Raw genomic sequence first — 72,089 nt, 5'->3', positions numbered from 1 at the left:
AAAGATAAATGATTGCAACCCACTTCGAACTTCTTCGAAATCAACCACAAACTAGAAAAGAAGCCTTAAGCCGACTATAAGCCCAGACGTCATGACAAAACTAGCAAGTTATCTATTTCTGTCTATGTGAACCTATTTCTTTTTTAATCCGTGTGAGAAATAATGACATCTTTCTTTATTTGGAAATAATTTACCTTCATGCAATGATTTATAGCCACACAAAATACATGTGCGTTATTTTACATCACAAGCTCAAAAGTCTTTCTCTTTTCTTAAATTCCATATCTAGTCAAATAGGTTCACATAAATTAAAACAGACGGAGTATTAGTTATTCTAAATCTCAAAGAAAACATCCCTAAACCTTTCTAAGTTATGCGAAGAGCGAGTGAAGTGGGGGCGGGGGCAGTTGTTTAGTGAAATTAATAGTTAAAATGAGAGTAGGGGTTCAGAAAAATAATTTTTGATTTAAAGTTTTTACTTTTAATATTTTTTTCAACTGAATAAAAAAGATTTATATTGCCAATGTGTATAGCCACATCACATAAAAATGCCACACTGACCGCGTGTGAGAGCACAATAGTAAGGTTCAACTAGTTAGGTCGGTCATGGCTTATAGAAAACCAAAATGAGGTATTTAAGACCTCAAATAGTTAGTGTATCCGTAACAAAACATGTCAAGTTTCGGGCACTCTCCAACTATTCTGCCAAAATTTATATATCTGATCATCCAAAAGATACATGCATATAACCCTTCATGAAAAGAGGGATTAATTTGTATATTTAAAAATTAGACAGTTTTCATGCTAAAATAGGTAAAAGTGATATTTTGCAGTCGGTGTATATAAGTCAAACTCATGCATAATTAAGAAAGATTTTAAGTTATATACACATCATAAGTGTCAAAAAAAGATTTACAAACTAAAGGAGATCCACAGGCAGAGGCAGACCTAAGAAATGAAACTGACAGGGCCATCACTGCTGAATAAAAATTTGAGCAAATACTGGAGTGGGAATCGAACCTATGCAGTGTACTAAAAGTCAAGTTTGTACCCCCTAAATCGACCAATATATATTCTTAAGTTTTGAGTGTAAGGGCGCCAAGTAGAATAGATACATATAATTATTTATGTATATACACGTTTGTACATATATTTTTTCAAAATTACCGGGGGCGGTGACCCCCTACCTTAAGGGTAGATCCACCTCTGCCCACGGGTAAACTTTCTTAAAATGTGGAAGTTGAATTATCTTGAAAATAGGACAAATTAGTATTACGACCCTAATTTTCCACCTTAGAATGTTGTGATGACACCTAGTCTTAGAGATTAGGTAAGCGTAACATTCATTAATAGCTTAACGAAAACAACAAAACTGAGATAATAAAATAAAACTGATAAGCTCATATTAACTCCAAAATGGAACATCAACAACATAATCCCCAAAACCGATGGAACTGAGTCAGCTCTACAGAATATTTTATGATCTCTAATACAACATTGTTTGATAAAAGAATAAACAGAAATGAGAAGATAACAGAATGTGACTCTAAGGCCTACGCACGTCGAGCAGATTTACCTTGAAGTCTCCGAAAATAGCTAAATAATCACAAGCGTTCTGCACGAGCAGATGTACCTGGATCTATATAAAAATATGCAAAAGCGTAGTATGGGTACACCACAATGGTACCCAATAAGTAAAAAGTCTAACTTCGGTAGAGTAGTGACGAGGCGAGGTCAACACACCTACTAGGACAAGATAAGTGGAACAGAGTATAATAAAGATAAATAATGAAAAAGAGAAAATGAATAGTAACAAAGCAGTTTAATAATGTAGGCTAATGATAGAACTTAAAGCAAGAAAGGCAACAAGAAGGGAACACATGATGAGAATCACAAGTGATCAAATAAGGACAAAAACAGGTAAAACAAGGAAGAAAACAACAAGAACTATTCAACTAGTAAGCCTTTTCAACATGGAATGTACAACAAAAATCACAACCAAGGTATCACGCCTCATAACCACATTTAACAATTTCAATCACAATATTTTCTTATATCACCGTGTGAGCCTTTCATTTAGTTTTAAAAATCACTTTTTCCGAAATAGCTACAAGCGTTTTAGCCTCCTTATCACACCACATGGCTTCATGTAATTCCCTTACTAGCAACACGCATATAAATCTCACCTTATCTCACTACATGCGTATCAACCCATATCTTTATACCACCGTATGCGTATCAATATCATAATACAATAATCAACTCGTACTACATGTGTCCATATGCCACAACACTTTCCAAATCAACAATACTAATGTTACCATGTATAGACTATGGCTCAATCACAATGTGTACAAGAATCTCAATAACAACAAAATGAATGAGGGATACTCAACAAGGAAGATATCTCAATAATTAACAACTCCAACCTCAATGTGATAGTGGCTTTCATAACTTCAACATCAATAACCCATCATGAAGATATTCCATGAAACAATAACTTCAAGTAAGAGTAATTCAACAAAAAAAGGGGTAACAAGGCAATAAGAGAGGTAGCAATTTTAATTAAAGCATATAGTAGCAATTACAACAACAAAGGATAGAACAAATACTAACAATGTCAATTAGGGTATGTGAGAGAAAATTTAACAATTAAAGATGTACCATTTTATGAGAATTTCAATTAAATGTATGGAAGGAGTCAAAGTCTTAAACGGTCAAATACCACATCTAGCATGTGTACTCACTCGTCGCCTTGTATACACGTCTTTTACATAGTACAATTAACACAAACAACCCAAATCCTAAAGAGTAGTTCCCCCATACGAAGTTAGGCAAGATACTTACCTCAACTAGGCCAAATCAACCTTCGAAAATAGTTTTTCCCCTAAAATTCACCTTCACGCGGCTCAAATCTAATAACAATGATTCAATAACATCAAACAATGCAAGAGAAACTAATTACAATAGATAAAGATATGATCTTTACACATTACACAAAAAGTCAACAAAAGCCAACCCTAGGCCCGCCCGGTCAAAACCTCGGGTCCAAGGGTAGATTCCTACTACACATAACCCCACGATTCCATATGTGTGGTTTGTTTTCAAATCCAAGTCCAAACCGACTTTCAAAACCCAAATTTTCATTTTTTAAAACATTGACAAAAATTCCCAAATTTTCCTCTATGATTGTGATGAATATGATGTTAAATCTAGGATATAATCATGAAATATAGTTAGAAATTGATTAGAATCACTTACCCAAAGCTTGTAGATGAAAATCTCTTCTCCAAATCCCCTCCCACCGAGTCTAGGGTTCTAAAATGAGAGAAAATGATATGAAATCCCGACTTTCTAATCTTTTTGTTCAGTTGCAGATGTCGTAATTGCGACGTTGGGTTCGCAATTGCGGCTACTGACCCACTGAGGTGATGTCGCATTTGCGACACAGACATCACAATTTCGAAGTCTTTTCTCCTCGCAAATGCGAAAAAATATCGCACATGCGAACTGTCCTACCCATGCCCATATTTCGCAATTGCGAACAAAGTATCACAATTGCGATATCTAAGACTCCCCTGCCATGTTCACAATTACGAGCACTAGCCTCACAATTGCGACATCAGTGCACCAACACACCAGCAAGTCTTGTTTCAGTTCAAAACCATTCTGAAATACATCTGAAACTCATTCGAGCCCTCGGGGCTCAAAACCAAACATCCACACAAGTATAAAAATATTATACAAACTCACTCGCGTGATCAAAACATAAAAATAACATCTAAAACTACGAATAAGATATCAAAACGCATGAATTTAAAAGAAAAGTTCAAGAACCTATAGAATTGCAACCAAGCGTCTGAATCCTACCAACTCAACTCCAAGTGACACCAAATTTTGCAGATAAGTTCTAAATAGTGTAACGGGCCTATTCCAAGTCCCAAAACTAAATTCTGAACCTAATAGCCAAAAATCAATTATCACTCCCAATTATTCCTTATAAAAAGGACTAAGCGGTCATTGCAAATATATTCCTGTTAACAAGTCCAGAGTCGAATCCCATAAGGAATTAACCTATTAAGCACAGCTACTAGACTCGCACAAATTCACGCAATCAATATTTAGAAATATTAAAATAATAAGTTGGATGTTTACTAACTAAATAACACATAATGAAAATGCAGTACTTAATAACTAACTACGAACAGGTTGTAGAAGAATTAGAATGATTTAAGGTTCTGATTTCCCCTATTGTCGGAATCCTTTCCGCTACATTTTTTATGAATTTGCCTAAGTTTTCTCTACCGATCATGAGCTCTCTGGGTGTCGTAATTCCCTCCTGAGTAACTACCATAATTTACTAGACATATTCTTCTGAATTACACTAGCTAGTACTAAGTTACGGCTCACTCGGATCGTACCAAGGTTTCGTTATTCCTAATCCCACCTTTAAACCCTCCGTATTGATCCCTCATAAACTTTAGGAGTGATGTTGTTCAAAAACTACCTAAATATTCACTCTCTTCCAAGTAATACACAATAAATAGGCACAGTCGATTGAGAGCTCTTCAACCAACCACAATAATAACGTAGTTGAACAAATAGAGAAAATACAACGGCAAATCTATATTAACGTAACAGAAAAATCATCATCCAATAGGTTCCATCAAAACCCTAGATTATGATTTTAGCTACTCATACTCATAGTAACAATATCCCAAGTATTTTGCATAAATAAATTACAAAGTAAAGATGAAGAAATGTAGAAATCGATGATTTTATCTCCCAACTGGTGTTCCACGAGCTATTCTTGCCTCCGGTCGCAAAACTCCTTCAAAAGTGGTGTTTTATGTCTATTTATATGTGTAGGAAAAGATCTAAACGACATAGGTCAAGTCCTAGTCAAACCAGGAGACGAAATAAGCCTTCAAAATTCGGAGTAAGTGCACCTCAGACCATGCCTCGCGAGGCTCCATGTGAGATGAACCTCGCCTAACACTGTGTGGCGCCAGCTCCCACGCGAGCTCGAGCTCTCCTCACCCTTCGCGACACCTACTCCTACGCGAGCTCAGAGGCTCGCGTCGTCAGCTTCCATGCGAGATCAAAGGGTCGCCTCGCGAGCTTCTTCATCTTTTCACTGCTTAATGCATTCTTTCTTCTTTCCATAGTTTTCGAGCACACTTTATTCTTTAAATCTTCCTTTTGCTCTAATTTTATCTCAATTCACCTACACATAAAATAGACTCCAGTACGTGTAAATAAAGTGTAGTTTAACATTAAAGCACATAAAATGCAAGGTAATTGATGTACTAAAATATAGAATTATAGCCACACACCAATACTCTACACTTAAACATTGCTCGTCCTCGAGCAATCAAACTACACTTATAGTCACGGCCTTTTTAAGCAATTCCCTTAACTCATCACACCATGAATCTTTCAAATAAACTAAGCACAAAGGTGTAACATCCTCACCTCAAGATTTGACTCACAAATATCATGCCTTATTCACAATTCACTTACTTACTCTAACATAGAGGTCAATGACATACCTTTCCTTTATGAATCACGTGTCCTCACCCAACAAAGAGCTTAGTTCCAAACATAATGAATTTTAAGAACGTAGGAACTCAATATAGGAAAACTTTCACTGGCTCTCAGAAATAACATTCATATACCACAAATGATGCACCATAGGTTTGCCCGTAGTCTAATACTCTACTAATCGAGCTCATTTAGTCTAGGATCAAGTAAGACTTTAATTGGTTGTAATGTAGGCTACGGGTCGGGTAGGATACATTTGGATATGAGTGACAACACCTCCCTTAAGCACTTTAATACATATACTTTAATACTACATCCCATACTTATGTCAAACCAAAACTCCACCTTTACTTCAATGTATATTACCTCATACTCCTTTAAGTACAATTACATCACTATCCACCACCATCAAGAATTATTTTTCATACAATACAACTATATGTATATTTTTTCTTTTTCTTTCAATCCAAGTGGCTTTTATTGATATATTTTTTTTTTCTTTTCAAAACGGTGCACCTTTCTCCTTATTCCATTTGTTCCACTCAAAAGACAAACCACCACCCCACACTTTAGCTTTTACATAATTCATCACAATTCAAGTGCTCATGAGAGGTGACAAGCTTCAAATATATGGTCAATTCAAACAACGGATAAGGCTTGTAATGTGGTTACCAAAGAAACAGGATTACAGGCTCAAAGAGGTTAACTACGTTATATGACATTTAGGCGGGTAAACTATATATATTTGGCTCAACAAAGAAGCACTTATATCACTTTCCAGACTGAACAATACTACTATTTTGCTTTGCACACACAGAGGGAAAGTTCTAGATATCAACTACAATGCACAGAATACATGCAAACCTCACACAGACGTGGCACATAAATCACTCAGGATTGGTTTTACCACGACACTCCAGTCAAAGCAGTTAAGAAAATTTAAGAATCTATGATTTAAGGTACTTATACTAGAGTAAAAAATTGTGCCTAAGCATCACAACTAAAGTACTCACTATTCTCAAGGCATAACACAGCCAAGAGATATCGCTGCAATTCAATTCATAACCCAGTGGTTTCTACTCCTAAAAATTAAAACTAACTACACCCGGTTCAACTAAAAACCCTTGGAAAAGAACCGTGGCCCAAAGAAAAACCCAAGGGGAATTACTACACTACCTACAAAAAAAAAATTGGTTTTTTTCTTTAGGCTTAATTCCCTCAAGAAAACTATCTAGGAGATCCATAGAGAAAGCTACGATGACACTAAAAAAAATGTAACTAAAACAAAACTAATATTTATAAGTTACCACCCCTCACTTATGTCATGCAATGTCCTCAGTGCATACACAAATTAAAAAGACACGAAAAATATGAGTAGGGTGTAGGAAAACTCCCTGATCAAGCTGCGTCATCGCCTTCCTCCTCTGAGGCTGCCCACTCCTCATCTGCTTCCTCCTCCTCATCATCATCATCATCTGACTGCTTCGGATCGGCCTCGGACTACTCATGTGTGTTGACATCCTCATCATCTGGGAGTCTGTATCCATCACCAAGCCCAACCAGCTATTGAGCATGAGCATTGAGCGGGAACCGCTCACCCAATATGGCCCTCTCCTCTGTAGTGTCCGGTCGTCCCCAAATCCGAAGCTGCAAATCCATCATCCCATATAAATGGGCCATAAAGCTGTCATCGCGAGCATTGTGCTCGGCACCTGTCATTGATGGCATAGCAGTCACCTCCTTAACCCGGATACTTGTAATGTCCATTAGTCTTAGGGGCTGATCAATGATTTGATCGAATGTTGGCTCCTCCTCAACCTTTTCGTGTCTCAAGAACTGAGTTAACATATTTACAAATGGTATTCGATTGATCCTCTTACTAGTTCTTACTAGAGGCATCTGGTAGCAGATCAAATGACCCACATTCACCCTCTGACCCATCATGAGGAAATATAGCATACACGTCCTCTCACGACTAATAAGCGTGTCATGATTCAAGGTAGGAGTCGTGTATTAATCAGTTTCAGCCATACTTGAGCCTCTACCCTCATCTTCTTCTTGGGGAATTTCCTGTACCGATTTGTTTTCTTATCCCGAACCCAAACCGCCACAGAATTGACACCACAAAGAGTGTGTCTCAGCTCTCGATATGTAGGACGGGCGATGAAGTATTCCAATGGCTCCCGAGGAACATCCGAAGCACCTAAGAAATTACATATTGTCGTGGCTGAAAATTCTATCAACCGTCCACGAATCGGCACTAGCTTTTCAGGATCCTTTGGATCAAACTCGGCATAGAATTCCCGAACCAGATTGAGATTTATATCCCCTGTATTTTTGAACACATAACTCAACCCCAACTCCTTGATGCCTCTCCAAATTGATTGGTACTTGGCTTGCAGGTGATGCTCATGAATAGCAGCTTCTGGATGTACATGTTTTGGCCTACACCGCCTGTACCAATCCTTAGTGTGTGTGGGTATGCTTTTGAGTCCAAAGTCCTGTTGTCCTTGAGGTTGTGGACGAGCGGTTGCTATAGCTACCACGGCTTGCAGTCCTTCACCTTGGTTGGAAGTAGCTTCCCCCGTTTTCTCTCCTTCGGGGGAGGTATGGAGGTAGCCTTAGCTTTAGACGGAGTAGTGGATGTGGCTTTGCCTTTACCGGTATCTTTTCTTGGAGGCATATTCGTACCTACACAAGTGAGCATGAATCAGTTTAAGCTGTATTGCAACATGTCAAAACATGGTCTTGCCACCCCACACTTAAGAGTGTAACACATGATTATCAATAATTTCCGAGGTTACTTAGACTTCACCTCATCGTTTCTTAGTATGAGAATCAAGCAATGACACATGGGCGCTTCCTCCAATTTCGAAGCAGCGGGCTGCCAGGGATCCACCCCACACTCAAAATTTTAAAGTGGTGCATGACTACATAGCACTAGTCTTATAGTCTCGGAGACTCGAGCTCCAATGGGTACAAAGAATGCCTTTGAGGCATTATGACAAACACTTAGCCTGCACTAGTGCCATGGGAGTGCTTGTAGGGGTGAGGGATTGCCTCACCCTCCCAACTCGGCTTGGGAGTTCCGTACTACCACTTGTTCACACAATAGCAACATCATTCCTATGGGGTTCATGGGGTTGGGACACACAAACACATTATTACAATGAAAAACAACCCCCAAAATTTGTGTCCAATGTCATGCATTCACCCAACTCGAAATTTCCAAAGAATAGAGGTAAAACTCATACCTTGGATGTTTAAGAGGAGGGATTTGACTTTGAATTGTTGTTGCAAGTTAAGGAAACAGCAGAATATTGCTTGTCTTCAATGGGTTTGTGAGGAAGAGGGTTTGGCAGTGTTCTTGCATGAGTGTGTTTTGTGAGCAGTGGGGTTTGGGCGTTTAGGGTTAAAAGAAATAAGCCGAAAATAATAATTACCTGGCGACGCGTGCTTGTTGCCTTGCCTTACCCCTCGCGAGGCGAGCTCCAACGCAAGCTCTTGGGCTTGCGGCGCGTCGCCTAATGCCAGATTCCCCTCGCTTTATCACTCATGAGGCGAGCTCCCACGCCAGATGTACCTCACCTTACCCCTCGTGAGGTGAGATCCCATGCGAGCTTTCCATCAGGCGACGCGAGACCTAATGCCAGGCCTAGCTCGCTGGGGACCAAGTGACGCGCAGTGCACTGTGCGACTTGCTTAAATTATCTGCAAACATGTTAGCACCTAAAAACGAAAAGAAAAATTCTAACTACACTAAAAACCAACTACGAATCGGGTTGCCCCCAAACGAGCGCCTTAGTTGATGTCACGGCATGACGAATACAACATTACAATGGGTTGCCTCCCATGAAGTGCCTGATTTAACATCGCGGCACAACGTAGGCAATCGATTTAAGGCTTGATCAACATTGGTGGCTCTAGCAAATGAGTCACTGACACTACTTTTGTGTCATCCATGCCCAAATAATGTTTTAACCTGTACCCATTGACTCTGAACTTGCGAGAGCCATCTTATGAAGCAATCTCTATGGCTCTGGTGGGATGAATCTCTAGCACACGAAATGGTCCTGACCATCTTGACTTCAATTTGCTCGGAAACAACCTCAATCTCGAATTGAATAATAATTTCCTATCTCCCGACTTAAAATTTTGCTCAAGAATGTTTTTGTCGTGCAACAGTTTCATTCTTTCCTTGTATAACCTCGTACTCTCAAAAGCATGGTAGAGAAACTCATCAAGTTCATGCAGTGCTGTGACTCTACTAGTTCCAGCTGCCTCCACGTCCAGATTTAATTGTCGTAACGCCCAAAAGGCTTTATGTTTTAACTCCAATAGCAAGTGACATGCCTTTCCAAACACCAATTTGTACGGCGACATACCAATCAGAGTTTTGAATGCAGTGCGGTAAGCCCATAGTGCATCATCTAATTTTTTTGCCCAATCAGTCAGAGTAGCATTTACAGTTTTGGTCAAAACACTCTTAATTTCTCTGTTTGACACCTTAACTTGCCCACTTGTTTGTGGGTGATATGGATTAGCAACTTTATAGCGAATGCCATATTTCTCCAATAACATTGCAAATGATCGGTTGTAGAAGTGGGTGCCCCCATCACTGATGATAGCTCTTGGAGTGCCAAATCGGGTGAAGATGTTCTTTCTGAGAAAACCAATAACTGCCTTCGCGTAATTTGTTGGAAGTGCCACGGCTTCTACCCATTTTGAGACATAATCCACCGCTACAAGTATGTACTTGTTATTATATGAGCTGACAAATGGTCCCATAAAGTCAATTCCCCAAACATCGAATACTTTCACCTCTTAAATTGGGTTCATGGGCATCTCATGTCGACAGGAAATATTCCCCGTCCGTTGGCACTCATCATAATGTTTCACCCAGAAGTGTGCATCTTTAAATAGCATCAGCCAATAAAAACCTAACTCCAACACTTTAGCCGCTATCCTTACACCTCCAAATGTCCTCCATACGGTGAAGCATGACATGCCTGCAAAAGAGAAGATTGATCTATCTCGAGAATGCATATCTAGATCATGTTATCAAAACAAATCCTGAACAAATATGGTTCATCCCAGAAATACATGCGATAATCACGAAAAAAAAAATTCTTTTGCACGGAAGACAAGTCATAGGGAACAATACCGCTTGCCAGGTAATTTGCAATATTTGCATACCATGGTATAACCTCGAGGCTCGTTGCTAAGAGTTGTTCATCTGGGAAATTCTCCATGATCTCCTCCACCTCAACCTTCTTTTTTGCTCCATTATACCCGAACAAATGATCAGCAACTTGGTTTTTTGTTCCCTTTCGGTCTCGGATCTCCAAGTTGAACTCTTGTAGCAATAGCACCCATCAAATTAGGCGCGGTTTTGACTCCTTTTTCTTAATTAGGTACCTGAGGGCAGCATGGTCAGTGTAAACAATTACCTTTGAGCCTATCATGTATGACCTGAATTTATCAAATGTGAACACCAGAGCTAGCATCTCTTTCTCTGTCACTGTGTAGTTCAGTTGGGAGCCGATCAAGGTTCTACTTGCATAGTAGATCAGATGCATGACTTTATCATTTTGCTGCCCAAGAAATTCTCCCATAGCATAGTCGCTTGCATCGCACATCAGCTCGAACGGTTGCCCCCAGTCGGGGGTCGCTATGATTGGTGCATTCACCAGTTTCTTCTTCAACTCCTCAAATGCTACCCTGCAGTCATCAGAAAACACAAAAGGGTGATATTTTTCAAGCAGTTTACATAAGGGGTTAGTAATTTTGGAGAAATCTTTTATAAACCATCTGTAGAAACTGGCGTGGTCAAGGAAACTTCTTATTTCTTTGACGGAAATGGGGGTGATAGCTTTTCTATCACATCAACCTTTGCATGATCCACCTCATTTCCCTTAATTGACACTAGGTGCTCCAAGACTATATCTTCATGTACCATGAAGTGGCACTTTTCCCAATTAAGCAGTAGATTAGTCTCCACACATCTTTTCAGCACTCTTTTCAGATTCCTTAGGCAATAATTGAATGAGTCTTCCACCACTGAGAAATCATCCATGAAGACCTCCATTATGTCTTCTACCATATCTGTGAAGATGGCCATCATGCACCTTTGAAATATGGTGGGTCCATTGTATAGGCCGAACGATCGTAAAGCATAGACGCCATATGGACAGGTGAATGACGTTTTCTCTCTATCTTCTGGGGCAATAGAGATCTTATTATACCCCAAGTATCCATCCAGAAAGCAGAAGTGGGATCTCCCATCCAATCTATCTAGCATCTGATCAATGAACGGTAAAGGAACGTGGTCTTTTCGGGTGGCCTTGTTCAATCTTCTGTAGTCCATACAAATTCGCCATCCCGTGACTGTTCTTGTTGAGATTAGCTCATTGTTCTCATTTTTCACAACAGTCATGCCACCTTTCTTTGGCACACATTGAACTGGGCTAATCCAATTGCTGTCGGAGATGGGGAAAATGATTCATGCATCTAACCATTTTATCACCTCCTTTTTCACGACTTCTTTCATGTTGGTTTTTAGCCTTCTTTGATGTTCTCTGGAAGGTTTGTGGATATCTTCCAGTAAAATTTTATGCATACAGAAGGCCGGGCTGATACCCTTAATATTTGCAATGGTCCAACCAATTGCAGTTTTGCACTCTATCAAAACCTGCAAAAGTTGTTCTTCTTGCACATCTAACAAACCAGATGAGATAATAACAGGTAAAGTAGAGTTGGGTCCCAAGAAAGCATACCTGATATGAGGTGGTAGCAGTTTCAGTTCCAACTGTGGTGGCTCTTCGATCGATGGCTTAGCTGGAGGAGTCTTTCTTTCTTCTAAGTGCAAAGACTCAATTTCGAGTTCTCTTTTCCAGAACCCTTGGCCTTCAAGAGCCAGCACCCACTCCGCCAAGTCCTCTCCATTTACTTCTTCTAAGTTCGTGAGACAGGCTGCTAGAGGGTCTTTAGCGTTCAAAATCTCATCTTCCTCCTCCAAAATTACATCCACAACTTCAATTAGAGAGTAGTTAGCAAATTTACTTGGTCGCCGTATAGACTTCTGCACATTGAATGTTATGTCTTCATCATTCAGTATCATTTTTAGCTCTCCAGTTTCACAATCAATCAGTGCTCTCCCAGTGGCAAAGAATGGTCTTCCCAAAATTATGGGAATATCCTCATCAACCCGGCAGTCCAGAATGACAAAATCTGCTGGAAACACAAACTTTCCAACTTGCACTAGTACATCATCAAGGATACCTGATGGCCTCTTCACTGTACGGTCGGCTAGCTATAGTAACATGGATGTGGGTCTTTCTCTTCTGATGCCTAACCTTTTGTAGATAGCCAAGGGCATCATGTTTATGCTTGCCCCCAAATCACACAATGTTTTAGCAAAAGCATAGCTGCCTATTATGCATGGGATTGTGAAACTCCCCGGGTCTGACAACTTTTCAGCTATGGGTCTCGTCACGATAGCACTACAGGTCTGGGTTAGGGTAATAGTGGCCAAGTCTTGGAAGTCAAACTTGCGAGACATCAAATCCTTCATCATTTTGGCATATTCAGGCATCTCCCTCAAGGTGTCAATCAGTGGAATATTTACTTGGATTTATTTCAACATCTCCATGAATTTCTTATACTGCTCATCCTTATGATATTTGGCCAATCTCTGTGGGAATGGTGCTGGAGGTCGCTTCCTTCCTATGATTTGAGTGTTATCCTACTCAGGCACTGCTTCTACTATCATTTCTTGTGCTACCTCAGTCTCCTTCGCAAGTTCTTTTTCTTTGCTTGTGCTCTCTTGTGCATGTTGTATCGTCACCTCAGTTAACCCTGTTGAATCATCTACCTCAATGGGTACCGGCACAAGTGTTTCAGTTGGAGAGCTTTCGCAAGCAATTTCTTGCTCTAGATCTAGGTCTCTACCATTTTTTAGACTCACTGCCATAAGTTGTTTCGGGCCCTGCTCTTTTGGATTGACTTGCGTATCTGCCGGTAACGTTCCTTGGGGGTGATTATTCAGAGCCATTGATATCTATCCTAATTGAATCTCAATGCCTTTTATCGCTGATTCATGTGCGTCCATTCTCTCTTGCATTTTCCCATTGGACCCAATCAGTTGTTGCAGCATTCCTTTAATTTCAGACAACCCATCATCTTGTCTCACTATTTGCTATTGTTGAGGCTGTTGATAAGCTAGCTGCTGATTTTGCTGGTTGTATCCCTGTTGCCTTTGGTACGGCAAACTTGACCCTATGGTCACATAGCTCCAGGATTGTTGCTATTATTGTATTGCTGTTGTGCTGGTCTATATTGTTGATTCTATTACCCATTCTGTTGCCCCCAATTCTGACCACCTTGCCTCTGTCCTCCATAGTTGGCCACATAGTTCATATCTTCCTGATAGTGCTGATTGTCACTTTCCGCACTCCAAGAGCATGCATATGGTTGGTTAATACATGGTGTACATAAGCCCCCATTAGTCGCATCAACTATGTGTACCTGCTGCTTCTGGCCTGATTCATCAATTATTTTGGTGAGGATACTCATTTGTGTCATCAGAGTGGCCATATTTTCGGCTATGGAGTTGTTTGGGTCCAAAGCCACTGAGTGAATTACAGGAGTGATCGTAGAGTCTCTTATCATCCATCCTGAGTTTTGAGCTATTTTATCAAGTAGGATCTTGCATTCTCTGAATGATTTACTCAAAAATGCTCCATATGCTGAAGCATAAACATTGGCCTTTAAGTTGTCTGCCAATCCCATGTAGAACCTCTGCCCCAACATATGATCTGGAATGCCATGATGTGGACACTTAACCAGCATACCCTTGAACCTCTCCCACATTTCTTGTAGTGTTTTTGTTGGTCTCTGTCTGAAGCTTAATATCTCATCAATTTGTTTGGCAGTTTTATTGGGTGAACTTGTTCAAAAATTACTTGACTAATTCCTCCCAAGTAGTGATGGAGTTTATGGGGAGTGAATTAAGCCAATTCTGAACCTCTCCTATCACCAAGAATGGAAACAATATCAGCTTTATTTCTTCCGTTGTCACATTAGTTTGCTTTTGCGTGACACATATCGATAGGAAATTTTTCACATGCTGTTGAGGATCTTCAATGTAAGACCCTGAGAACAGTCCCTTGTTCTGCAACAAATGTAGCATGTTATTTGTGATTTAAAATGATTCCCCTTGTATCTGAGGGACTGCAATTATGGTTGCCAGATTTTCGGCGGTGGGTTGTGCCCAATCATACAATGCTGCTTCTGGCACAAAAGGCACCACACCCTGATTGTTCAGGTCATTCGTATTGTTTCTGTTGTTTAGATTTTCTATTCCGTCATCCATGTATGGTTCGATTTGTTATGTTGAGTTCTGTTGTTGTTTTCCCTTCTTGTTATCATGATTCAGTGCCTTGAAAACTTTATCAGGATCTGATAATGCTTTGAACAATTCACCAGTTCTTGAGGAGTTTCTAGGCATGTACTTGTAACACCCAAGACTACAAACGTTAGAATTTCAATGTATTTAGTTTAAAATGAAGAAAATTGACTACACCAAGAATTCTAGCACTTCTTTTAGTTGCAATTAATAACACCGTTAAGTCCCCGTCAACGGCGCTGAAATTTGATCACGCCCAACTATGCCTTATAAAAAGGACTAAGCAGTCGTTACAAATATATTCCGGTTAACAAGTCCAGAGTCGAATCCCACAAGGAATTAACCTATTAAGCACAGCTACTAGACTCGCACAAATTCACGCAATCAATATTCAGAAATATTAAAATAACAAGTTGGATGTTTACTAACTAAATAACACGTAATGAAAATGCAGTACTTAATAACTAACTACGAACATGTTGTAGACAAGAATTAGAATGATCTAAGGTTCTGATCTCCCCTATTGTTGGAATCTTTTCCGCTATGTTTCCTATAAATTTGCCTAAGTTTTCTCTACCGATCATGAGCTCTCTGAGTGTCATTATTCTCTCCCGAGTAACTACCACAATTTACTAGATAAATTCTTCCGAATTATGCTAGCTAGGACTAAGTTACGGCTCACTCGGATATCAACCAAGGTTTCGTTATTCCTAATCTCACCTTTAAACCCTCTGTATTGATCCTTCATATACTTTAGGAGTGATGTTGTTCAACAACTACCTAAATATGCACTCTCTTCCGAGTAATACACACTAAATAGGCACAGTCGATTGAGAGCTCTTCAACCAACCATAATAATAACGTAGTTGAACAAATAGAGAAAATACTACGGCAAATCTATAATAACGTAATAGGAAAATCATCCTCCAATAGGTTCCATCAAAACCCTAGATTATGAGTTTAGCTACTCATACTCATAGTAACAATATCCCAAGTATTTTGCATAAATAAATTACAAAGTAAAGATGAAGGAATATAGAAATCGATGATTCTATCTCCCAACTGGTGTTCCGCGAGCTATTCTTGCCTCCGGTCGCAAAACTCCACGAGCTGTTCCGTGAGGCTCCATGCGAGATGAACCTCGCCTAACACTGAGCGGCGCCAGCTCCCACGCGAGCTCGAGCTCGCCTCACCCTTCGCGACGCCTGCTCCTACGCGAGCTCAGAGGCTCGCGTCGCCAGCTTTCACGCGAGATCAAAGGGTCGCCTCGCGAGCTTCTTCGTCTTTTTACTACTTAATGCATTCTTTCTTCTTTCCAAAGTTTTCGAGCACACTTTATTCTTTAAATCTTCCTTTTGCTCTAATTTCATCTCCAATTCACCTACACATAAAATAGACTCCATTACGCGCAAAGAAAGTGTAATTTAACATTAAAGCACATAAAATGCAAGGTAATTGATGTACTAAATATGGAATTATAGCCAGCCACACATCAGTGAACTTACGATTAAACTTGGGAAAATCTTTTAAACCTCAAATTGCCAACTTTCGGCAAAATAGTACAAATCAACCTATGGGCCTCCGAATTCGGCTTTGGATATACGTCCAAGTCCAAAATCACGATACGAAACTATCGGAGCCATTAAAACACCGTTTCGGGGTCGTTTTTACAAAAGTCAAATTTTAGTCAACATTTCTAACTAATTAGGCTTTTAAGCCAAGAATTAACCAAAGCGTCTAAATCAACCCGAAACCTTCCCGGAACGAAACCAATCAATCCCGTAAGTTATAAAGCCAAAATTACACATGTGTGAAGCATCAAAGAGGAAACGGGCGCAAATACACACAACGACCGGTCGGGTCGTTACAATTAGTTGCTATAATAGGCAAATATAACTTATGGTAATAAAAACTTCTTATAGTGACATGTATATAAGTTAAAGTAATCCATAATTAATTAAGCAATAATATTTGAGGACTGAAACTAAGACAGGTGCATTTCTTCACCATATAACTCAAGTAGAGGAAACCTAGCAAGAGAGTCACCAGCATTCGTACTCCATTCCTTTCTTTGAACATCCTTTCTCTCTCTTCCTTTCTCGGCTATATTTCTATTAAGGATTCCTAATTGCCCCAAGTTCTGATCCCTTACTTTTAACTACGTACAATCCCTTTCAACTTCAAACATATATAAAGCCCTCCACCAATAGTCTTAATTGTATTAGCAATTTTCTATCATGGAACATTTTCACTTTCATCGTAGCATCTTCTTCTTGTGGATTTTGTTCGTAATAGTCGTCGAAAAAGTGTCAATAGCAGAGGGCATGGGCGTGAACTGGGGAACGCGGGCATCTCATCCGCTACCACCAGACATCGTAGTGAAGCTGTTAAAAGAGAACGGATTCAACAAAGTGAAATTGTTCGAAGCGGATCCAGGAGCGTTGAAGGCGCTAGGGAGATCAGGTATTCAGGTTATGGTTGGAATACCTAATGACATGTTAGCATCATTGGCCAGCACTGTTCGTGCTGCTGAGGAATGGGTGCAACAGAATGTTTCCTCCTTTATTTCCAAGAATGGCGTCGATATCAGGTTTCCTACTCATTTTTCTTCCCCAAACTCTACATCAATTAATATATTATTGCTATGCAGTTAAGTTTGTCTTCCTTAAAAATATTTTGAAATTGTAAGCTTCAATATGTTGTCCTATGTTCCTATCTTCATTCTTCAATATTAATGTCATGCGTAAACAAGCAATTTTCAGTAAAAACATGAGCTTGCTTGTAAACTAAGGTATGGAATATCTGTTCAAGGTGATTTCTCGTTAGGTGATGATGCATGGCTTTCTTTGTGCCATGTGGATATATAAGATGTCATCAAACTCTACATGCAAAACAGTGTGGATATATATAAACTCTAGATGTCATCATTTTGCTTTTCTTTCTATTTTCCCGCTTATTATACCCAGCAGAATGTTTGTAATTTATAAATTTATGTGTGTAATTACTAACATAAGCTTTAAGTTATACTAATACTGACAGCTATTGAACTTTTTATTCATTAATATAATTTAACATGTTACAACGTATTGCTTGCAATATTATTTATCAAGTGTATTAGATAGATTTATCTGATAAGTATTTACATTTTTTAATTAATCTGATTGTATATATATTCTCAAAACACAAATACTCTACTGTCGTATGTTACTCTGTTTCATTTGCTCATAATAGTCCATCAACTCTTTTCCATAAGGTGTAAATATCTTTATTTGCTTATACTTTATTTATTTCTTTCGGAATAGGAAGAAAAGAATAGTACGCAATTAGTCGAATTGCACCGTCTTGCATTCTTTATTATTCTATTGTTTCCCTGTTTTTTCTTGGTGGTGTTCTAGCCCGCTGACCATTATAACTTATATTAGTAGTCAATTGAATTGTACGATGTGATATCTTAACTTTGTGTCTTCCTTATTTTAATTGAGAAATAAATTTTAGGTACTTGTATATTAATACTACTATTTTACTCTCTTAGCGAACAAAAGTAGTCTAATACGGAGTAAGTTTTTTTCACATCACCATAATTATGTCGTATTTCTTCTCCATGTATTAAAATCAAATTAAGAAAAATATCGTCGATCCAAACCAAAACTTATTAATCAATTACGAAAATTGTTTACTTTCTTCTTATTTTATACAAAATTACATTTTGATTGTCTCACAGGTATGTGGCAGTCGGAAATGAGCCTTTTCTGAAAGCCTACAAAGACACATTCATTAAAACAACATTACCGGCCTTAGAAAATGTGCAAGCAGCTCTTATTAAAGCAGGCCTAGGACGACAAGTCAAGATTACTGTTCCAATTAATGCAGATGTGTACCAAACAGACAGTGGAGTCCCCTCAGGTGGAAATTTCAGATCAGACATTCATAATCTCATGATGAAAATTGTTAAGTTCCTAAGTGACAATGGGGGTCCTCTCACTATTAACATCTATCCTTTCCTTAGCCTGTACGCTGACCCTCATTTCCCAATTGACTTCGCCTTCTTCTCTGGCTCTTCCTCTCCCGTCGTGGACGGTTCCATCACGTATAACAATGTTTTTGAAGCTAATTATGATACCCTTGTTTGGGCTCTCGAGAAAAATGGTTTTGGTTCGATGCCTATAATCGTAGGAGAAATCGGTTGGCCTACTGATGGTGATGCCAACGCGAACATTGAATATGCTAGAAAGTTCAATCAAGGTCTACTAGACCGAATTAGTCGTGGTATAGGCACACCTAAACGGCCTACACCACCAGACATTTACATTTTCGGGCTCGTGGATGAAGATGCCAAGAGCATTGAACCGGGGAATTTCGAGCGCCATTGGGGTGTTTTTGCCTTTGATGGAGCCATTAAGTACCAACTTGATTTAGGTAACAATCGAAGTCTGACGTCGGCTAAAGGCGTACGATATTTGGCTAGAAAATGGTGTGTAATGGCACCTGAGGCAAATGTTATGGACCCGAGCTTGCCAGAAAGTATAAATTATGCTTGTAGCTATGCAGATTGCACTAGTCTTGGATATGGTTCGTCATGTGGTGGACTTGACGTTAAGAGCAATGCTTCATATGCATTTAATATGTATTATCAAACTATGAATCAACAGAAAGGGTCGTGTGAAAGGTTTCACAATTTGTCCGTCATTACAACAATTGATCCATCTCCTAGTTCTTCAGGCAGGGGCAACTCTTCTTCTTGTCGTTTTGAGATAATGATTGATGTGGGAAGGCACCAGTCAAGGGCAAATCCAGGAACTTCTTCAGCTACAAAGATCAAACATTTTTCTCTTGTTTTCTTTGTGCTAGCATTCGTAGTGGACTACTACATGTCTCTGCCTTAGCTCATTTGAGAGTTCATGTACATATGTACCGCTCCTTACTATAACTTTCTTTTAAATTTTATTCTTTCGTCCAAACTAATTGTAATATCCCTTGTTCCCTTTATTTTGTGTGTTTACGCTGTCATCCTGCTTTATATATTTAATTACTTAGTTATTTGCAGAGGCGGATCCAGAATTTGAGGTTTAGGGGTACATATATAAATATATAAGTATTATTTAATAATGATATTTAAATAAGTAAAAAGAAAAGAAGAAAACTCATTTTAAGAATTGTGTTTCTTCGTACTGGTCTCAACCGTTGCCTTTTTAAATTAAAGAGAACAACCGTTGGCTTTTGAAAAGGTTTTGTCTATTTAAATGTTCACTCTAGCATACAATACGTCGATGATCACATCTAACTATGTCCGACAAAAAAAACTAGCAAGTCATACAAATATAATTCAATTTAAAGTTCGGATGCTGAATCCCACAAAATATTAACCTATCACAACTTTATCCATCTCTAGAATACAAGCAAATCAACTTCTCAAAATATTCAAATAATGTTTTTTTGATTGTTTTTTAACTACTAAATGCAAATAAAGAAAATGCAATAAAATTAGCAACTAAGTGTGCAAAGGGCCGCAGATAAGGTTAAAGAGGCCTAGAATTAATATCTTACCAATTATGAGAATCCTTTTCGCTATGTTACCTATAATTCTGTCAATTTATACTCTACTAATCATGAGAAATTCACTTACCATAATTCATTCTCGAGCAATCACAATAATTTACTATATTTATTCTCTCGAACTACCCTAGCTAATAATTTTTCACTACTCACTTTGACCACGTCAAAGCTTTGTTATCTCTTATCCCACTTTTAAACCTACAATATTGATCTCTCATATACCTAGGGACTGATATTGCCCAACAACCGCCTAAATATGTATTCTCTCTCGAGCAACACATAATAAATATGCATAGTAAATTAGTAACGATCTGATAGGTCGCTTTGAGTACTAGTTCTTTTTAATGTGTTTTGAGACTTTTCTTAGCCTAATTTGATGATTTATGACTTGCGTGTGTAATCCGTGTCTATTTTCGAAAAGTTTATATGTGAAAATTTGAAGAAAATATAATTTTTAACTTTAAATGTGGCTAAAGTTGACCACGGTCAACGTTTTTGGTAAATGACCTCGAATCGGTATTTTGACGATTCCGGTAAGTTCGTATAATATTTTGGACTTGTACGCATGTTCGGTTGGGGTCCTGGGTGACCCAAGTCCGTTTCGGTGCATTATGAGAAAACTTGAAAAATGAATTTTGAACTTGAAAATCTTAAGTTTTAAGATCAATTCGATGTTATTTTGATGATTTGAGTTAGTGAGCGAGTTTGTATCATGTTATTACACTTGTGTGAATGTCTGGATTGGATCCCGGGGGGTTCAGGGGAATTTCAGATGTATTTTGGTTGGTTTTGGCATCTAAAGGCAGCAACTTGTGTGGAATGTCTGCAGGTCTCGCATTTGCGAGGACCTGTTCGCAAATGCGAGCACTACAATTGCAACGTCAAGCTCGCATTTGCAACACTAAAGAGGGTTGGGTCAGCTTCGCTTTTGCGAAGCTATGATCGCATTTGCGTAGGTGGAGGTCTTCACTTTTGCGAGGATTCTGTTGCATTTGCGACTATGAAGGAATTAGGGAAAGCTTCACATTTGTGGACTCCCCAGGGTTTGCAATTGTAATTAATTTATCGTTTTTGCAATGTTGGGGGCTCAGAGACTGGTTTACAATTGCGACCAGTTGTTCGCCTTTGCATTGCGAATACAAGAGTTTGCAATTGCGACATCTGCTGCTAGGTAAAATGTGCGAATTTCGGGACTTACCTCATTTTACGCTATTTTTTAACCCTAAACTCTATAGAGGCGATTTTTGGAGAGTTATTTCTTCTCAAATCATAGGTTAGTAATCTTAACTTATTTTTATTCAATTTGCATTACCTTTTCATGAATTTCACAGTCAAATCTAATAATTTCAAAGTAGAAATTGGGGGTTTTGGATAGAACTTAGGGATTTTGTAAAATTGAGATTTAAACCTCGAATTGAGATCGAATTTCGAAACTAATCACATATCCGGGCTCGTGGGTGAATGGGTAATCGGGATTTGATCTTAATTTCTGATTTCAACCACATGGGGCCAGGTTAACTTTTTGTTGACCTTTTCAATTATTTTAAAAATTCAACTTTTTTCATTCGAGGGTAGTTTATAAAGCTTGTTTTGACTTGTTTGAACAATATTTGACTAGATTTGATTTGTAGGCTTGTTCTAAAGGAAAAGTCATGTTGGATTGTTGATTTGTGTTTTGGAAAGAGGCAAATGTCTTGGTTAACCTTGATCTGAGAGAAATAGGGTAGAATCGAGTCTATTTGATATGTGATCTATGTGTTGGGGGCGGCGTATATGCAAGGTGACGGGTGCATTGCATTGGCTATGGGATAAGCATGCGGGTAGAATTAGCCTTATTTGTGCCATGTTAGTTGTGCATTATGTCTTCCATGCTTTAGATAGATTGTTTGATTCTTTAATTTCTCGCATTTATGTTATTTTCTACGTTGAGATTATTGAGATATTGGTGTTGAGATCGTTGATTTGTTGATTTGTTGATTTGTTGTTGGTGCTAATTGTTGGAAGATTCTCATATGACGAGTTATGTTCAAATACTATTGTTGATGTTGATTTTTCTTCCCACCTTGCTTGGTATGGTGTTATTTGTGGTGCATGGTGAGGAAGAGTGAAATGCACGAAGGGTATTGATGTGCTTGTAGGAAAGAGTGATTGTGCACGAAAGGTGTTTCCATGCCTTATTTATATATTGATATTCTTGCTTGAGTGGACGTGAGGATATGCACGAAGGGTATTTTCGTGCTTGTTTTTACATTATCATGTGAGAATGAGAGTAAAATCACAAAGGGTGATGCCATGCAATTGTATTCACATTATGTATGAGGATAAGAGCAAAAGCACGAAGGGTGATGCCCTGTAATTATTTTTACATTATATGTGAGGATAAGAGTAAAAGCATGAGGGTGATACTATGCAATTTTATTAATTTAATTGCTCTTTACTTAGGTATTTGGAATGTGGACTTGAAAGAGTTTTACTCAGTGATACTTTACTTTATGTTTCCGTTTTATTATCCCTTTACTTGTGGTAATGTTATCCCTTTCACATATTCCTATCCCGTTGTTATATTTGATTCTTTACTTGTTATTTCATTACTTTTGATATATAATTGCACATGTTTATTATACGTATTTTGTCTTAGCCTCGTCACTACCCCATCAGGGTTAGGCTCGACACTTACTGAGTATATTTGGTCGGTTGTACTCATACCATATTTCTGCCCTTCTTATGTAGATTCGGATAGGGCTGTTCATTTGGATCGGATATCCGAAATCCGAACTGATCCGTTCAATTTCGGATTTCGGATTATGTTTATTAAAATTTTAGATTTTGGATCGGATTCGGATTGGTAGAATTTTAATACGATCCGATCCAATCCGAAATTCGAAATTATTAGGGCATGTATAAATTCTAAACTTTAATTCGGAAAATTAGTACTTCTTTTAGATTTTCCTCCAAGTTATTACCTTTACAATTGATGGATTTAGATCTATTGGCACCATAGTACTCTCATAATTATATAAACATGAATTTTTCTCACTGTACTGCCTCTTTTACAAAGAAAATATACATATAAGTTTGCAACTTTGAGGCATAATAATCCGATCCGAAATTCAAAAATCCGATCCGATCCAAACTTTAAAATCCGATCCAATCTGATATTAATTCGGATTGGATTCGGATTGCATTTTCTAAAATTCAAAATCCAAAAATCCGATCCGAAATGTGCTAAATCCGATCCGATCCATGTACAGCCCTAGATTCGGATATTGGTACCAGCGGAGTCCTGGAAGGTACTTAGCAGATACTAGACGGTGATTCAAGGTAAAGTTGCATTATGTTCGCAGGCCTTAGAGTCATCTTCCTATTGCTAGTATATTGTTTTCATTTTCTGGATAGTGTTGTTTCTTTCTAAACATTATATTTAGTATACTCTAGAATCTCATGTACTTGTGACTCCACATCTTGGGAGGACTGAATGTTAGTATGGATATTAAACTTATCTTCTTTACTTTTGAATTGGTTTTACTTATTCTTATTATCTTGCGGATTAGTCATTTGTTTCTATCCGTGCGTATTTATCTATTGTGTGTTGGCTTGCCTATCAAGCATTGTTAGGCGCCATCATGACCCCGATTTATTAAAATTTTGTGTCGTGACAAAATTGAAGGAACTTTAACCTGAATTAAGAACACAGAAAAATAAGTAGAGAAATAAACATTCTCTAGTATATTAAACGTGACGGGAATTCATTCAACAAAAGATTCAATCAAAACTTTAGATAATGAAATTAGCTACTCATAGTCATTATAACAATTATATAAATAATTGAAAGAATTAAAAAATACAAACTATGGAAGAAAGGGGAAAAACACTTTGTAATCATGTGCTCCAAATAGTTCCAGCAGCCTTTCGCCTCCCAAAATTCATCTCTATCAAAAAAAGAGTTTAGCCCACAGTTGCTCTCTCTATTGTGGTTGGTTTGGCAGCGTTACCTGGCGCCTCGCGCTTGTTATTGCGCTAGATCAGTTGTCTTCCACAATGCCCCACGCTTGGCTTCCTCCTGCGCTCTACTTCTTTATTTTAGTACAAAAATTATGCAATTTTCTCAATTCTACTTTCAGGAACTCCTAGACACATAAACAACACATTTAAGCTCAAAATATTACCATAACCATCGATTATACTAAAATATAATGCAACTATAACTTACAAGCACCTCACAAAGTTACACGTTCAAAGCCACTACACCTATGACCTTAATTGATAGCAACAATTAAGTTTTAATCTGTACACTTTTCTAACTTCATTATGCCAACACATTTAAAAATTCAAACCACAGAAGCAACAAGCTCATAAAAAGCAACCTCAAGATCTAACTCAATGCTACAAATATTCATAAGCTTGAACACTCACTCTAACCGAGAAGTTTAATCAAGTCACCTATCCCTCGTAGAACCATATGCCTTCATAACAAAACAAAGAGTAAGTTGTCTACACATTAAAAATTAAACATTCAAATATAATTTAAGAACTCACACATATGAACGAATATGCTCACTCGTGCAAAGAATTTAAAGGCATGTAGACGGTATCATAGGCTTGCTCATTATGTAAATCTCTACTAATATATGCCTACTCAGTCTAAAATTAATTAGGACTTTATTATGGTTGTAATGCGTGCTAAGGGATATGTAGGATATATTCAGGAAATAGTGACTGACCCTCTTAAGTACTTTAACACGTCACATATTTAACTTCAAGCGCAAAATTGTCCACAATCCAACTTCAAATACCATCAAGCAAAATTACTCCCCAAATTTCTACCTTTCTTTAAGCACTACTTTGTTCACAACTCGCAAACAAAGGATAAGAATTTGTTATTTCCTTCTTCTTTTTTTCTTTTTTTCGTTACCCACACAATTTTTCTTGTTCTTGTTCTTTATCTTCTTTTTTTTTCATTTTTTTTATACTTTGCACTATTTGTTAATGGTTCTTTTCTTTCAAATACAAGTGCACCTTTATTTCTTTCTGTGGTTCCACTCAAGCCACCTAAGTTCCCGCATTTTTAGTACTTAATATTGTGATTCAAGTACTTTCATAAGCAAAACTGTAACAACCCACCCAGAGGACACCAGGCGGTTTCCGGTGCTAAGGACAGTCTGCCACCAGAATGGGCACAACTCTGTCGTCCGACGGTGAAATTCCACCGGACCTGGCTCAAAAGAATTGCCTTGGCATTGAGCACAAACTCGAGTTGGTTTCATTCCAAAATTCCAAGCGAGCTGCTGCAAATCTACAAAAAGGTGCAACGATCACTATAGCTTCGAAATCTTCAAAACATTCCCAATTCATATATGGGCCAAATCGAGCATTTCCAAGCAGTGGAGATTCTTTCCCAGGTCAAATACTACCTCCCCACCAAATTTCAAACCATTCTACCGTGGAAAATAAGAGCTCTGATGTTCTGCAAATCGCTGGCGAGGTGACAATTGCCGGAGAAGACGTTCCAGGTATCCAATTGGTACGAAACCAATGCAAAAATGTTTCTACTAACCTAGAGAACAGTATTCAACCCTCAAAACCCCACTACAATCAATCAATCTCCATAACAATTCAAAAACCCAATTCTGCAGTCGTGAATATAACATGTGCTCGACGAAATGCCCCAACCAATTCCACTGACCCAATTGAAGTGAAATTTATTGAAAATGAACCTTTGGATGTTCCTGAAGCTCATCGTGGTGCCGGAGTCACTTTACAAGACCAATTCCTGGTGATCGATCCTCATCTTCTTCCCCAGTTGCTTAGTTGGTCGGAGATGGTGAACCAGATATCCAAATCGACCAAGGTCAATGCCAAAATGTTTCTGCAAATATAGGGAATTTTCCCAATCCATCACAGCCTCAGGTCAACCAATCACAAGTCATAATTTCTCCAAAATCGATTTCTGCAGCTACCACTGTTACAGGTGTTCGACCAAATGCACCAGTCATTCCCAAGAAGCACCACACCCGTGAAAACTAATCTCCTATTGATTGTGAGCATCCCCAAGCAATTGAAATGCAACCACATAGCCAAAAAATTAATGCACGACCCCTATCTCATTCATCAGAAAACCAGGTGATCGACCTCATTCAAGCAGCATTCAAAATGCACCAGGACACTTGGAGAAGACACCAGCCAATGAGCTACTTATTCATGTTGCCAAGGCTCCTCAACTAGCTCAAACAAAAACCCAAACCACCTCTTACCAACCTACTTCCACACACCCAAAGATCTCAGCCAACTTTGATAAACCTCAACACCCACAAAACAATAAGTCACCTACAGAGCCTATCCAAAATGCCCAGCTTCACAACAATAAACCAGATACTCCACCAAAAGAAACCAATACCCAACCAAAAAAACCACCCAACTATCCTTCCCTACCTCCTCCTACCATCATACAATCCCTAGTAACCAAACTAAGAGCAAAACAGACTGCAGAATTAGCCCCAATAGAATTCACACACCCAAAATAACCACCAAACAAGGTTAACCAGCGGTTATCTTCACCAGGAAAGACTATATGGTCACTCTGCCAATACACTATTGTGGGCAAATTTCTTAACACTATGCCCAGAATAGAAGTGATCAAAAGAAGCTTTATAACTCAAACTGAGCTCAGATGAGGAGTTAAAATAGCCCATTTCAATGCCCGAACAATGCACATTGATCTAGACAATGAGTATGACCACACCACTGTTTGGACCAAATAATTCATGTACATCCAAGGTCAAAGAATAAATCTTCAAGCCTGGACTCCCAACTTCAAGCCTAATGAGGATACCCCAATTGTCCAAGTATGGGTAGTCACTCCTGAATTGCCTTGGCATTTTTATTATATGGAGGTCTTATTAGTCTTGTTGTGACCCATTAGTAAGATATTACATCTGGACCTTGCCTCAATACAAAAAACCAGGGGAAGTATAGCAAAAATGAAGATGCAGGTAGACTTAACTAAGGATAGGCCTCACCATGTGTGGCTTGGTTTTGATGATGACCAAGATGTCAATGGGGATGGGCAGTGGCTAGAGGTGATGTATGAAGACCTCCCAACTTACGGTCTACACTGTAGGCATTTGGGACATAAGGAATACCATTGTTCTATCAGGAAAAGAGAAGAGGAGGACAAAAAGAAAGCAACAGCTGAGACATCTGGAAACAATGAGAATCGGAACAATAACAGGAAAGTGCATGCAGGGGGATCCCAACATAACCAGGAACAAGCTGTGCAGGGGCAAAACAAGAATCAGAGTTCCAAGAAGAATATGGTAATGCAAGACCAAAGAAAAGATCAGCAAAGAAATGAAAATCAAGAAGCAACAGCTCAACAAATTACAAGGGATAACCATTCCAAATATCAATGGCACTTTCAAAAGAAGAAGCACTTTAGGGGAGTCAACCAAAGAAGCATGCAACATAAATTGAAACAGGCTACTAAACGAGTAGCTGATGCACAAGAGGCTAATCCTAAACAAGAACTCAAGTATTGTTCTTAATTCACAAGCTAATCCTCCAGTTGCTTTGGAAAGTGTGAAAGATCACATTCCCAATCCCATTATGATTGATATTGAAGCTAATAGAGGAAAGGAGAATGGTCAGGAGATACCTATAACTTATCAGGTTGAGGATCCAAAGGGGGTGGGTGTTCCTCATGTTTTGCATGAGTATGCTGATGCACAAGATAACCCTAGGATAGACCATTTAACCCACGCTACCACTCAACAGTCTACTCAGAAGACTCATATTGATGGCATTGAAACAAGTGGGGTAATTGGTACTGATGATGATCATAGAAGCACAGTTGACAGAGGCAAATCTCACATGGCAAATAAGTTATCCTCGACAAAATTAAAGAATAATCCAAGTCAAAAAAAAGAAGGCAAATGAAAAGATAACAGGAAACTGCTTTGATTAAAACAAAGATCAACTATGCAGACAACTTTATGGAATCTGATGTTCAACCCCATGTTGCACCCTCACCTTTGACTACAGGAGTAGAATCATATGTAGCACCCTCACCTCATTTGGAGGAAGCAGGTACTATGATTTCTACTGGTTTTTCACCTATGTCTAAGGCAGTAGGAACTGGGGCTGACTATGTTACTTAAATCCAGGCAGAGGAAGTAGAAACTATGTCTCATGTAGCACCCTCACCTCTTGTTAAGGAAGTAGGAATTGTGCCATATGTAGCACACTCACCTCTAATAGAGGAAGTGGGTACTATGGCATTAGTTGCACCATCACCTTTGCATGAGGCAACAGATGAGTATATGCACATACAGTCTGAGGATGAAGTTGATATTGGTAATGAAGCAGATGATTAACATAGTGAAGACTTGAAGGATGATGACACTTGCACTCATCTTCTTACTGCTTTTAATGGTCATTCTAATACTGCTACAGTCATTGATGCACAAGGACTCTCTCCCAAAAATAAGCCACCACATTACCTCACCAGAAGCAAAGCAACCATATCTACCCTTCCACCAAAGCACACCCTCCCCAAACACTTTTAATGATTAGTATAATCACATGGAATATAAGAGGTATAAGAACCTCTGGAGCCATTGAAAGACTCAAAACTCTCAAACACCTTCACAAATTATCCTTCATTTCAGTCCTATAACCTTTCCTTGACAACACTCATATCAACTACTACATAATCCAATTGTCCATGCATCAAGCAACATCAAATATCAACAATAAAATCTGGATCTTTTGGGATCAAGATTTTACAGGCTCAGTCATTGACCAAGATGAGCAGCAAATGACTGTTGAACTAAAGCATGTAGAAATAATTGAAGTGTTCCAGTTAACTGTTGTTTATGTCAAGTGTAAAGCAAATCTCAGAAGACCACTATAGGAGGTATTGAGGCAGAAATCTTTGACCTGTACCATCCTATGGTGTGTGCTTGGAGATTTCAATGTTATTGCATCCATTGAAGAAAATATAGGGGTCTACCATACCAAATGAGCAAGAGCTTGGAATTCCTCAATATGATAGGAGATTGTTGACTTGTAGACTTGTAGACCTGGGGTTCTATGATCCTAGGTATACATGATCCAATGGCAGAGTCCTAAGATCAATAATTTGGAAGAGATTGGACAGAAGGATGGTAAATGACAGCTGACTGATCTCCTTCCTAGCTACTACCATTTCACACCTATCCTCTACTGGGTCTGATCACAATCCTCTACTGATGGAGATGAATGTCAGGCAGGATACCAGCAAAACATATTTTAAGTTTCTCAACTGTTAGGTGGAAAATAAAGGCTTCATACCCCTGGTTCATGAAGTCTGGAATCAGGAAGTCAAAGGAAATGCTATGTGGATCTTCTATCAAAAGCTTAAAACAGTCTCTAATGCCTTAAGTAAATGGTTGAGGCAGGAATATGTGGATATTTTTCACAAGGCCAAGGAATATGAAGAAAAAATGAAGCAAGCAGAAATGATTTGGGCTCAAACAAATGATGCAGAGGACATAATGAATTTTCAAGAGGTAACGGCTTAATACAAAAAGTACATGAAGTTGGAAGAGTATATTCTGAAGCAAAAAACACAGCTTCAGTGGTTCAAATATGGTGATGCAAACTCAAGATACTTCCACAGTTTAATGAGAGAAAGAAGAAGAAAGTTGTTTATCCATAAAATCAAAGACATTGAAGGTGAATGGGTACAAGGTGATGAAGCTATATGGGAAGCTACTTGTGACTACTATCAGGATCTATTTACAGAAACTGGTGGCACCATTAGAGAAGACTTGCTATCCTGTATTCCATTATTTATCACAAATGAATAAAATGACCTCCTCACCAGAGATCCAAATATTGAAGAACTCAAGGAAGTGATTTTCTTAATGAATCCTACAAGTACAGCAGGTCCTGATGGCCTAAATGGAAAGTTTTTTCAATCCTGCTGGGACATCATCAAGGTGGATCTGCTACAGGTTGTTCTAGCCTTCTTTGGCGGTTCAGAAATGCCTAAGTACATAACTAGTGCCTGCCTAGTTTTTCTACCAAAGGTTGAATTTTCCAACTCCTTCACTGAATACAGACCTATTAGGGTCAACAATTTTGTCAACAAAATCATCTCAAAAGTTATCTGCTCCAGACTTGGCCCTATCCTTCCCAGAATCATCTCACCCAACCAGTCTGGTTTTGTTAAGGGAAGAAGTATTTCTGAAAACATAATGCTTGCACAGGAAATTGTGCAAGGCATTAAAAATCCAAATAAAGGGTCAAATGTTGTTATCAAGCTGAACATGGAAAAAGCATATGATAGAGTATCCTGGAGTTTTACATGCATTATGCTGAGAAGAATGGGATTTAATGAAAGAATAATTGACATGATATGGAGAACTATGTCAAATAACTAGTACTCAGTGATCATCAATGGCACTAGATATGGTTTTTTCCACTATACTAGAGGCTTGAAACAAGGAGATCCACTGGCCCCATCTTTGTTCATCATAGGAGTTGAACTACTTTCTAGGATACTCAACAACCTCACCCATGATCAATTTTTTAATGGCTTCTACATGGAGATGAGGGGTCCACAGGTCAACCACCTAAGCTTTGCAGATGACATCATAATTTTTACACCAGGAGGTAGAGCATCACTGTAGAAGATTATAGAGGTTCTCAGCAATTATGAACACACATCTGGGCAGCAAATCGACAGGCACAAAAGCCACTTCATGGTTTCTCCTTCTGTATTCCCAGCTGCCATAAAAAGAGTTCAGCAGGTCACATGTTTCACCAAGAAAGAATCTCCCATTACCTACCTGGGGTGTCCATTATACACAGGAAGAATGAGAATAGTATATTTCAGCTCCCTAGTAGCCAAGGTGGTAAGCAGAATTAAAGGGTGGCAAAGCAGAATCCTCTCTTATGGAGGCAGAGCCACTTTGATTATGTATGTGATCCAATTTATACCTACACACATGTTGTCAGCCTTAACCCCCCACCCACCCCAAAAAAAAAACTATACTGAGGCAGGTTGAGAAGTTAGCAACTAACTTCTTTTGGGGAATGGAGAAAGATAAAAACAAATACTACTAGACCTCTTGGCAAAAAATGGCATTTCCAACTGAAGAAGGAGGTGTTGGCTTCAAATCAATGGAGGATATCTGCCAAACCATGTAATACAAAAAATGGTGGCTTTTCAGAACTAAAGAGTCACTATGGAGCAAGTTTCTCAGAGCTAAATACTGCCAGAGATCAAATCCCATTTCCAAAAAATGGAATTCTGGGCAATCACAGACATAGAAGAAAATGATGACTAACAAGAAAGAAGCTGAAAAATACATTATTTAGAGACTACATTCTGGTAACTGCAGTTTTTGGTGGGACAACTGGTTGGGAGATGGTGCACATGCTCCTCTGCAGGGGACTTGATCATAAAGAAGAGGCAGATATGTTTCTCCAATAAAATGACATGGCATAAGAGGATCCCTTTCAAATGGTCCTTCTGTATGTGGAGAGCTCTCAGAAACAAATTGCCTATAGATGATAAGGTGCTCTTATTTAGCAGCCCTACTGTATCCAGATATGTATGTTGTTATACACATGGGGCAGAGTCTGTGGATCATATTTTTAGTAGGGGTCACTTTGCATTGGCAGTATGAAAAAGGTTTGCAGGACCAGCTGGTATCCACACTATTGAAATGCCTCTAAGACTCCTGCTGATGAAATAGTGGCTTCACAAAAGAAAGAATGAAGTGCATAAGCTTTTACTTGACACTGTACCAACCATTATCTGCTGGAACATTTAGAAAAACAGGTGCAATGCAAAATATGGCACCAAAACTTCCTCCCTCACTAGAGTCATCTACTCCATCAACTCAGATATTCACATGCTCATGCAAATAACCTACCCATCAATCTGCTGGCCACTAAAATGGGAGGATTTATACCCCATTGTTGAGAGCATCAAACACTACATCAATGTCAGACAGGTTGTTTGGAGCAGATCTGAACAGGGATTTGTAAAAGTCAACAGTGATGGGAGTGCACTGAATCCAGGAATTACAGGGGCATGGGAAATAATAAGGAACTACAATGGTACATTCATTCATGCCTTAGCTGCTCTATTGGGAGAAGGTACTAATAATCAAGCTGAAGTTGAAGCAACAACCTTAGGAGTTAAGTGGTGCATTGACAATGGCCACAACAAGGTACACTTAGAAGTAGACTCAGCACTGCTCATTCGTTGGCTTACCACTGATACTGATCCACTATGGAGTTTAAAGATGCAATTGATGAATCTAAGACAACTATGTGACCAATGTGAAGAAATCAAATTCTCACATGTGTACAGGGAATCCAATTGCCCAGTAAATTCCCTCTCAAAACTCATCCACAACCTATCAACCATAAACCATTATTACTCCACTCAATCTCTCCCCAACCACATTAGAGGTCAGATTCAACAGGACCTTCTAGGCACCCCTGCCTTCAGGCACAAAAAAATTAGTAGGATCATCTGCCCATCACAGCTTGCCTCCACCTCTAATTCCTCTCATGAATATAGTTGATATTGTTGAAATAATGGGAGCTAACCTATTTTTTCAAAGCAACATGTCCAATAGTAACAACCTTTTCTCCACTCCAACCAGAAATGGAAACCATACAGTTTTCTACCTAACTTTGATTTTCTTTTTTGCGGGAACCGGAATAAACTGACAACACTAGTATACATTCAAGGTGTGGTATCAGCACTGTGTGCTCATTCTTTTGAATGTATACCAATGTGGTGGGGAAATTCCAATTACTTGGAATCACCAGGATAACTCATGCTTCTTCTCTTCTGTCAACATTTTTTTTGGTCGCTGCATTATCCACCATTGGGCAGTGTCACAGATGATATAAGAAAACAACCAAGAAGCATCGATTTTTTTGAATTTTTGGAGCTGGTTGCAATTGAGCAATCAAAAATATGCAACACAAGTTTCGATAGTTTTCTGCAAATTTTTGGCATATACTTGGGTTACCTTCACAATGGATTCCTTCATTGCTCAAACCAACATGAAGATAACTTTGATGTATCCTTTAATACCTACCCTATGTTGTTATATTATATTTTTGTCACCTCACATAGGGAGAACATGCCTTCTGTTGTATTATAACAGCAAATGTATATTGGAGGCGTCCTCCAATTTCTAGTCTTATAGTTGACCTAACTATTTTTGTAAATCATTAGGCTACCTTTTTTGGTTAGCAAAATGGTACACTCATTTAGGTATGACTACACATACTTGTAAGGTACCAAATGGCTATAGATTTAGTAGTCATCTGATACCAACCACTTATTTGGAGGTAAGATTTATGCCCCCTCCTTGTTGTACTTTAGTTTTATACATATGAAAATCATCCCCACGCACAATCCCTAGTGGATTCTTCCAAAAAAAAAAGTACTTTCAAAGGTAAAAGGTTTAACACAATCAATTAGAAATAAAAGGATATAGGCTTATAATGCAGGTGCCAAAGAAAAGGTTTATAAGCTCAAAATGGATGACTAGGGATAATTTTTATCAGTAGTAAGCAATAAAGCTCAAATGCATCAAAAAAGGACTAAATCAATACCTAGGATTTTACTTTAACTCACACGCCGGATAAGTTCTAGATTCAAATGCAAAGCATGGACAATACAAAAGGCTTACTTCGCACATGACTCACTAAAGATAATACTATTCTAACTCTCAAATCAAGAAAATTTCTATAGAGCCACGAATATTAAGCATAAAACACAAAGTAAACATGAGTCAAGAAAATGAGCATAGGCATCTATAAGGACCACAAATCCCACAAAGCCATGACAGCGCCTAACACTGCTTGCTAGGCAAGCCAACATCTAATAAGTAGGAATAAACTTAAATAATAGAAATAAATAGCCTCAATAGCAGAATAATCATAAATAATTGAAGTCAACGACAATAACACAACTGAAACCATCCGATGATTTGGTGTCAATGAGTACATGAGAGCTATAGAGTTCAAATATAGAGTCTGATCCCAAAATACAAAATTGTCTGAAAGATATAACGGTAATAACATAAACTAAGAGAAAAGGAATTTCAAGGTCTGCGATCAGAACAACAGCTACCTCGAAATCTCTAAAAATAATGATATTGGTGCCACACCTCTCATAGAAGCACCTGAATCTGGACATAAAGTGCAGAGTGTGTAGTATGAGTAAAACCGACCACATGTACTCAATAAGTAACAAGCTTAACCTGGGGCTGAAAGCAGTGACGAGCTCGGCAAGGTCGAATATTCAACTTCAATCACTAATAACAACAATAACGGTATAATAACGTCAAAAAGGAAAGATATCTCAAATAATATCAAGTTCGGCCTCTTCACAATAAGAGAAGAAATAAGTACGCTTTTCAAGAATAATAGTTAAGGCATATATTATTCTACAGAAATCACTTAAATATGGTTTTATTAATTTAACGGTGATTTCAAGTTCAACACATCAAATAAAGACATTAAGTACCAATAAGCATGAAGGAAGAGACACATCTCGATACCTGCATGAAAAGTATGCATCCCAGAATCAACAATATCGTAATTAAATCAACAAGTATATCAAATCTCAGCATATATATGGTGCCTGTCACAATTTCCCTTCATTTCACACACATAACAACACTCAACACTTTATGGTGCCTAACACAAGTCCCTCACCAATCACATATATAACCCATGTGCATGCACCCACAAGTTATTACCTGACTCCGGAGAAGCGGGTCCTTGCCTAAGCGCTGATCAAATCTAAGTCAACGATTAATATCACTTAGCCCAATATGGGGCCTAGCGCATGCGTCACCTCACTATCAATGCCACTTAGCACAATGCAAGGCCTGACGTACGCATCACCTGACTATTAGTATCATATCGGCTCTATAGCCCAAGATTAGTCATCAACCTCTCAAGTCTCAAGTATTCACATCTCATAGTACTCAGCCCAAACTGTGTCACACATATAAGGGCATCAACAACATGTGGATAACATATAATGTGTGCCTAGAGACAGAGATATAATATGCAGATATAATATGACGACTGAGAATATGACTACAATTAAGGCGAACAACTTAATATAGCAAGATAGCCCTATCAAAAAGAGAAATTTGGGTTTTTGTGTTGGATTTTGAAAAGTGAATAATTGAGAATTGAACCCTAATTTTGTGAAACTAATATATTTGGATTTGTATTCAAATGGGTAGTCGGGTTTGTGAGTTTTATTTGATTTTGAAAAGCGGGTCCGGGTTGACTTTGTGTAGCTGAATAAAAATTAAAATTTTATTGTTTAGAATCGATTTCTATAGCCTTGTTTGACGTTATTGACTTATTTTTTGCTAGATTTAATCTGTTTGGAGGCCGATTTGAGAGGCAAGGGATTCTTGGAGTATTGATTCTCGCTTGTTCGAGGTAAGTATCTTAGCTAGGCTCGACTTGGAGGTATTTTCCCGTAGGCTATGATGTGTGCTATATGTTGGGATGACGCATATGCGTGCACCGTGGTTATTCATGATTCGAGTAGACTTTAGGAAATTATATGCCTCGCTTTTCTATCTTGCATCTTTGATACCGTATCTTCTCTACTTGTATGACTATGCGAGCTATTATTCATGTTAGAAATCATGTCTAGGTTATTGCTTATCTGTTCGTGACATGATACGACTATTTTTGCTATGTTGAGCTATTTGCTTTAGCCATAGTAATATTTTCATAACGTGTTATATCTCTATCTCTATGCACTCTTTATATGTTATCTCACATGTTGTTAGTGTCCTTTTGTGTGTGACATGGGTTTGAGCTGAGTTGTGGCCTGTTGGTATATTCCATGCGGTATTTTGATTGTGGTACTGTGAAATGTTGGCATATTGAGAATTGAGGAGATAGATGATTGATTTTGGACCATATAGCCATATTGAGCGGATTGATGACTGATCCTAGGCCATAGACCCGTGTTGGTATTGATTATTAGGTGACACTTGCATCAAAGTCCCATATTGGGCCGAGTGATATTGATCGTTGACTTTTGATCCGATCAGTGCTTGGGCTAGGATCTGCCCCTCCGGAGTCAAGTGATAACCCATGTTACTTTGGGCCTTGTGAGTGCATGCACACGATATGTGCTTAGTAAGAGACTTATGTCAGGCACCCGTACAATGCTGAGTGTGTGTACGTGATGATTCACGGGCGTTGCGCCATGTACTATGAGAGTGTTGAAAGTATAATTTCAGAGTACTTATGCCAGGCACTATGAATATGGTGAGATTATGTATACGTGATGTTTACACTGTGATGTTGTTGATTTGGCATATCTATTTGGCATGCAGACATATAGTATTTTCCTCTTGTTAATTGATATTTGATGTTTAGAGCTTGAAATCATAGTTATCTTGATGAATCCCTGTCTGTCTAGGCGATTTGTGTGGAAAAGTTGATGCCTTGACTGATATACCTGAAAAGCATACTTATTTCCCCTCTTATTGTGCTAGAGTTGAACCGTTATTACTTGAAGCTGCTTTCCCTTATATACCATTATTATGTTGCTATTGTTATTGTTGGTTGTTGAAAGTCAATATCGAACTTTGCCAAATCCAGTAACTATTTTTATCGAGGTTAGGCTTGCTACGTATTGAGTATATGAGATTAGCTGTACTCATACTATACTCTGCACTTTATGTGCAGATTCAAAAGTTGGATCTAGTTGAGCATTGTGAGCTGAGCTGTGCTATTGAGATCGAGGTGGAGCTACTTCCCGATCGCAGTCCCTGACGTCTCTTCCTATCTTTCATTACTGTTGTTGTTTCAGATAGTATTTTATATTAGCAGACTTGTATTCGTACTGAAGAGCTCATAATTCAATGTTACCAGTTTCTAGGAGCTGTGTAATGATTTGTTATTATCTATGCTTATATTCGACATTTAGTTTCATTTATCATTTATTTGCTACTATTTTCTGCAAGTGTTATGCTGCGCTTGCCTAGTAAGTGGAGTTAGGCGCCATCACAGTCGGTGGTGATTTTGGATCGTGACACACTCTTTTTCACTATATTAATCTCACTTTTTTTTTCATGCATTCTACAATACTTTTTCATAACACAATACAAGGAAGAAACACACTATTTATAGGTATAAAATTTCTTCCATAGAATAAATAACAACGAAGCGAGATAATGAAATTGTAGAACAGTGATTATAAAATTTAACTTTTAGTGGATAGAGTCGTCTGCTATGCATGATCAGGTGGAATAAGGGTGTTAAATTAAATTTATACGGTATTTGGTTGACAGAATAATTTAGGTCGCGTACCAAACGATCACTTCGAAATTTCTAAAGTGAATCGTAGCTAAAAAGCTACGGGGGACTTAGGTGCATTTGAATTCTTTTGGGGCCATTAGGTACACCATAGTATTAAAGAGCCGGTGCATTACACTGGATATTAGGGCTGAATGGTGAAGCGCCACCTTCTCTACCTGTAATTTTTGCAACTCCCTTGCCTTGTTCTTAGACCCCTGATTGAACATTACAAAATGGTTTCCTTCGGAGATCTATAGAATTTCATTTCCTCGTTTTTTCTTGGAGTTTAAAATATTCGTTTCTCACACTGGCATATTTTGATCCGGCTTTCACTTTTCCCTTTGCTCTTTCTTTGTCCAATCATATTATTAAAATAACAGATGTTCACAATCCATTAAAAGGACAGGGCCCTTTTGCATTTTAAGCTATGGGGCATTAAAAAAAAAAACACAATCAACCATTCTCTGCTTTTGTTTTTAACCTTCGTGGGTTCTTGCTAGATGTGTGGGAGGGCATTTTTTCCAGTATCGTTATGATAAGAAGGAGAAGTAATAATTGGATTCGTCCTTTAATGGCAATAGCATCAACCTTTTCTGTTGGCCCTAAAGATTTTCAGCTTTTGTCATGTGTAAAGTTTTTATCTAATGTTACTTCGTCCTCCATTGATCTAAATGGTGGTGGTGTAGGAAAATACCCTTTTAATAATGCGACGGCTCTTAGGCTTTGGGGCTGCTGTTCTTCTTCTTCTAATGATTCAAATACAAGTTGTAACAATAAGTATGTGAATGGGTTTCAGAGGGCACAGGCTTTTGCTCCATCTCTCCCTCTCTTGCTACATGATGATGCAGAGGGAGCTAGTACTAGTAATGCTACTAAGCCTTCTGATACTAACAGCAATACATCTAACAGAGGAAGCTGTGCTGGATTCTTTAACCAAGATTTACATGACAAAATTGTTGTGGCTGTTGATGTTGATGAAGGTATTTGAAAAAAAAAACTTCTCTCTTGTAATGCTAGATTGTAAGGATTGTGATGTGTGGGTTAGGCATCAGCTTGTGATGCCTCCAGCGCAGTGGTAAGAGCACATTATGTGATGTGTCGGTTAAGCGGATTTGAACCCTATAACAGAATTAGCTTGGTTTCTAAGTGGAGAAGGTAGAGGGGCTGACCCATTACCATTGGTCCTTGAGGATTTCTCGGTTATAAAATTCATTCCCTTGGTTTATGTGTGATGACAGACATTATGTAGGAAAGAGCCTTAGATGTCCAGGATCATTGCAGTCACTGCAACAAATCTCCCAAGCGTACCTTTTTTAAGACCGAGAAATCCGTTTGGGACCAACCCTTAGGACCAACGGCAACCTTTGAAACTCGCAAATAATATGTCGCCACTCATCAAAAGTACTGGGGGCAAGTCTTCTAAAAGTACTCTCATAATTTTTGTTGTATAGTTCTGTAATCATGCTTGTTATTTTGGGAATCACTGTCATTTGCAAAGTTGTTTGCCCTATTCACAGAATGTTAACTGTTTTGATCCCTCTATCATTATCTCTTACTTGTAATTCTCTCATCTTTTTTTAGTTGTGTTACTGTCTCTAATGTAAACTGATCGTGTCTGCACTTTCAGTATCCTTATTTTTTTTATTTGCTGGTTTGCAGTCCTTGGGAACTTTGTTTCTGCTCTCAACGAATTCATTGCAGATCGTTACTCATCATACCATTCGGTGTCTGAGTATCATGTATATGAATTTTTCAAGGTACCATGCTTGTCAACTTTGTTGCATATTGTTTGATGTCACATAATGGTTTTGGCTTTTGGTGCTTTTCTATGTTTTTTGCCTTTGACAACACTGGATATAAGACCAGTTTGGCCAAGTTATTAATGATCCAATTTATGAGATTTCTGTAACGGGCACCGCAAAGCAATTAATAGCATGAGAGACGGAAAATGAGGGTTTACCTCAGTTGGCAAAAATCAGACTGACTAACTGAAGATTTATACTACTAAATATTCTGTGCTTCATTTGGAATGAATTTACAAATATCTTCCACTAGTTTGATATCCAATTTAGTTCGACCTGGCACAATTTTTAGAAGAGTTGTAACGTGATATTTTTACTTTTGGTTATGGAAAATAGTCAATTTGTTTGTTTTTGTATTTTTCAAGAATAAAAATAAAGAAAGGTGGGAGTGCAAAATCTGCTTTTCCCTGATTAAAGAATAATGAAAACCCGGTACTAAAAATAATAAATCTTTTTATTCTTTGGTCACAGTTTGCAGTAAATTCGAAAAAGGAAAGTAGAACAATTCTTTTTCTAGGACTGATGGATGAGAAGATACTATAGCAAACTGAGGAGTGTTAAATTGAGAGTTCAATCCCATTTTCGATTCTGCTTTAATGATGGACTTGCTTCTCTCTCTTTCTCCCCCAATGCAAAATTGATAGATACAGGAATAAAGGAAGGCTAAAAAGGGTAATGAGATTTAAGGGGCTTATGTCAGTAGAAGAAGGGAATGACAGTTGAATAGCAATTCAACATGAGCACCGGAAGGGCGTTCAAGATGCTGGGCAGATACACTTAAGATGACAAAAACAGTGTTGGTAGTTGCTGGATTCTACTTGTTGTGATGGAGCAGCAAGGACAATTTCGATAGTGCGTCATATGTGAATGAGAATACACTACCTGTAACTGGACGTGAACGTGGTTGATAGTACTAAAATGGGTGATTTTGAACAGCAGAATTTGACCTATATAGGGAAACTTTTAGGAGTCTCTTGGGGTGGAAGTGAAGAGAGGGTAATGAGTCATGACAAATTGATGGGTGATGGATAGAAAACTGATGAAGAGAGCAACAAAAGGAGATCAAGTACAAGACAACAACGTGGGTTAAAACTACTAAAATGGGTTTAAATTATGCTAGTTGGAAAGTAAGCAAGAAAAGTAGATTGTGCTGCTAAGATGGTATATTTTGGTAGTTGGCTGATCTTGGGTTCCGTGCTCTTGTCGTTTTTGTAAATAAGCTTGTGTGCAAGTCTATTGTCTTTACTTGTAAATGGTCCTCCGCTTGAGTGCTAATTAGTATTAACAATTAATTCACTTTTACCTATCAAAAAATATTCAGTAAACATAGAAATGGTAGTGCAATGTACAAAAAGATGCCCTAACTGTGGAGGTATCACTTGTTTGGTTACCTTAGCATATCCCTTCTCCTGTAACTTTTGTGCTTTTCTAAGCTACCATTTCTCTAATCATTGCAGATATGGAAATGCTCAAGAGATGAAGGTATTATTGGGTCTTTCCTTTCAGTTGAGTTATTTAGGTATAGGCAAATATTCCAAGGTGTTTTTCCAGCTTTTGTTCTCTTTTTATTCATTCATTTTTAGAGTGGAGACATCAGGCATACTCTTCTTTTCTGATCTTCCTGATGAAGTAGATCTGACATAATTTCTCAAAGAAAAAAAGAAGATAAAGTACAGCTGATATCGGGGGTCAAGTTTAGCTTAAGTAAGATTAATTTTATATTGGTCATATATTTGTGACTAAGTTCCTTTCAGTTGAGTTATTTAGGTATAGGCAAATATTCCAAGGTGTTTTTCCAGCTTTTGTTCTCTTTTTATTCATTCATTTTTAGAGTGGAGACATCAGGCATACTCTTCTTTTCTGATCTTCCTGATGAAGTAGATCTGACATAATTTCTCAAAGAAAAAAAGAAGATAAAGTACAGCTGATATCGGGGGTCAAGTTTAGCTTAAGTAAGATTAATTTTATATTGGTCATATATTTGTGACTAAGTTCCTTTCAGCCCCCCCCCGCACAATTATGCTATTAGGACTGCTGTGACTGCAGTTCAATTTTCGAGTACAGTTACTCTTCTTTCTTTCTTCATCTTTTGGGCTAGTTGGCCCATCTCTTTTTCTGCAGTTTTTGCCTTCTCGTCTCTCTTCTCTTTTTCTTTGTCTTCTGCTTCTTTACTACTGCATCTTTTTGTCTTCTCGCATGCTTCTACTTCTGCTCTTCTTGCCTTTGTTCCTCTGGACAAGTATATCTTTTCTGTTGCTTTGCTAATGTATTGTTTTGCTGTTCCATTGTTTCCTGCTCCGTTACTGCTGCTGCTCTTCATTTTAATTTGGCATTTATCGTACTATGACTATGGAAACGACTTTAATTGGCAATTGAAATTGATAAAATTGGAATAAACCAACTGTTTGCTGTTTGTTTTTTAGTGAAGTAAAAATTAATAGGTGTTGATTGCTGCAATTGATTTAGACATATGGCATCACATTAATTTGATCTAGATGCTTGATGCATTCTTTTAGTTTACGGATGAGATATTTGTGCATCTTATACAAGGTTGTGCATTTCTTCTATTGGTGCTTTCTTTTCAGTAAATTGGTCCGCTCTTTCCATAAAAGCCCTTGAGACCTCGTTGCCTTTCCGCGTGTTACTTTTGTATGCAGTGGTTTGACCTGCACGACATCTGTGACTAAATGTTTCTGTTTTTAACCTTACATAATTATTTTGGCAGCTGATATCCGTGTCCATGAATTCTTCAAGACCTCTTATTTCAAGACCGGAATTCATCCAATTCCTGGTGCTCGACAGGCTCTTCAAAAGATGTCTAGATTCTGTAACCTGTCAATTGTAACGTACGTAGTTTGGTTGCTTCAATTAATTGTTAACTTCCACACTGAGTATTTGCTTGAGAACTAATTTGACCAATATTTTGATAGGTCCCGGCAAAACGCCATTAAAGATCACACAATTGAGTGGATTGAGAGGCATTATCCTGGATTGTTTCAGGATATGCACTTTGGCAATCACTTTGCATTGAATGGGCAGTCTATAGCTAAATCAGATATTTGCAGGTAATATCATCAGTCTCCTTTCGCGTTCTCTTTGTTCTATTTTTCTGCAAGGCCTTGCCATTTTCAGATAATGTCATAAAGCAGTAGATTGTCACCCCTCATTTTGGTATCTAGCTAGCTAGCTGACCATTGTCTATTGGCATAGAATATGGAATCTTTTGTATGTTAGCTGGTTGTACAAAGTTTGTTTATATTCCGGAATTTTTGTCTGACTCATTATAGTGTATTCTTGACCTGTGAAACTTTATAATTGTGTCACTGTTAGACTAACTTTTTAGATAACTGCGTCTGCTAGGTCATTGGGAGCAAATGTTTTGATTGATGACAATCCGAGGTATGCTATCGAGTGTGCGGAAGCTGGAATTAAGGTTCTTCTCTTTGATTATGAAAATTCATACCCATGGTCCAAGAGTGAGTCACTTAATGGGCATCCCATGGTTAAGAAAGTGCACAACTGGAGAGAAGTGGAGCATCAGTTAGTTTCATGGATAGTTCCCAGAAATTCCTGAAAAAATGTATGATTTGTATTCTATTTGACTTCATATATTAAACCAATCGTAAACCTGCTTGAAGGCGATCAAAAAGTGAAGCCTCAGCTATTAGAAGTTGGTAATCAGTAGAATAATTGTATTATCTTTTATTTTTTGTTCCATTTTGCCTTTCTACTCTGCACAGATATATAACTTTCCGAGTGTTAGTAATGACACTCCTTTATATACTTGCAACCCATAAAGGTATTCAATATTGCAAATTTATTTTCTAGTTGAATTATGTGCTACCGTTTTTGGTGATGGAAATGTTAGAACCTCGAGAAAATATATTGGTCGTAAACAAGCCATAGATTTCTGTGGCTAGAAAATCATGTTATTGGAATAGATAAATCATGTTATAACTAATTAATAAGGAAATAATACCATATAAAAAGAAACAAAGCTAGTACTATGAAATCTATGATCCAAATATTGTTCTTGGATATGCTCGGCCTTTAGTTTGTAAATAATAGAAATTCTTATATAATACATAGGACAGAGTCGGGATTATGTACATCAATGACATGCTTGTTCAATGATTTACTAGGAGACAATTTGACACCCTTCAGGAAAAAAGAATCTGTTTTGATATCAAACAGACCAATGGTCAGTAAACATTATTCAATCTTCTCCAGCAACTTGAAACCATATGCCTCCAAAATATCCAGTGCTGCAAATTTACAGAAAATGAGCTGAGTATTATGTCACTAACTGTTCTTTTACAACACAACCAGAGCTGATGATAAAACACAGACAGACAATTTATCAGCTGTATGCTGGGGTAACTGCTGATATAATATAAGGAGACTGATTCCAACTAAAGCATACCTAGAGTTCATAGTTGTACTTTAAAATACACGAACTTAAAAAATTAATATTACTGTATTTGTATCAAGCCAGAGGTTTTTAAAATTTCTTTTATATTTTGGCGAAAACAAAAGGTATACTATTTGTTTGAAATAAAAACCAGGAACGAAATGAGTTCTTACGATATAGCTAGAAATATTTTCCTATCAGCAAATCATGTTCTTCACATTCTACACAGGAGAACAACCTTGGATTCATATCTTAGTTGAGAATTTCCTTATGGTTCATCCACCTTATCTTGGAAAAAGTTCCGAAATCATTTATAGTGCTTACTTGTCCTAAATTATTAAAAAATGAAGATATATTTAAGAACAAATGACGGAATATGACTGACATTCTCCTTCATTCTCCTCTTCAACTATTTTAACTTATTCCCCGTCACTCGCTTCAACTAACTTATTAACATTGTTGATTGCTGTCAATCTCTCTTACTCAAATTTATTACACCAAGCTTCATCCTCCACCTTTTACTATTTCCACCAATCAATTTTTAAGCGTAATCAAATTATGGAAAAATGATTTTAGAAAATTTTTTCAAGAGAACTTGTTTTAATTAAATCATTTTAATATCATACCAAATACACCTAATGTTACTAAATCAAACTGGATTATTCATTTCTACGCAAGCAAGCATTCCTTTCCCCTAGACAAATTGGAAATCAATGGAGCTGAACTACCTGGCTCATAAACTTCTGGATCAATAGGCCTTAGTACACCATTTGCTTTGATCTTGTTCGCAAGTAATAGCTGCAATGGGCAGAAAAGAGTAAACTACGATTTCGTCCATAATACAAAGCTACTATGATCATCAGGCACAAGTTCAATAGAAGAATACCAGAGCTCCAGTGGCTGCGGGAATCCCTACTGTAAGAGACATGGCCATGTTGGTTTTCCCATTCGCTGTCCTCCCCATTTCCAAAAGTGTGGATCTATGGGTTTCAGCATGGCCATCTGGGTAATCTACTACCACTTCATGGTGTAAAAGCACCATGTCCTAACACAAGTAACATCAACGGTAAATCCAGGTCACTAGTTGCATGTTAGTTGGCTTAAAAAGTAATTCTGACAACTACCTGCTCTGTATTGGAGTATGCTAATCTCTCTTCCATGCGCAAGCACGTAACTTCAAATGGAGATTTGCAGGATGATGGTATTTCTGTAGGCTCTTGAAATCCCAAAAATCTATTTGGATATTAAGTAAACCCCTTATCATTCAACCACAACCTTTTCTTTTAAATGAATAAAAACAGCACTTCACATTGTATACCAATATATTCGTAAAGAACATACACTTAATTTCAATACTTCAAGTAGATAACTGATTGACCTCAGATAGTTGTCTCAACTTACATTATAGTTTTTGCTGTCTTAACTGCAGTGTCCTTGTCTTTACAAAGCCCAAGTTTCAAGATCCTATCAGTGATGTATTTTTCATCAATTACTGGTTCGGGGAAAATCTGTCCGTCTATTCCAACAAGTCCCAGCAAAAATGCTCTGTCTGTGGGTTTAATCCCATCTTTAAGAATAAGAGATGGTTCTGTACAGAAGAATCCAATCTTGGCAAGTGTCCCCATTATTTGACTAAAACCTGTGAAAAATATCAACCCATAAGATGTCAACCTAAAAATTTGGTGACAAAAAAAGCAATCAAGTCTATTACTCCCACAATCCCAAAGAATTATCCACTTTGTCATTTCAAAGCATTATTTAGAAGCTACATGAACTACGTTAAAAGCTAAAAAAGAATTAGGTGCTCCTATGTGAGTGGGATGTTCAAGACCTAAATAAATAAATACAAGCTTTTAGATGTGGCGGTCACACATTTTAAGTCTGACTCGCCAAAACCATAAAGCAGATAACAATTTGAGAAGGACGGTGTTTCAACTTCTTCTGAGCAATTATTTTTCCTTTTAATGCATTATATGGATGAAAATAAAATCTAAAAGTTATCTGTCTAATGCTTTCCTTCAAACCCTAAGTCAGACTCAAGTCTCTTTAACTGAAAGCGTTGTATGAAACCCAGTAATGTGACATGCCTTCATAGCGTAGAGTTCCTCGAAAGATTGTTGATGCTTCCTCTCCTACACCATATAAGTCTCCATACACTAAGGAGTTGCGATTTGGGAGACACTCTAATGCAAAAGCTGGAAAATCAGGAAGACGAAGCTTTGCAGCTGAATCATAAAGCCTCTGACCTGCATTTAGAATATTGTTAGCGAAGAAAAAGCACATAAATGGCAAACTACCTCACATGCCCATGCCCCATAAAGGGTGAAGATAACTTAGGGAGATAACAGTTGGAGCTTTGAAGAGCTAGTATGTGTCATTACGGGAGGTTAATAGCTATTAATATTGGCTGCAAGAGACCAAAAAAATCAGATAAGGACATAAACTCTTTAAGATTGTCAATGATACATAGGAACCTATCATCTGCATATTACAGAGGCAAGTAGAAGTAGTTTTAGAAGTTGTTTTAGAATTTTAGTACAATATACTTCTTCATGGGACAGATATCAAAAGCAGTTCCTATGCTAAATTACTCACCTTCAACATGAATAATTTCCCCTTCAGATCTATAGGCTGCTGGATTCCACCCAGCTCGTATAGCTCCGGCTGGGTTCCAACTAGATAATGTTTCAACATAACAAAATTAATCGACGAATAGGATGATTGAGATGTAAAATCAGCAGAGTAGGAAGAATATTAGTCCCTCCGTTCCAGTTTATGTGAACCTATTTCTTTTTTGGTCCGTTCCAAAAAAAATACCCCCTTTCTAAATTTGGAAACAATTTAGCTTAAACTTCCAATTCTACCGTTAATGAGAAGCTTTTATAACTATACAAATACTCTGAACCCCTTTTTGACTTGTTTAAGACCACAAATTCAAAAAGTCTTCATTTTTTCTTAAACTTCGTGCCCAGTCAAACAGGTTCACATAAATTGGAACGGAGGGAGTAACAAGTAAAAGATAACAGAGAGATTACATCCACTTCACTAATAACCAGAAAAATAAGACGAAAACTAAGTAACCCAAAATGGAAGGCGGTAAACATCCGTGTGAATGTATTACGTCCAGAAAGAGAATAATAGATCAAGTGAGTGAACACAAATAGTTATCCGCTTTTTGTGTACAGGGCCTTATGTTGGGAAAGAGAAGTTACTCTCTAGTTCAAAAGTTAGTTGAGACAGTTTAATCACTAAGGAAAATGGAAATGCTCAGGCAGTTTGGAGAGGGCACTTTATGTGCTTCTGGTTAGCAAAGAAGTGCCAATGAAGAAAGAAGAATAGAGATACCCCACAGCTTTTTGGAAATATGTCATATCAAGAAGCCTGCTCAATCGGGCTTCTCAAAATTGACAAGGTAATCTTATCAAATCAACATTCAATCGAACTTGAAGCCATACCTGAACTTATAAGCTAGTGGGTTGTTGGCCGCAGCTGGAGAGGGAAGACCACCGCAGTAAGAAACGAAAGACCTGATCTTTCCGTTTGCTGCATGGGCTTGGTTGATCATTTTCATTGCCATCATATGATCTACAACATAAAATTTGTACCACTAGTTAACCAAAGATTGGTCAAAACATACTTCTTTCTCAAAAAAAAAATTTAGAATAAAAAAACAATTTACAGCAGCAAATTTGTTCACCATCAGACACTTGTATTTCAGCTAAAAGCATTGACATTTATCTCAACAATTTTCTATGATACATCTTGAGCATGCGCTGCCTAATTCATGAGTGGTATGGAGGTATTTATGTCACCACAAACAAAGACTAACTACCTATTGTTGCCACATTTTACCTGAATCATCAGTATCATTTATTGATCAGATTTTGGAGAACATAAATAGGTTTCCCGAATAAAATATTAAGCAACCAAATTACTACACAATAATAATATTCTGGACCCAGCAAGATGGGCCTAAGTAAACTCGTGAAGTTAAATGATTCAACTACTACTTCTTAGATTGACGTGGCCATCACACTTTTTGATGAAGATAACTTGAACAAAGTGATAGAAGGTAACTTGCAAATGCAGTACTATTACCATAGGTTATGCACAATAACATTCAGAGGAAATTTCATACCATGAAGAAGTTTCCAACAAATTCATTTCGCTCTTATTAAAGTTACTTATATGCAGGAGAACAGCATTATATAATAAAATAAAAAAAGTGTAGAGCATTTAATTTTCTCGGGTGAAGGTTACCTATTCCTGGATCCAAGCCCATTTCACCAAGAATAGTAATTCCAGCACATTTTGCGTCTTCGTCTAGCTTTAACATAGAATCATTAACGTAGCTAGCTGTGACAAGATGTTTCTTCAGCTGCATCAGGAGATTTGAAGCTGCATTTTAGTAAGAGTAGTCCACGAATTCAGGAGAGTTTGATTGATATTAGCTTTGAAGATAGGATTTTTCCTCGGAAAAAATTGTAAAGATTTTAAGATTTCTGGGCCAGGTTATGGTGCATTTTTTGGATTAGCTCATAAAATTATTCAAGATTCATTTGTTTCAGTACATAATCTAGGGAGAGTGGTCTCTTACGTTGTTGTTCACCATCCCCGGACATCTTCAAAGAGCTTTTGAACCCATAGACTTCTAATGAAAATTCAAGAACTGCAACAACAACAACAACAACAACCCCGTGCAATCCCACTAGTGGAGTCTGGGAGGGTGGTGTGTACGCAGACCTTACCCCTACCCTGGGGTAGAGAGGCTGTTTCCGATAGACCCTCGGCTCCCTCCCTCCAAGAACTCCCCACCTTGCTCTTGGGGTGGCTCGAACTCACAACCTCTTGGTTGGAAGTGGAGGGTGCTCACCACTAGAGCAACCCACTCTTGTCAAAACTGATTTGTACTTAATCTATGTCAGAAATCAAACTCTCTTCAAGATGCAGTCAACACTTGCAGTTTGATCAATTTCTTATTAGCTTATGTTGATTTATTTTTACTATTCATCAGGGCCCTCTTTTATTACCATACATGATACGAATCTCAATTACAAGGAGATGACACCCATAGAAAAGAAAGGAAAACTGAAAATAAAGGAAAACAAATACCTCAATGCATGATTTTGCTACAATACCATGGCAACTAGGAGGCAGTAAGCTGATGACAACATCAACCTGCTTGATGACAAGAATGACAGCATGAGACAAAGCCACTTATAACAAGAATGACCAAAGAAAAGCTTTCTGCAATCATCCAGTAATTCTAACACTATGTTTAGTATTTGGGAGCTTCAAAACTTAATAGATCCTTACCACTACCACTTATTGTCTCAAAGGCTATTTATTTTCAAAGAGAAGAATATTTCACCACGATAGGCAATCAAAAGACAATACCTGTGAGATGCAACTAGAAAGAGACTCGTGATTCGTAATATCAAGCTGAACTGCTTTTGCATTTGGAATACCTTCAGTAACCTGTACAATTGAAACAAGATTACTAATGAAAAAAAGTTCTATAAGTGAAAAAAATTAGAGCTCAAGCATAACATACAACAAATATAGATATGCAACAAATTGAAAATAGAATACATAATTAGTAACTAAATAAACAGCAAATATAGATCGCTTCATGCTGTAACAAAATCCCAATGCAAACAATAAAAAGAACTGATAAACTGACACAGGGACGGGCAGAAACATTACATTGCAGAAGCAAAGCTGATGAAAAAAGAAAATAGAGAGGAGAGTCAAAGAAGTGAACTCAAAAGAATTATATGCTGTTGAAAAAAGACGAGAACATGAGAAGAATATCTTACACAATCTCTAAAAATATAATATTAGGACAATGGAGACATAGACTTATATGAAGATATAGCAGTGAAAAAATACCGCCAAACTTCCAATTTACAGAAATGAAATCATGAGGTTCCTTTTTTCATTAAGAGTGATCAATGTCTAATGAAACTTGATATACGGGCATACCTCTTCCGCATCCTTCAAGTACAAAGAAGCAACAATCACTTGAACACAATTTTGCTCTTCAAAATCAGCAGTTATAGATGATAAGCATTGTCCGGATGACATGCTACCTATTGATGCTAAAAGTTCTGCAGCTGGTCTGCAAACCCGACCAGCACCTAAAATTAAGACCTTTGCATCAGATTTCTCATCTGTGATGCTTTGTTGGAATTCCCCAACCTTCAAAGATATCATGTTGTTTTCCTTGTTTTGAGATCCCAAAGAATTTCTTGAATAAGCAAGGGAAGTTAAAGAATCAACTATTTTATCCAAAACTGCTTTATCTTCAGCTCCAACCTGTCCAAAATAATGAAAGCAACAAGGAAGTAAGAATCATCAAGTTTCACATCATGTACGCGTAGGTCAAAATAGATTAGAGATAAAGTAACCTCCAGTTCTGAGTATGACAAAGCGCTTGTGATTTGACCAACTTGGCACTTCACCAAGTGGAAGGAGCCACCTGCTGCTTCAATAATATCCAAGGCTTCGTTTATGAGGAATTTATCAAACAAATGACCACTCAGAGATACCTGTCAATTTCAGATGACGGACAGCATAAAAAGATAAAACCACCAAAAAAATAAGAAAAGTATATATTTCATTTTTAACTCAGCAGTGACTACATTATAGCAGTTACTAATTAAAGAAGTAAAATCAGAACGTATAAGACTCAAATGCCAAATACCCTATCTTATAGCCTGTTTGACCAAACTTCTATGAAACTATAAGTGTTTATTTTGGAGATTTAAGGTGTTTGACCAAACTTCTGGGAAAAAAGTAAGTGTTTTTTTGAGTAGCTGGAGAAAGTAGCTTCTCTTTAGAAACATAAGCGTTTTCCCATCTTTTCAGGACGAAATACCTCTAGCAAAAATTCAATTTACCAAACTATCACAACAGTTCAGACAAAATCTAACCTGATGCTATGTCGATAACACATGTAAGACCAAAGAAGGCTCATGAATATGTGCTCCTCACTATTTGCAATTTCACTTTTTGTATTTTAATTAAATATAATTGAAAATTTTAATTAAAGTCTCTCATAATAAGTATTTCAAATCATTTACCTATTTAAGTAATACTAACCGTAAAGTGAATCTTTCAATGTCTTTTTTCGTAATTTGACGCTCAAAAGCACTTAAAATTGCCCAAAAGCAAAAAATTGCTATAATACTTACAAAAGCTACTTTTTGAGAAGTCCATTTGGCAAAAAGTAATTTTTTTTTTTTAAAAAAACAGGAAGTTGTGGAAGTTTGGCCGAACAGGCTAAGCTTAATCTTAGTCTTGGACTGTGGTTGCATGTTCTCTCTCAAGAAAACCTTTACGTTTTGAGCTCACGCCTTTTTCTTTGTCTTCTACAAACTCCTCCTCGTATCAAATTTGACATTTATGAAAACTGCATATCCATATATATGTACAGTTAACAACAAAATAAAATAAAGAACACATCAGAATTTACCAAAACGGTGTATTTCCTCCCGTTTGCATTGGAACTAGAAAGAACTGTTGAAGGGTCTCTGCCAATCAAAAGATAACGGAATATCATTACTTCCTAGTAGCAAGTACAAGTTATTTCATACCAGCTCCAGAAATATAATTTCAACGCGCATGTTACAAGCTTTACAAAAGTTATGGAAATCAAAGCGAACTGAAAAGCAAATAAAAATTCGAATAAAATTTCACGTTATGCAAGGATACACAAATTGGGAATGGATGAATTTAACATAAGAGGCATAGTTATTGATTTTATGCATACAAAAGGGATATTTATTAGTCGCTTCAGTCTAGTTGTGAATTTTACCTATGGACAAGAAAATAACTGGTTGATAATTACAGCATATCAGGACCAGAAATCACTATTGCCCACAATAATTCAACACATGGGAGTTGATCAGAGCATGAGTTCTAAAGCTTCAAGAATTATACTATTGGTTTCAAAAAGGGCGGAGATGAAAAGCACGATAATAAAGAATAAAGATAGCATGAACAACTTACTCTAGGTCAGATTTCCGCATTCGAGGGATGTATTCATACAACTGAGTAAGACGTCCGTGATGGGCTATGCAAGCTCTCCTTAAGTGTGCAGGTAACTCCTCAAGATTTCTAAAGGAAGCTAAGCTTCCCGTAAAGTGGGACAAAATATCTCCGAAATGTTGGGATGCCTATTATATGAAAGAATAGCATAGCTACAGATATCATAAACTCATAGATATATAGGCAAGTAGACAACTGTAATTGGTCGCTTGATGCTGAGATTACCTCTTTTGCAAACTCGGTGGGAAGAATATCAACAGCGGAACACATCACACCTTTACCTTCTATGTCAAAATGATATGAATCATTGGAAGGTTCATACCTAGGATCCAAGGTTAACATATTATAATAACCAGGAAATAATTATTTAGGTACATTATTGTAAATTAAATTGGAAATGAACATAAGATGTTGAGTAAAAGAAATATTTCCAAATATGACGACGGCATCTGCTCCGTCAGAGACTAAAGAGAAATGCCTTAAAACTTCGTACAAAGTTTACTTATGATTCTCATTATAGAATGTAGTGCCCAACAGTTTAAAGGAAGGAGTAAATTATCGGGATCCACTCTAGTCGAGTTGTTAGATGCCTCTCTCCGGATTCGCTCCTCTATCTTTCGTGAAAGCATATAAGTCATTATGTTAAGCATCTAATCCAAGTCTTTATGTTATCTGTGTTAGAGGAGTTAGATGTCCTTCATGTTGAAGAGTCTGACATCAAGTTGTTAGGACCTTAGTTGTTATCCGAACACTTAATCCATGCCAGAAAGAAAACATTAAGGAGTGCCAGTAAAATTCATCGCATGCCAGGATAGGTCTGGTGGCGTTTCGAAAATGGCTTTTGATGGATGGTAGTAATTTGAGCAAATTAGAGCCTAAAATGTATAGAAATACAGATGAATGTGCAATGCTAGTGCGCCAACTGATTAAAATAATAATTTCTTGTGCAACTGCAGATGGGCTTCAGATTAAACAACCTATATGTGTTTCATATCTTTCTTTTTTCCGTTTTTTGAATAAAGAAACTGTTACACCATTAAACTGCACTCTGACCATCTGGGTTTTTAATAAGTTCTATGGAATAAGGAGCAGTGTATAAAGTATATTAGAAATGGAAGTAACAGACATATTGACAGATACAATAGAATCTTCATAACAAGCTAAAAAGTACCTGAAAAAAGGCGAGTCTATTGATGATGTTTGGTTGATGAATTCGATCGAGCCTCCCACATCACATGTTATGTCACAGATTCCAACAAGTGGGCATCCATTTCTCATGAGGTCTTGAATCTGCTTAGTAGTCAACAACCTAGGAAACCTCTTCTCCCAGTACATACAATTTACTGGAAGAAACAGGGAGAATTACTACACATGCAGTTTCACAGAATTGCTTGAAAACCTTATAAAGATTAGTTCAAAGACTTCTTTTTCTTGCTTGGTACAATAGAATTGTGTAACGAAGTTCGGTAATATAAGAATGTCAAAACCGTCAAATGGTAGCTGAGACCATGACTCTTGACAGGAGAGTGTGAAGGTCGAGAATCAGGGAAGAAAACTAGTAGGTAGTCGAGAGTTTCTCCTTTCCTTACCAGTTGTACCAGTACTATTCTTGTATTTTCCTATGCTTAGATCTCTATCAATACCTGTTGTTTCGATTGCTTCAGTTATCTTGTTTTCCTGTTGTTGTTACTATTTGTTGCTACTGCTACCTTTTTTCACCTTCTCTTACCTTCTCTTGAGCCGAGGGTCTATCGGAAAATACCTTAGGGGTAAGGTTTGCGTACACCTATGTTGGGCGGACTCTCCAAAATGATGCCGCACCCGTGTCGGATCCTTCAAAAATGCACTGCTTTTGGAGAGTCCGAGCAACATAGGCGTACACACTACCCTCCCCAGCCCCTACTTGTAGGATTACATTGGGTTTGTTGTTGTTGTAATTTTTTCTTTTAGTAACACTATTAAGAACTCATAATATGATGAAGAAGAGACTATGTTTCCATATAATACAGAAGAGGCCAACAAGTTATCATAGGCTCTAGGGTGATGAGTCCTACAGTCAAGCATTGAGAGATCTGATTCACTCCGGAAAACAAATGCATGCTCACATCTAGAAAATGACAGCTTACAGTTGGCGAGAATGTATCAAATTTAGTCAGAACAAGGAAGGAAATACATAAGACTGGACACTGAAGTAGATTTCCTAAAAGATGATTAGAATATGAACAGCAAATGCCTGACCATCACTGACCTATGACAGATGCATAAGGGGCTATTTTCTCATGGAAAGCAGGTCCGTATTGCTCTGGATGTGCATAGTAATCAATCTGAAAAGAGTTACATGTCTAATGTTAGCATAATGCACAAGATAACATCATGGCAGGCAAGGAACTTGGATGCTTTCATTTTCAATAAAGTTAAATCAAATACCAAAATCAATGCGCACAAACTCAAAACTTTGATCTCGTTCCCGTTTGCATTTATTAGAAATACAAAGACCATAAAACTACATAAAGAAGGAAAGATTCCTTTATATCTTTATTCAAGTTTAACAAGAACATAGACTTTTTAAAGGTATCAATATATCATCAGTATTTAGTTTTTCAAAAAGAAACAATAAAAAACAGAATATTTTTAAAAAAAAATGATCATGCTTTTAAATGGTAAAAGTATGTACCTTATCAAAGGATTTTGAAGGATTTAAACGTTCCACCATGTCTTGGCAGGTCGTTACGCAACCATACACTTGAAAGATTCTCTTTGATGGATGTTTGGATTGAGTAAGATCCCTAGCCTACACATGAAAACAAGATTTCTCTAACACCAAGTTAAGAAAGTTTCTATTTGAAGAACAATAAGTAAAGATTTGACATGTGGCCATTGGCATTTATGTATCTTATTGATGCAAAGTAGGTTCAGAAAACAAAGAGGTGTTACAGTGGATAGACTTTCACATACCTTGCGCTCTGCTTTCAGAAAGCTTGAAAGGAGCAAAGAACTAAAATGATAGATAGAAAACTCACTACACTGTGGAGCAATATATCGAGTACATTATCTTACGAAAGTATGCTCAATCTTACCGTCTCATGTAGTTCTGAAAGTTTTCTTGGATCCACAAATGTATGAGGAAGAAGCTTAAAGATTTCTTGTGCACCACGAGACACTACATAGGATATACAAAATTTATCCAAAACATATATAATGAGAAGTTTATAGAATGATCTGGTGAATATAGTGGATTAATGAAAGAGGAAAATACATCAATATACTGCAACTAGTCAGCCTAAATTACTTACCATTTCCAGCACCAGTGAAAACAAATACAAGAGGACATATTCCCGCTGGAAGCCCCATGGTCGCTATCTCTTCGCCAACAGAAATTACTGCAGCCTTAGCAGCAGCCAATGAAGAGTACATGTACGATGAGCCGAGTGAGAGAAAGGGCGTTGAGTAGCCATGGTTGAGATACCCTGAAATGTTCATCCTTATGTATAAGAAAAGAGACAAAGGCAGAAAATAAAATAACACACACACACATTTACGGGCGTCTGCAAAGAAGATAAAGAGCAGGGTCTATGATCATACGAAATCCCAAGCAAGTATACATAAATGACTTTCAAGTTACAAACAAATGCTTACTTACACAGTCCTAATCCGCGTAGAAAATCAATCATTCCAGCTCGACCAGCAAAACTTCCAAACGCAAGTAACCTCTTCCCAGTGTCTCCAACTATAAGCTCATAGTCGAACAGAGAAGCCCTTTCAGCTAGTATCTAAATATCAATGAGAATGTTAAACGTGGAGGGAAAAATGACCATGGCTGTTCAATCATTGCAGACTAGAATATATATACCTTATCCAACAAGGGCATATTTTCCTTTTGTGCCTTGTGAGTATGTGAGAAGAATGCATAGGCCCTATCAGGAAGAATCATCTCCAACTGTATTCAAGTTGAATTAATTATCTCAATAAATAAGCAAAACACAAGGATTTGAGAGAAGAAAAAAGTTAGTACGTACCTTGGGCTGTTTGATACCCAATATGAGACCACAGTCGGACAAGTCCTCAGAAATCTCGCATCCAACATCCTCATAGAGAGCATCATGATGAACACGCTTTGTGGATGGCTGCACGATGATGCGCGACACTCCAGTATGCAGCAATCGAGCACAATGTGAAGGAGTCAGAGGAGCTCGTCTTTCCCACTTGTTCGTCGCCTCTGAGAGGATACCAACTACACCATTTCCAAACATTATGACTGGACCAACTATTTCTCTTGATCAAATTTTGGCAAAATCAGTCTTGGACCCAAAGACAAAGAAACAACAAAAACAATGAGTCAATTAATTAGAAAATAACTACCACATAATTTAACTTCCTGTACGCTATTCCAGTAATAAAACAACTAGTGGAAATAAGTGAAATTGTGTTTTAACTAAAAATTTGAAAACTGTGAAATGATCACTCTTATGTTTGCTAAAATTACAACATAAAATTCACATAGAAGTTGCAAACATTACCGAAATCCCCCAGGAAAAAAAGAAAAAAAAATCTACAATAGTTTTAACTGCAGCGGAACAAACACACACATGCAAAAGCTGAATAGACCGAAAAAGGAGAAAAGCAAAAAAGGGAATCCATGGAATATACATGAAAAACTTTTTACCTGACTTATTGTAAACTAGTTGTACTGAATCTTTTCCTTCTTTCTTTTCGACTTCTCTTTAAACGTGAAGTCAATAATAGAGAGCATGAAAAGTTGTTGTTTGATCAGAGAAAGAGCAAGTATTTATTGATAGTGAGAAGCAGTCACCAAAACAAGCAAGTATGGGATTTTGATTGGTACAATTTCGACTGGGAACTGACGTGTCATTGTGATCGAAAAGAGGAAAATCTCCACGTATTGAGTATTGATGTTGAGTCTAACTAACGTAACCGGCCTAATGTTTACGTGTCATTCACTTCCACAGCAAGTCCTTTTGTCCTTTTCCCGTTCTACGTGAACTGCTCTGCCTACATTAGCTTTTTGTTTTCTTCCTCTTGTGTCATCTGAAAGAGATATTACATCTGTTTTATTCCACGTGACACTATTTCTTTGTTACTTTATTTTTAAAATATTGATATCTTTTTATATTTAATAATTTAATTTCGTATTCTTTTTATTCTTAATGACATAAGTATTATTATAGACACAAAATTTTTATGATGTATTTATTTTTTAAATTTCAAAACCAAATTTTTTTGTTTGATTTCTTACCATATCAAACACTGCCAAATAAATTTCTAACAGTGAATGTAAAGTACAAGAATACATTTTGGCCTTTTGCCGTTCTAGTGAACTGCTACCACTGTTTCCTTCGTTTTTGTTTTTGTTTAATTTGTTGCCTTTCACTCTTGTCCTGTCTTGATTAAATATAGTAGCACCACATTATTTTTTCCGTTTTATTAGAGTACAATGGCAATGCATGTGTACAATTTCTTTTGTTATCGAGTTCGTGTGTGATCAATATTTAAATTTTATCGATTGATTCAATAAGGTTATAGTTATTACCCAAAAACAATAAAGATAAATTGTCATCATAGATGTAACATTCTTTTTTTTATTTTCCACCCGATATTCGGTATTTGCATTGGAACCCAACTACATGCGGATGTAAGATTAGTCCAAATACGCACAAAATAGACTTAGAATGCACTTGGAATAATCTTTTAAACAAAGATGATTTAGACGAATCAAGAAATTAAATTAGTCAAAACTCATGTAGATTTATTGTTTCTCTTTTAAACGTTAGAGTCGAGAATAGGCAATCTTGAATCTACAAGCTTACTTGCTGCCATATTTTTGTTTTAAATTGACTGTTGGAATATTGCCTCTCATAGAGAGAAATAGATAGTAGAGGATTTATACAATTGAAATAACTAATTAGAGAGAAATAGATTATAGTGGATTTATGTTATTGAACTAACTAATTTGAGATCAAGAAGTACCCTTGTTGGTGCAAATTAAAGTACTACTGCACCATAAACCTATTTATTTATTTCTAAAAATTATACGATTACTAGTAAATGGGGATATCGGTTCTATACTCCATTATAAATGTTCTTTAGTTATATGGCTCGTTTTAAAATAGGAGATTGATAAAATATAATACACGAAATCAACAAATAAAACGCTAGAGATCTTTTATGGTTAGTTTTTTCCATTCATATTGTAACTTATCATAAGAAATTATTTATCCCCATAGACCGAAACAAGTGACCAAAAAGATCGGAGCACATGGGCATTAGGGATGACAATGGGGCGGGGCGGGGCGGGTGCGAGACGGGTTTTGTCTTAACTCACGAAATTTCAACCTGTCCCGCTCCGCTTATTTTTTCTCTCTTTCATTTTATTTATTTTTGTATCTTTTGGCTGGAACTAGTCATACTTTTATGATATGTTCTCATATTTTTTATTAACTTTAAAAATTATGGGAGGCTTCAGCTAAGGAAATTAAAGAACATGATAAGATACTTATGAGAATTACAATATTATATCTTGTACATTTAAAATAAATGTTACTTAACAAAAATCTTTGATATCATAATAACTTTTGATTTTTAACTTTTTATATTTGATTAAGAGTATATGTTATTTTTTCTGTATTCAAGCTTATATAAGAAATTGGAAAAGAACCTTTGTCAAGATCAATTAATGAATATTTTCCTTTCTGAGTATTTGAGCAAAATTAATGGGTAATACTTTGATTAGTAAAACAGATCAAGAATTAATTGAGAACTCTATGTTAGATAGTACAGAACTTTCATACAAGCATGAAAATCTGAAATCTGACGTGCAAGCATTTCTTTCAAATATTATGAAACTTTGTTTGTTTTAATATATTATACGTGGGCCGGTTTCATCTCCAGAAGACTCAAAAATGAGTTTCCTTCTTTGATAAAAATTTTAAACCCGTACCCGCAAAATATTTTTAAAAAATTTATTTCAATCCGCCCCGCCCTGCAATCGCATATGCTTAAATCCACACCGTCCTGCATATGTCTAAACCTGTCCCGCCCCGTCCCGCAATCGCATATACTTAAACCCACACGCATATGTCTAAACCCGTCCCGCTTCGCACCCGCACCACCCGATTGCCATTCCTATGGGCATAAGCTCAACCAATCTAGCTTATGGACCAAAGGGTCAATACAGACGGAACCTCGTGGATTGGGTGATGGACAACATGTATTTTCCATCAATATTTTTATTTTGAGCAATTTATACAAAATACCCATTGAGTTTAAAATAATTACTCTTCTCTATCCATTTGAAGACTATTTACAATATATACCTACTCAGTTAAAATTAATTACGTAACCTAGCTTAGCTTAATTTGACTTGGCTTGGTTCGGTTTGACTTGATTTTGCTTGGCTTGGTTCGGCTTGGGTTGATTTCGCTTGGCAAAAAGAAAATGGGTAGGGAGAAAACTTTACGTGTAGGGGTGGAAAAATAGTTTGTGGTCGGTGGGTATTTGTAAAAGATCCCCGTATGTTTTCCCAACTCTCTTGTCGGTAGAGAATTTACCCTCTATATTTTGGCCCACACTTTTGTACCCCTTTTTAACCTAGTTAAAGCAAAGTACAATATATCGAAAATTTAGGGTTTGTTAAGTTATATAAGTAGCCACACAATATTTTTAGGTATATTACAATACCTATTTTAACTACGTAATATTTAAAATTAAACTCTATTTTTGTTGTTTCACCTTATGGGTTTGTTTAGTTATCAAAATAATGATATTAATCTTGGGATAAAATTTGGGATTGCATTTATCCCATTTAGTAATGAATATTAGCTGTATACCAAAATAATTTTATTAGCTATTCTATATAGAAGGTGTGATAGCTAATCACAAGAATATTCCAGTCCATAGGATATCATTGTCTAACTCATACTTGAACCAAATCATGACCCCTAAAATCTTACCTAAGGGTTCTTGTCACGATCCAAAATCCCATCACATGCGTCGAAACCAAAAGCAAAAAACAAATATAACCACCTCCCAAGACTGGTAATACTAAGTCACGAACTTCAGTTGAATACATGCAGTGATCTCAAGGATCGAATATACAATACTGTTCGAATAAGGGTTGACAGTACAATAAAATAGAAAGACTCCAAGGGATTGTGATGACCAAGCAACTCTACCTTGAATCCTTGCGATCAACACACTAACTCTGTTCGAGTCCGATATCTCTAATACCCGGCTCTATACAAAAATATGCAAAAGTATAGTATGAGTACACCACGGTCGGTACCCAGTAAGTATCAAGACTAACCTCGGTGGAGTAGTGACGAGGTACAGTCAAGACACTCACTAGTCAAATAACCTGTGCAATATAACAGTATACAGTAGTACTAGAAATCAACTAGCAATGATAGCAACAATAATCAACCAGGGATATGAATAACAAGGCAACAAGAACACCATAAATATTGCTCAAACGAATAAGGAACACAAGTACAACCAATTAATCAAGTCCTTCAATTATAAATCTTTCACATATAATTCTTTCAAATATACTTCTTTCAGATAAATATCTTTCGAATATACTTATTTCAAATAAATATCGTTCGAATACAATTCTTTCAAATAGATATCTTTCGAATATAGTTTTTTCAAATAAATATCTTTCGAATATAAATTCTTTCAAATAAAAGTTACTATGTGACACCTCATTTCATAATCATAAAATATGGGTCTCAACCCACTTTTATATTTTCGTAATACGGGTCTCAGCCCACTTTCATATGTCCATGGTATCCCGTGCCCATATTTCTATCAAAACCGCACGGAAAACTCACGTGCCAAAATATCAATATATAAGATCTGCACGGACAACTCACGTGCCAATAATAAAATCATCATTTACTCACGGCAACTAGTGCCCACATTTCATTTCACAACTGCATGGACAACCCACGTGCCAATATCATAATCATTATATACCCACGACACCTCGTACCTATATTTCATATCACAACCGCACAGACAACTCACGTGCCAATAACATATTCTGCACGGCAATAGCCACAAGCTCACAATTTCAACATGTATCAAACTATTATCAAATTTACTGAATTAACAAAACAAGTTGCACAAGATATAAAAGTAATCACAAGAAAATCACAACATCACGTGAAAATTACCAGCACAATAACCCCACATCATCACATAACATCCCTGACAATAGCCACCCTTATCTCTCCTACAGCCACCCATATCACTCCTATAATAGCCTCCCTTATCCCTCCGCCCTGACAATATCAACAGCCACCCTTATCGCTCATATAGCCACCCTTATCACTCCTATAATAGCCTCCCTTATCGCTTCGTTTAATAGCCTCCCTTATCACTCCGCCCAGACAATATCCTAATACACATAACAATAGTGAAATGCCATCCTTATACCCGCATAATATCAATAGTGGGATGCCACCCTTATAAGCCGTATAACAGTAACCCAAATCACATAATAATTCACACAGAATATTATCACAACAACATAACATAATCAACTCGTATTTAAAAATTGGCCATAGGACACAACCTTTCCAAAGGTACAACGAAATCAATAAATTTCACAACAGATAGCCCCCGACTTAACACAATGTATATAAAGCTCAAAAATAACAAGGATGGAAAAATAACTCAGCAAGAACAACGCCTTCTTTAATCAATATTCTTGGTAATTAAACTAATACTTCTTTTCAAATTTAATTAATTAATTATTTGCAAATGAAAAATTCTTAATGAAATTAATTCCACTAATTGGAAACTAAATAGAACACAGAATCCACATAAAAATCAAGTGACAATCACACTAAATTATCATATAAAAGCAAACTCGGTAAACAAGAAATGAGGCATGACAAATAAAAGATTTAATAAGTACAAACAAATTTTCAATTTAATACATAAGAATGCCTAAGCCTTCAAACTAATAAAATTTACACATATAAGCCCGAGTACGTACTCGTCACCTCGCGTACATGATTTTCACTTTTTACAAAATGGCACATACGACTTAATGCCTGAGGGGTATTTTCCAGACTCAAGGTTAAGCAAGATACTTACCTTTTGAAGTTAGGCCGATATTTCAGAATAGACTTCTTGCGTGAAATGACCTCCGGACGGCTCAAATCTAGCCAAATTAATTACATAACTTCATTAATATTCATCGAAAATAATTTCGGATAATAAAATGTCGGCTTAAAATTTTATTCTAAAAAGTCAACCGAAAGTCAACGCGGGACCCGCCTCTCGAAACCCGATAGAATTTTCATGAAATCCAAACACCCATTTCGAGACGAGTTCAACCATACCAATTTTATCAAATACCGATAACGAATTGACCTCCAAATCCTCAATTTAAGGTATAAATATTTCTACCATTTTCAACCCAATTCACTAATTTCATGATAAAAACAACAATAGATTCATGTATTTTAACCAAAATCGAGTTAGGAATTCTTACACCAATGTTTTCCTTGAAAAACGCTCGAACAATTGCCTCACCCGAGTTTTTTTCGTCCAAAAATGGAAGAATGAGACGAAGCCTCATTTTTTGACTTTATTCTACAATCCAGAAGTTTGTTCTTCGCGTTCGCAAGCCTCCCTAATGTTCGCGATGAACAAATTCCTCAACAACCATTTCCAAACTCTTCCTAGACAACCTCTAGTATAATGGTCATAATATTTTGTACAAAGCTCTAAATGACAAATGGTGCTTTTATGAAAACTAGACATCAAGAGCTATAACTTTCATTTTTGGATCATATCCAAATTCCTTATGGATTTCAAGATATATGCTTCCAAAGTCAGATGACGGACAACATGAATTTCTTCTTCGAGAGTCTCTTTGCAAACGCGAAGAAAAACATCCCAGAAGCCAAATCCTTCTTCGCGAATGCGAAGAACAAAACCAGACATTAGAAAACCAACATCCAAAGTAGTCCAAAATGATCCGATAACACCCGAAACACACCGGGACCCCAACCAAATATACCAACAAGTCTTAAAATATGATACGAACTTAGTCGAGACCTCAAATCACATCAAACAATACCGAAACTATGAATCGCACCTCAAATCAAACCTATGAGTTTATGAAATTTCCAAATTCTATAACTTGTGCCGAAATATATCAAATCAATCCGGAATGACCCCAAATTTTGCACACGAGTCAAAAATAATACCTGTGATCACGACATCTGAGGCCACTGTATCTGGTCTGGTCGAAAAAGCATAGAACCTAGCTAGAGCGCCACCTATCCAGCCTCTACCCGATTGGACTCCACCTCTAGGACGGCCCCTACCCACCTGCCTTCCGCCTCTGGGCGGTCGGACCGCTGGTGGGGCAGCTGGTGCTGTAATCATAGGCTGTTGACCCTGTTGCACTGCCTTGCTCCAAAACTTAGGCCAGAACCTCCGTACATGACTGAGATCCCCACACTCGAAATAACCTCTCGGTACGGTGGGCTGCTGACATGAAGTCTGACCCTGATGGAATGAATACCCACTGGAGGAACCCTGAATAGATGGTGGGAGGTAGGATCTCTCTGGCATGGCACTGAAATAAGGTTGCACTGGAGAACCCTGAGGAGGCGGCGGTGCTGGATATGTGGGCCTGCTAGACTGACCTCTCACAAACTAGCCTCTGCCCCCAGTCGAGGTACCTCTAAACTCTCCAGAATACTGAAACCGCCTATCCTTCGTAGTCTGCTCCCGACTACACTAATGTACACCCTCGATCCTCCGAGCTATCTCTATAACTAGCTCATAAGAAGTCCCCATCTCAACCTCTTGGGCCATGGTGGCTTGAATGCCAGTGTGAAAACCTGCAACAAACCTCCGCACTCTCTCTACATCGGTAGGAATGATCATAAATGCACGGCGAGATAACTTAGAAAACCTCGCCTCATAGTTGGTCGCTAATATCTGACATAGCTGGAGCTGCTCGAACTGAAACTGTAACTCTTCCCTTTGAGAGGGCAGGATATACCTATCCAGAAATATTCGGATGAACTGGTCCCAAGTCATGGGAGGTGAATCTGTTGGTCTGCCGAGGAGATATGACTGCCACCACCCACGGGCCCTGCCCTCAAACCGGAAAGTAGTAAAATCCACCCCATGGAACTCCAATATCCTCATGTTGTGCAGTCTATCCCTGCACCGATCAATGAAGTCCTGGGGGTCCTCATGTCGCTCACCTCCAAAGATAGGAGGATGAAGCCTGGTCCATCTGTCCAATAGCTTCTGCGTCTCTCCAGCCGCAACTGGTCTTATAACTGCTGCTACTGGCTGGGCTCCGCCCATGGGTAGTGCGCCCAGGGTCTGATACACGACAGCTTCATGCCCTGGAGCCTGAGCGGTAGGGGTCTGTGCTCCCTTTCCCGCCTGAGATGTGGTCGAGTCTGCTGGAAATAAACTAGCCTGAGTCATAGAATCCATGAACCGTAGCATACGGCCCATGACCTCCTGGAATCCCGGTGCAGACATGAAATCTACCGGGTTTGGATTTGCTGCAGGCACCTCACCCTGCTCCTCGATAATAGGATCCTCTACTGGATCCACTGGTGGCATAACTGGAGCAACTCTAGGACGCCCTTGTCCTCTACCATGAGCTGGAGTTCTCCTTCGGCCTCTAGCAACAGGGAGAGCAACTCCTCCATGGTCTGAAACATCTGTTGTGGGCGTTCTCACCATCTGTGAGAGAATAAGAGAAAGATACTTAGTACCACATCAACTGCACGATATGAGATGAAGGAAGATTAGTTTTCTAACACCCTATAGCCTCTCGAAGATAAGTACGGGCGTCTCTGCACCGATCCGCAAGACTCTATTAGGCCTGCTCATAACTTGTGAGACTTACGTGAACCTAGTGCTCTGATACCATGTTGTCATGACCCAATTTCTCTTATAGGCCATGATGACGCCCAACGTCGCCGTCAGGCAAGCCTAGGTGAACTAACTACATGATTACTTCTTTTAATAAGTTTCCAAGTAATTAAATTTCATTTATTAAGGAATTTGAGAAGTAGAGAGTCAAATAAATAAAACGAAAGCAACTGAGTACAAACATAAATATGTAAATACTCCAAAACCAGAAAGTCTACTAGAGTGTGCGCCAAGACCTAGGGTCACAAGTGTATGAATACTAGTAGAATATATAAAACTCTAACTACTGTCTGAAATAACATAAATAAAAAATAAGTACAAAAGAAAGGCTCTAGGTACTGCAGAACGGCTCAGGAAGTAGCTTAACACTAGGCCTCAGGGTATCGTGGATGCGTGCTTGTGTGACCGCCGGATGCACCTACCTTAGATCTTGCACGATCAGTGCAGAAGTGTAGCGTGAGTAAATAAACAACGTGTACCCAGTAAGTATCAAGTATAACATCAAAGAAGTAGTGACGAAAGGTCGACATAGACACTTACTATAGGCTAACAGTAAAAATACAGAAGTTCTAAATAAGCATGGTTTATGTATATAATTACAACAATTCAACAACGAGCTGGAAATAAATAACACTTTCACACCTGATAAATCCCAATTTAATTTCTGTCTGGCATAAGTAAACCTCCAAAGTCATGAAATATCATCAAATATATATATATATATATATATATATATATATATATATATATATATATATATATATAAAATTAAACTACAAGTATTATCGCGCACGATTACGCCGAGGTCGTACGACCCGATCCAGAATAACGTGTACACTGCTGAGGGATGTGCGACACGATCCATAGATAAATCTATCTAATACCAAGGTGTTCGGACCGCTCCACAAGAAGAGGGAATACGTTATAAACACTTGGATTAAAAGTTATTACAAGGCTAATACACAATTCCCATTAATGGTCAAGTATTCAGCTCAAAATTTAAGTAAGTGAAATTCGGCCCTTTACAATTCCTCTAACAAGTTCCAATATATTTTAGGCACTTTAAATAACAAGTAGGGTGCAAACATTACAAGAAATTCATGATTTGCGTCCTAAACTACCCGGACCTAAGCATAATTAGTAGCTACGCACGGACTCTCGTTACCTCGTGCGTACGTAGCCCCCACAATTAGCAGCAATTATTAATTTAAATCACTTATGGGGTAAATTCCCTCTTACAAGGTTAGACAAAAGACTTACCTTGTCTAAAAGCTCGCTTTTCGGCCTCAAATTTACCCTAAAGCCTCAACTCGATGCCGAACAATCCGAAACTAGTCAAATGTAGTATAAGTTAATCAATATATGCTTGAATGTTAATGATTTAGCTATTAGAGTAATTACCCAATTCAAATTGGAAGATCTCTATAATTCACCCCCGGGCCCCACGTGTCCCGATTTTGGAAATATTTGAAGAAAGTTGTTACCCATAACCTCACGAACTCAAATATATAATTTTTACCCAATCCCATAACCACTTTTGTGGCTAAATCCTATTTTTATCAAAACCTAGGTTTTTCATCTAAACACATATTTTCACAAATTTTCTTATTAAAATCTACCCATAGTCTATGTATATAACTCAAATTGGGTAGAAATTACTTACCTTAAATAGCTAGTTGGAAACCCCTCTCCAAAAGCTCCAAAATCGCCCAAGAGAATGAAAGAAATGAGTAAAAATGGTCTAAGTCCCGAAATAAATGGACCTCACTGTCTCCAGGACTTCCGCTTCTGCGGTCACTGGGCTACATCTGCAGTACCTCTTCTGCGAAACTAGGTCCGCTTCTGCAGACGTGAGCCCGCTTCTGCGCACACCCACCGCTTCTGCGGACCACTGGCTAAATGATCCAAAGCTGATTCTACAGCCAAAATCACCCATTTGCGGGCTCGCACCTGTGGCCAAAAGCTCACAGGTGCGAGCACACCAAAACTGGTGCACCAACAGCCCTTTTGAGTCCTAATACAATCTGTGCATCACCCGAATTGCACCCGAGGCCCCCGAGGCCTAGTCCAAACATACCAACAAATATGTAAACATGAGACGGCCTTTTCGAACCCTCAGAATGCGGAAAATAATACTAAAACTAAGAATCATACCCCAAACCAAATCGAATCAACTTAAGAACTTCAAGTTCTTTCAACTTGCTCCGAATGTGCCGAATCATGCTTGAACTTCTTGGAATAGCACAAAATTTTGCGTGCAAGTCTTAAATTACCATACAGAACTATTTCAAGGCTCAAAATCCCAAACAGACCTCGATAACATCAAAACCTACTCCAAACCAAATTTTTAAGAACTTTAAAACCTTCAAGGTGCCAACTTCCAATATTAAGTGCCGAAATGCTCCTAGGTCATCCAAAACCCGATCCGAATATACGCCCAAGTCCAAATTCATCATACGAATCTATTGGAACCATCTAATCCTGGTTCCTAGGTCGTTTACTCAAAATGTTGACCAAAGTCAAACTTAGCCTTTTAAAGCCAAATTTAAAAAACCAAGTGTTCCGATTTCAACCCGAACCCTTCCAAGACCCGAACTAACCATCCCCGCAATTCATAGAATATTAAAAGAATATACGAGGAGTCTTATTTAGGGAAACATAAATTTAGAAGCAAAATGACCGGTTGGGTCGTTACAAATGCCTTCAGGCAAAGTACTTGTGCTGACTGATTGTTATTTTGTTCCTAAATTTGTTTCGAACATAATTTCAACTTCTATGTTGGACAAGCATGGGTTTTACATTAACATAGACAATGGTATTTACTTTATTTATTATGGTAATGATTTATATGTGAATGGTTATCTCTAACATGATGTTTGTCTTACCTAATGTGAATGCTAATTCGATTATGCATGTTTCTAGTCTTAAGAGGAAAAGAGATGATCAAGTTAATCATACATACCTTTGGCATTGTAGGCTTGGTCATATTAGAGAGAAAGAATTAACAAGTTGTACAGGGAATGGTACCTTGATAAGTATGATTTTGAATCATATCCAACTTGTGAATCTTGTCTCAGAGGAAAAATGACCAAATCTCCATTTACTGGAAGTGGAGAAAGAGATCTGAATTATTGGGACTAATTCATAAAGATGTTTGTGGGCCCATGAAAATTCAAGCTAGAGGTGTATATTCTTACTTCATCACCTTCACTGATGATGTGTCAAGATATGGATTTGTGTATCTTATGAAACACAAATCTGCATCTTTTGAAATGTTCAAAAGGTTCCGTAGTGAAGTTGAGAAATAGACTGGTAAAAGTTTTAAAATACTAAGGTCTGATAGAGGTGGAGAATATCTTAGTGAAGATTTTACTAGGTATCTCAAAGAGAATGGGATTCTCTCACAGTGGACACCTCCAGGAATACCACAACACAATGGTATGTCTGGAAGGAGAAATCGAACCTTATTAGATATGGTGAGATCTATGATGGGGTTCATTGATCTTCCAATAAATTTATGGGGATATGGTTTGGAAGTAACAACATACTTACTTAATAAAGTTCCCACTAAGTCAGTCTCTACAACATCATATGAGATATGGAAATGATGTAAGCCTAACCTTAAAGTTTGGGGTTGTCCAACTTATGTTAAGAGACTGCAGTCTGATAAACTTGACTCAAGATCTGATAAGTATAGGTTCATTGGGTATCCCAAAGAAATAATGGGATATTATTTCTATCACCCTTCTGACCATAAAATATTTGTGGCTAGAGGAACAACCTTTTTGGAAAGGGAATTTCTTTTGGAAGGAAATTATAGAGAAGAAATAGAACTTGGTGAAGTTCAAGAAACTAATGAATCAACACAAAATTAAGATCATGAGACACAAGTTGAAGAACCTTTATTGGATGTTTTGAAGTTGACAAGGAAGTTGCCATCTTCAACGGTTGAAGATCAAGAACTAAATGTAGTTCAAGAACAGGTTAATGAACCAGTTCCAAACCAAATTGAAGAACAACCAAATCCAGCACAAGGTGAACAAGTTGTACAAGCGCCTCTTAGAAGGTATACAAGAGCCAACTAGATTAAATCTAATGGTACACGATGATGTATTAAATGAGGTTGATCATAATGATGATGACCCTAAGACCTATGAAGAGGCTATACAAAGTTCTGACTATGAGAGATGGCAAAAGGCCATGGACCTATAAACCTTGGGCTCCTGATAGACTGAGAGGCAAGGAAAGCTCATAAGCAACCTCCCCAACTCGCCTCAACACCTCAAATGGACCTATAAACCTTGGGCTCAACTTTCCCTGCTTCCCAAACCTCATGATTCCCTTCATCGGTGATACCTTCAAGAGAACTTTCTCGCCCACCATAAATGATAAATCACGCGCCTTCTGATCCGCGTAACTCTTCTGTCTGGACTGTATTGTGAGAAGTCGGTCCTAAATCAACTTTATCTTTTCCAAGGCATCCCTCACCAAATAAGTACCATATAACTTAGCCTCGCCGGGCTCAAACCATCCGATGTGAGAACGACATCGCCGAACATATAAAGCCTCAAATAGAGCCATCTCAATGCTGGACTGATAACTGTTGTTGTAAGAAAATTCGGCCAAAGGCAAGAATCAATCCCAGGGCCTTCCGAAGTCAATCATACATGCTCTGAGCATATCCTCCAAGATCTGAACTGTCCGCTCCGACTGTCCGTCAGTCTGTGGATGAAAGATTGTGCTGAGCTCTACCCGGGTCCCCAACTCACTCTGTACTGCCCTCCAGAAATATGAAGTAAACTGAGGGCCTTTGTTTGATATGATGGATACAGGAACACCATGCAATCGAACAATCTCCTGAATATAAATTTGGGCTAACTTCTCTGAAGAATACGTGGTCACAACCGGAATGAAGTGCATTGACTTGGTCAACCCGTCGAGAATGACCCAAACTGCATCAAACTTCTGCAAGGTCCGCGGCAACCTAACTACGAAGTCCATAGTCATGCTCTCCCATTTCCACTCAGGTATAGTCATCTGCTGGAGTAGGCCACCTGACCTCTGATGCTCATACTTAACCTGCTGACATTTTAGACACATATTTTGGGAATAAAGATCTATAGAGATAGATTGAGGAAGCTGCTTGGACTTTCCCAATCTTTGTACATTGATACCATCTTAAAGAGGTATAACATGGATAATTCCAAAAGAGGCTATCTACCAATAGGCACTAGAATTACTCTCAGTAGGGAAGATTGTCCTAAAACACCTGAAGAGAGAGAACGCATGAGTAGGATCCATACGCTAGTGGAGTGGGAGCTATCATGTATACCAAGACATGTACACATCCTGATGTGGCTTATGCACTAGGAGTGACTAGCCGATATCAGGCAAATCCAGGTGAGAAATATCGGAAGGTGGTGAAGGCCATTCTTAAGTACTTAAGAAGGACTAAAGACCAATTCCTCATTTATGGAGATTTTGAGTTGAAACTTGAAGGTTATATTGATGCAAGTTTCTCTTCAGATAGAGATCATAGCAAATCTATTTCGGGTTATGTATTTACTTTAAATAGTGGTGCAGTGAGTTGGAAAAGTTCCAAACAAGCTAAAGTAGCTGATTCAGTGACTGAACCATAATATATAGCAGCTAGTAAAGCTTCTAAGGAAGCTGTATAGATGAAAAAGTTCTTAACTAAACTTGGTGTGGTTCCTGTAATAGAAGGTGCAGTTCCATTGTTGTGTGACAATACTGGAGCCATTGCTCAAGCAAAAGAACCAAGATCACATCAAAAATCCAAACTCGTTCTGCGAAAGTATCACTTGATAAGAGAAATCATTGAACGTGGAGATGTCTAGATGCAAAAGGTTGATGGAAAGGAAAATGCTCTAGACCCATTCACTAAAGCTTTTAGTGCAAAAGAGTTTGACAAGCACAAGTGGAAATTGGGAATGAAGTGCAAGAGCGATTGGCTCTAGTGCAAGTGGGAGATTGTTAGGGAAATAGTAGATATGCCCTAGATCCAATCTCCTATTTTATGATTTGAACATGTTTTTGTGAACGTTATTTGATATAAAATATATATGGCATTTGATATTCTTTTATCATAGTTATTATTAATTGCTTGATTAATTTAATAAGGTCCTTGATTAAATTTTAAGACTTGTCATCGTGATGAAGATCATGATAATGAGAGTGAAATTTCATATAATTTAATCTAAATTTGTTCTTGATCATAGGATTATTAATTTGGACATTAGTAACCCGGTTAGATCAATATTTATGTGATCATCTTTATTGAATAAAGATTAGTCGATCCCATTAACTAAATCACATAGATAGATGATGCATATATGGATATGATCATTGAACCGACTCATTGGATAATTCCTAATGGTTAGAATTACCATAAACTGTCAATGAAATATTCTCTTAAGAATGTGATGTAAGAGTTGTAAGGACCCGACTGGTCGTTTTGAGTATTACAACCCCATTCCCCCATTTACTGCCCATTTTGTGCCTTACAATTGTTATGTGACTTGCCAGGATAGTTGTGTCACGACCCGAAATTTCTCACCGACGGGACCGTGATGGCGCCTAACATTTCACTTGCCAGGCAAGCCAACTTTAGAGAATCATTAAACCATTTCCTTATTTCAATTCAGTAAATAACAACAATTAACTCAAATAAAAAATAATATGTGCAGAATATCATAAAACTGTATTAATTACTACCACCCAGATCTGGAGTTATAATTCACGAGCATTCTAGAATTTACTACTAGTAATAGTCTGAAAGAAATACAACTGTCTGAATAAAAGAAACAGTAGAACAAAATTGATAGATGGGGACTTCAAGGTCTATGGACGCCGACAGATCTACCTTGAGTCTCCGGACAGCGGACCAATAGCAAAATCTCGATCAACCAGAGCCGGTATCAAACTCTGCACAGAAAGTGAAGAGTGCAGTATCAGTACAACCGACCCCATGTACTGGTAAGTGTCGAGCCTAACC

The 72,089-nt window shown here is 37.7% G+C and overlaps 4 protein-coding genes and 1 non-coding gene across 6 annotated transcripts; 4 read left to right on the top strand and 1 right to left on the bottom strand.

Moving 5' to 3' along the window:
• Positions 1 to 14,365: 14,365 nt before the first annotated feature.
• On the top strand, positions 14,366 to 14,472 carry LOC117280055 (small nucleolar RNA R71). The gene has a single exon (XR_004510517.1). It is a non-coding gene; the product is annotated as a small nucleolar RNA R71 (small nucleolar RNA).
• Positions 14,473 to 17,069: 2,597 nt separating this feature from the next.
• Positions 17,070 to 19,908, top strand: LOC104110272 (glucan endo-1,3-beta-glucosidase 5-like). The gene is made up of 2 exons (XM_009619730.4): positions 17,070 to 17,540; positions 18,672 to 19,908. The coding sequence occupies exons 1-2, from the start codon at positions 17,188 to 17,190 to the stop codon at positions 19,831 to 19,833; spliced, it is 1,515 nt and encodes a 504-aa protein (XP_009618025.1). The 5' UTR covers positions 17,070 to 17,187; the 3' UTR covers positions 19,834 to 19,908.
• Positions 19,909 to 37,985: 18,077 nt separating this feature from the next.
• LOC104110271 (uncharacterized) lies at positions 37,986 to 43,502 on the top strand. Its single transcript, XM_009619727.4, has 6 exons — positions 37,986 to 38,847; positions 39,527 to 39,624; positions 41,127 to 41,151; positions 42,395 to 42,515; positions 42,600 to 42,734; positions 43,030 to 43,502. The coding sequence occupies exons 1-6, from the start codon at positions 38,400 to 38,402 to the stop codon at positions 43,241 to 43,243; spliced, it is 1,041 nt and encodes a 346-aa protein (XP_009618022.1). The 5' UTR covers positions 37,986 to 38,399; the 3' UTR covers positions 43,244 to 43,502.
• Positions 43,503 to 43,683: 181 nt separating this feature from the next.
• On the bottom strand, positions 43,684 to 56,941 carry LOC104110270 (alpha-aminoadipic semialdehyde synthase). Of its 2 annotated transcripts, none has more exons than XM_009619726.4 (25): positions 56,796 to 56,941; positions 56,149 to 56,430; positions 55,983 to 56,069; positions 55,773 to 55,902; positions 55,426 to 55,599; positions 55,210 to 55,292; positions 54,807 to 54,923; positions 54,381 to 54,456; positions 53,304 to 53,475; positions 52,358 to 52,454; positions 52,094 to 52,260; positions 51,558 to 51,615; positions 50,491 to 50,631; positions 50,066 to 50,398; positions 49,478 to 49,558; positions 49,193 to 49,258; positions 48,341 to 48,458; positions 47,536 to 47,665; positions 46,676 to 46,755; positions 46,168 to 46,326; positions 45,482 to 45,719; positions 45,205 to 45,313; positions 44,967 to 45,125; positions 44,809 to 44,878; positions 43,684 to 43,934 (listed from the first exon to the last, which is right to left on the bottom strand). In XM_009619726.4, exons 2-25 carry the CDS (start codon positions 56,380 to 56,382, stop codon positions 43,882 to 43,884), a joined length of 3,132 nt encoding a protein of 1,043 aa, XP_009618021.1. In that variant the 5' UTR covers positions 56,383 to 56,430; positions 56,796 to 56,941; the 3' UTR covers positions 43,684 to 43,881. The 2 variants fall into 2 exon arrangements, with proteins under 2 accessions (XP_009618021.1, XP_018631160.1); XM_018775644.3 differs by having other exon boundaries at positions 56,149 to 56,363; positions 56,796 to 56,920.
• Positions 56,942 to 70,398: 13,457 nt separating this feature from the next.
• LOC138901255 (secreted RxLR effector protein 161-like) lies at positions 70,399 to 70,713 on the top strand. The gene has a single exon (XM_070189005.1). It carries the CDS (start codon positions 70,399 to 70,401, stop codon positions 70,711 to 70,713), a length of 315 nt encoding a protein of 104 aa, XP_070045106.1.
• The last annotated feature ends 1,376 nt before the right edge of the window (positions 70,714 to 72,089 follow it).

The sequence above is a fragment of the Nicotiana tomentosiformis genome, chromosome 11 (assembly GCF_000390325.3).
Source record: "Nicotiana tomentosiformis chromosome 11, ASM39032v3, whole genome shotgun sequence".
NCBI lineage: Eukaryota > Viridiplantae > Streptophyta > Magnoliopsida > Solanales > Solanaceae > Nicotiana > Nicotiana tomentosiformis.
This window is presented reverse-complemented; position numbering and strand designations above follow the sequence as displayed.

What these genes read in the sequence shown, in the direction of transcription:
- LOC104110272 (XM_009619730.4), top strand. Translation starts at nt 17,188, where the DNA reads ATGGAACATTTTCACTTTCATCGTAGCATCTTCTTCTTGTGGATTTTG. An exon ending in AAGAATGGCGTCGATATCAG is followed by an intron (nt 17,541 to 18,671) that starts GTTTCCTACTCA and finishes ATTGTCTCACAG; the next exon opens with GTATGTGGCAGTCGGAAATG.
- LOC104110271 (XM_009619727.4), top strand. Translation starts at nt 38,400, where the DNA reads ATGATAAGAAGGAGAAGTAATAATTGGATTCGTCCTTTAATGGCAATA. An exon ending in GGCTGTTGATGTTGATGAAG is followed by an intron (nt 38,848 to 39,526) that starts GTATTTGAAAAA and finishes GCTGGTTTGCAG; the next exon opens with TCCTTGGGAACTTTGTTTCT. An exon ending in GAAATGCTCAAGAGATGAAG is followed by an intron (nt 41,152 to 42,394) that starts GTATTATTGGGT and finishes TTATTTTGGCAG; the next exon opens with CTGATATCCGTGTCCATGAA.
- LOC104110270 (XM_009619726.4), bottom strand. Translation starts at nt 56,382, where the DNA reads ATGTTTGGAAATGGTGTAGTTGGTATCCTCTCAGAGGCGACGAACAAG. An exon ending in TTTCACTGGTGCTGGAAATG is followed by an intron (nt 55,293 to 55,425) that starts GTAAGTAATTTA and finishes TATCCTATGTAG; the next exon opens with TGTCTCGTGGTGCACAAGAA. An exon ending in TCCAGAAGTTTATGAGCCAG is followed by an intron (nt 43,935 to 44,808) that starts GTAGTTCAGCTC and finishes GTAAATTTGCAG; the next exon opens with CACTGGATATTTTGGAGGCA.
- LOC138901255 (XM_070189005.1), top strand. Translation starts at nt 70,399, where the DNA reads ATGTATACCAAGACATGTACACATCCTGATGTGGCTTATGCACTAGGA.